This window comes from Oryctolagus cuniculus, chromosome 1, assembly GCF_051225735.1.
Source record: "Oryctolagus cuniculus isolate XC-2025 breed Fujian yellow rabbit chromosome 1, ASM5122573v1, whole genome shotgun sequence".
NCBI classification, from domain to species: Eukaryota; Metazoa; Chordata; class Mammalia; order Lagomorpha; family Leporidae; genus Oryctolagus; species Oryctolagus cuniculus.
The window spans coordinates 16,164,536-16,236,624 of record NC_142867.1 but is presented as its reverse complement, the minus strand read 5'-3'; the positions used below and the strand labels follow the sequence as shown (position 1 = coordinate 16,236,624).

General features: G+C 38.6%; 6 protein-coding genes across 6 annotated transcripts in view; all 6 read left to right on the top strand.

The window, feature by feature from the left end:
* LOC100340465 (olfactory receptor 5J3-like) overlaps positions 1 to 118 on the top strand; it is a 939-nt gene extending 821 nt beyond the window's left edge. Inside the window, exon 1 of the mRNA XM_002709125.4 lies at positions 1 to 118. This exon is cut by the window's left edge and continues 821 nt beyond it. Within this exon, the coding sequence (XP_002709171.3) occupies positions 1 to 118 (118 nt within the window).
* A 9,425-nt stretch (positions 119 to 9,543) lies between these two features.
* Positions 9,544 to 10,497, top strand: LOC100340983 (olfactory receptor 8I2-like). Its single transcript, XM_002709127.3, has one exon. It carries the CDS (start codon positions 9,559 to 9,561, stop codon positions 10,495 to 10,497), a length of 939 nt encoding a protein of 312 aa, XP_002709173.3. The 5' UTR covers positions 9,544 to 9,558.
* A 7,623-nt stretch (positions 10,498 to 18,120) lies between these two features.
* LOC100340726 (olfactory receptor 8H1-like) lies at positions 18,121 to 19,068 on the top strand. Its single transcript, XM_002709126.3, has one exon. The coding sequence runs from the start codon at positions 18,121 to 18,123 to the stop codon at positions 19,066 to 19,068; it is 948 nt and encodes a 315-aa protein (XP_002709172.3).
* Positions 19,069 to 36,869: 17,801 nt separating this feature from the next.
* On the top strand, positions 36,870 to 37,814 carry LOC100345141 (olfactory receptor 5J3-like). The gene has a single exon (XM_002708924.4). It carries the CDS (start codon positions 36,870 to 36,872, stop codon positions 37,812 to 37,814), a length of 945 nt encoding a protein of 314 aa, XP_002708970.4.
* Positions 37,811 to 52,217, top strand: LOC100345397 (olfactory receptor 8I2). The gene is made up of 3 exons (XM_008272986.4): positions 37,811 to 37,993; positions 50,416 to 51,364; positions 52,198 to 52,217. Exons 1-3 carry the CDS (start codon positions 37,811 to 37,813, stop codon positions 52,215 to 52,217), a joined length of 1,152 nt encoding a protein of 383 aa, XP_008271208.4.
* A 14,613-nt stretch (positions 52,218 to 66,830) lies between these two features.
* LOC100341240 (olfactory receptor 8H1-like) lies at positions 66,831 to 67,778 on the top strand. Its single transcript, XM_002709128.3, has one exon. It carries the CDS (start codon positions 66,831 to 66,833, stop codon positions 67,776 to 67,778), a length of 948 nt encoding a protein of 315 aa, XP_002709174.1.
* Positions 67,779 to 72,089: the final 4,311 nt, after the last annotated feature.

Sequence of the window (72,089 nt, the reverse complement as noted above, 5' to 3'; positions counted from 1 at the left end):
GTCTGTGTTTTACACCCTGGTGATTCCTATGTTAAACCCATTGATTTACAGCCTAAGAAACAAGGAAGTGAAGGAGGCTGTGAAAAGAACCGTAGAAATGAGACCTTTTTCTTGCTGATTTCACACCATGTATGTCCAAAAAAGGGATCCACAACAGTGCTTCCTGTAATAATGTCTATAAATATCTAATACAGTTTTAACCCCATAGATGCCTTAGTCTTTATTTAATTTGACTCTTCTTATGTTTCACTGCCGGAGAAAGAGACCTGGAAGAATAACACGCCATAGGACACATGGCTGACACATGGTCCAGATCTGGGGTAGTTACCTCTGGACAACTGATTGTGTTTTGATCCATTATATATGGGTAGAGATGACTACATATAAACACAAAATTCATAAGTAATAAAATATTAAGTTTCTCTTAGCTTAGTCTTTGTATTTATTAGAAATAAGGAAAAACCCTTTCAAGACAAAAATGTATTTGTACTTGTATTACTCAGAAAATAGATAAACACATGTTCAGGCATTAGCATGGATTATTTACAGCTTGGTCTTCTCTAAAACAAATGTGCACACTTAAAGTGCCCAGGATGTTTAGCCTAGAGGTTGTGAATCTCATGTCCCACCCGAGGGCCTAAGTGTCGTTACTGGTCTTGTCTTCCTGCCAGTGTACACCCTAAGAGGCCAAGCTGATGGCTCAGGTACTTAGGTTCCTGCCACCCATGTAGGAATCTTGGATTGTGTCTGGGCCCCCAGCTTTGGCCCAGGCCCAGCCTTAGCCCTCTCAGGCGTTTGGGGAATGAACCAGTGGATGAGAACTCTGTCTTTTGATCTCTCTCTTTCTTTTTCTCTCTCTTCTAGATTGCTTGGCCACTCCCAGTGATTTGTCTAAATCATTCCCCCTGTCTGGCTGTCAGTTTCCATTACTGCCTATAAAATCAAACAGGACAATTGCCATAGTTTTATTATCACATGGTATGGAAGCATTACTAACACCCAGAGAAAGCCTATTCTGAAGAGTCTTCCTTTACATTTAGAAAAAATGAATAAGATCTAAGGTCTGTAGGAAGTCATTGATAATCAGAGTTATTGCCCCCTTTCCTGTAAGGATCCACTGGCGTTTTTGGTAGACATCCAAAGAGGTGTTCTAGGAAAGGAGAAACCAGGAGGAGAATGTTTTCCATTCAACTCGCATTACACATATGTGCACATCACCATAAAATCGTCCCCACAAACATTGATTATTCCATAGTGATCTCTTCTGCAATTGTAGTGAACCACCCTATCTGGTGCAGGAAAAAAGTATTATAGAGAATATTTTTGCTTAAAATAAAATAATATGAGATTTTTGGAGTTCATTTTAAATATTGAAATAAGCCAAGACAATCACATCAAGTAGCACAATGTGACACATGATGACTCCATGTTTGTTAATTCATATTTGCTCATGACAGGCTAATTAACCTTTTACATTTTCTTCTCAGTGATTGCCATGGTCACATAAATGAATATCAACATCAGTTAATATCATACCCATAGCTGTATAAATGATATTGAAATTATTATTATATAGGACATTGTTGAAAGAAATTGATATGAAAGTCTAACTGTGAGAATGAAATAATACAAACGACAAGAACATATGAGGGCGCATCAAAAATTGTATGCAAAATGTAATTAAATGTTTATTTTTATAAAAATATATTTGGAATTCACACAATGTTTTCATAATATGCATTTCCATGAAATATTAAAATGTTATTTATTACTTATTTGAGAAACAGAAAAAGAAAGAAAACATGAACTTTTTTGAATGTTTCTCTCAAAACACTTGTATAATCCTCTTGATTTTTCAATCATTCAACACATTATTTGAAACTGAGTCCCTGAAAGTCATATACTTGTGGCATCTGTGTGTGTGAAATATTCATAAAAGTGTGATCATATGAAAGTTTTACCTTTTAGAATGAAATAAAAAAAACCCAAAATGATACTAAGTGAACTTGATTTCTATAGGCTGTCACACTTTTTTAATAGCATTCAGTGCATTTTATCCTAGAGTATGCAAAGCAGAGGATCTTGTAATTGTAAGATAATTAAAACTCATAAAAATAAAATGAACTATTTATATTTGCAAATACTATTAAAATAAGCTCCCTATCAAAGGTGGGACTGGGCTACCAAGATACAGATAAAACATTTCCCTGAATGTGGGAGGAGAAGATAATTTATAGGGCAAAAAAAGATTCTTTTTATCTTGCACTGACCTTCAACTCATCCTTACAATTACTATACTACACTATTTTTAATTATTTTTTTTTTAATTTTTTGACAGGCAGAGTGGACAGTGAGAGAGAGAGACAGAGAGAAAGGTCTTCCTTTTGCCGTTGGTTCACCCTCCAATGGCCGCCACGGCCGGTGCACTGCAGCCTGCGCACCGCACTGATCTGATGGCAGGAGCCAGGTACTTCTCCTGGTCTCCCATGGGGTGCAGGGCCCAAGTACTTGGGCCATCCTCCACTGCACTCCCTGGCCACGGCAGAGAGCTGGCCTGGAAGAGGGGCAACTGGGACAGAATCTGGCGCCCTGACCAGGACTAGAACCTGGTGTGCCAGCGCTGCAAGGCGGATGATTAGCCTAGTGAGCCGCGGCGCCGGCCTATACTGCACTATTTTAAAAAACTAAGTGTTTCAATGGGGAAAATAATTTTTTTTTTCTCCTAGGATTCCGATGAACACTGGAGACCGTGGCAGATTTTTATAATGTAGATTGGGAAGTGAGTAAGCTATTACTACTTTTTGTTATGTGTTTATATATTTATAATTTATAGATAAATATATAATATAGTTTCATTCTGAAGGTAGATGAAACTGAGTTAGGTATATTCCAAATTTTTTAAACAATAGATTATTTTGGTCAGTAGGAAATACATGATATTATCAGTGAAACAGCTGTTGCTTCTTCAATGAAACACAGAATATCTATCCTCTACTACTTTCCCAGGTGCATTGTGGGGAACTGAATTGGAAGAAGGGCAGCTGGGTCTTGAACTGGCACTCAACTATGGGATGCTGGCATTGCAGCAGTGCCTGAATTTGCTGTGCTACATTGCCTTACCCCATAAAATGCTAACTGTTCAAAATCAATACAAATACTCATAAACCAGGACTCAGCAGATATTTATGGTACATGATTTTCCTCTGGGCACACAGGAAACTCTATCAAATATGTGCTAGTTTTTCATTCTGTGTGAGTAGTATTGGAATTTGCAATTTGGATAGTACCCTAATTCATTTGGGAAATGAGTTAGAAATATGTAATTGTTGTCTGGACTAATCATGGCTATATTCATTTCCTGGCCACTTTTTGATTTACGTTCCTCTTGTTCTATAAGCATGTAGTGATTTCATCAATTCTAGCTACAACAGCAATGTTGGGCATGCTTATTGAAATGTGACCTGGGCACCAATGTCAATAACCAGAATCAAGAGACATGTAAATTCTTATAATCAACCCACCATATTCTAATTTCATGTGGAAAATATTCAAAAGTATTATGACTAAATTAAATAATTAAACTTTTTTTTCCCCATTTAAGTGAAATGAATCTCCTTCCCAAGAACATGGCTAAGTTTCAGATAATGTGTTATGAAATGTGAGAATTCTTATATTCTCATTCTCTTTTTTTAGACTTCTTATAAACTCAGTTTTTGCTAGATTTTAAAATTTCCTACTGATTTAAAAATTTCCTAATATACAAAGTTGGATAATTTCTTTAGCTATTGTAGGTGGGGATGGGTGTGGGTGCAGTAGGAAGAGATGAATTCCTTCATATGGATTCTTAAAACCTGGAGAAAAATGCAGGGCTTGGAGTGGGGAACAATAGGCTGTGAGTCTGAGTTAGGATTCAGAGACAAGGGATAAATTCTGACTTTATCTTTTGGGTAATGAGTGAGAATCACTGAGGCTTAGGAAACAAATGTGTTTCAAGCTAGAGTTTGGAGAGAGGGTACCAATCCTGGTTACCACTTAGGTTGGTGACTAGGCCTGTGAAGGATAAAGAAGCAGAATTGGGGAATAAAATTTCTTCCTATTAAATCTCCTCTGAGGTTTTATCTACACAAGAAGGACCTGACTCAGGGAGCCCGAAAGAGACTTGAGAAAGAAGGTAGGGGATACCAGAGACGTGCTGAGACGTGTGTGCACAAGTCTTGAGGGGAGCTGCATTTAAGCGGAGTCTAGATTGAAAAGCTACCTGTTGAAAAATAGGATAATTAAACTTTAACCTAGAACTAACAAACAAAATATCCCTACACAAGTTAGGGTTACGTGAGGACTTAATGGGAGACTAGATTGAAAAACTGACTGACCGCAAAAGGGATAATTAAACTTTAACTCAGAGCTAATGAACAAAATATGTAGGAAACACCTGCTGATGGAACCAAGAATTTAAGTTTGTAGGAACTGAGGAGACCTGGTGAGGTACGGGAAGCATTTAGAAAGGGAGAGAGACAGTGATCTTGTCAGGGTCTGGGGTACAGGCAAAACTCTTTGAGGCATGGAGCCCAGAGCCCATGGCTTCACTTCAAGCCTCTCCCAGTGCCTTAGGCCTTCATGTTGCTTATGTTAACCCATCAATACAAGTGATGTTTATTATTCTGTTCACATAGAAAGGCATTACAAACTAAATTCAGAACAACAGCTTTGCTAAATGACAAATTTGAAATATGTAGTGAACAATGCTTTTGAGTTTGTGAAGATGATGATATATTTAACAAATAAAATAATTGTGAATTCATAGCTGTAAATCACCAAGTTCAAGTCTGCAGATCTGTTTCTTTTATGTCATGTAACTTAAAATCTTTTAATAAGTTTTTGATTTTATAAGGTGAACAAATTTCATTTATACAGATTTAGGAGCAGAGTGATACTTCCCACCCTCATTACTCCTTCCTTTCTAATTTTCATAATTTTTGTAATTGCATACTTTCAGTTCATTTTATACTCATAAATTGACCTTCTACTAAGTAAAGAATTCAACCTATATTAAAAGGAAATTAAACCATGGTTCCTCAACAGTAGAGACAGGGCCATAAAAAATAAGCAATTCTCTAAATGCCAATTTTGCTCATATACATTACATTTTTTTTTAATTCTACTAGTTACCACAGAGTAGGAAAACATATATTTGTCTTATGGAGACTGGTTTATTTCACTAAGCATAATGGTTTCTATTTGCATTCACTTTGTTGCAAAATACAAAATTTCATTCTTTTTTATAGTTGAGTAGTACTCCATAGTGTATATAAACCACATTCTTACAAATTACTTTCCAAAACAGGTGTATAGAAATAGCTTTGTCAGTGCAAATATTATATTAATTTTGTTATGTGTTTTTGCTATTAAGTCTATTATATTCTAATATACTGGAATAATAAACATACAGAACAATAAGAATGAGGGAATGAGTCAAAATCAAAAATGTGAAAATTAATGAAGACAGAATCTGTGATCATGCTCCTCTTTCTAGAAATTATTAATTGATTTCATGAGAGCCCACTTGAGGAACTAGGGTTTCTATTTTGATTTAATTAATCAACTGATTTGAAAATATGGGAATTGGGCCAAAATAATGAGAAATATCATATGAACTCACTTATAAAATATGAAATCATAGCACATGGCTTTTGCTGTTTAGAAACATAATCAAAATGGCTGAAAATACAGTTGTTTTCAAATATTTCTGACTTAACTTGTAAATTGTTAGGGTGAATATTCCGAACAATTTTAAATTATAAATGAGAAACAAAAACTAACTTCTCAGATCTACAAGATTTTATGTCCTAATGATAGTTTTTCTAATAGTCACCAAGCATTGGTCAATAATATTTTTGTGAAGTTTGCTTCAACTGTTTCTGAAATTTGAGATAAAAATGTTATTGACAAGATATTTTATTCTTTCTGGGAATCAAATTAGTTAGATCTAGCTTTTATAATACGTAAGTGTCTGTGATTTCTTATTTGTTATAGATCTACATCCAATCAGAAGATATGTGTTTGTTTTTCTTTCAAACCAAAGTCTGTTAGTAATGGAATGCTGAAAATATATGAATGTGTGTGTGTGTTTGAGAATGTTCATATCATAAGGTTAAGATTTGTGATTACATACACATATATATTTACACACACACATATACACTAATGAATGTTCCATGTTCAACATGCTCCAACTTAAGTTATTTTTTAGGTGTAAACGACAAAAATAAAAAAAAAATCACAGAAAAATATTGAATTGAAAACAACTTAGAATGCTGTATTAATGAAGGGATCATATTTTTGTAGAGTTCAATACAGTGCAAAATTTTAAACACATGCAATTGACAGTCAACCAAATATGGTTTAACAATGTAATGACTACTCAAAGGTACATGCAAACACATTTTGACTCAATGTGCTAATCTAATGAGATGTCACAGGAGACAAAGACTGCTCAAAAGATTCAAGTCAGATGGCCAATGATTAGTGATGCCTTTTTGTGATTGAGGATTTTAATATCAGATAGAAAATTTTATAGTACTTTCTGCATGTTATTCCAACAACAAAGCAATCTGTTGGTGGCTAACAATGGACTATTGATAAGTGGGAATCTCTACGTAGGTGAATCCCAGGAAGATGTTTCAAACAACTAAATAGATTTTTAAAATAATTATAATGCAAATTCAGCCATGCAGTTTGACTTTTGCTTCAAAGGTTTTGTTCTTTTTTTAGAAGGCTTTTTTATCTCAATCAATAATTTAGTGAATACAACATTGGGCAGTTAAAAAAAAAAAAAAAAAAAAAAAAAAAAAACTCTAGGCCGGCGCCGCGGCTCACTAGGCTAATCCTCCGCCTAGCTGCGCCGGCACACCGGGTTCTAGTCCCGGTCGGGGCATCGGATTCTGTCCCGGTTGCCCCTCTTCCAGGCCAGCTCTCTGCTGTGGCCAGGGAGTGCAGTGGAGGATGGCCCAGGTGCTTGGGCCCTGCACCCCATGGGAGACCAGGAAAAAGCATTTGGCTCCTGGCTCCTGCCACCGGATCAGCGCGGTGCACCGGCCACAGCGCGCCGGCCGCGGCGGCCATTGGAGGGTGAACCAACGGCAAAGGAAGACCTTTCTCTCTGTCTCTCTCTCTCACTGTCCACTCTGCCTGTTCAAAAATAAAAAAAATAAAAAAAAAAAAAACTCACAGGGAGCTGGCCTGTAGTGTTGGCATTCAGTCCCAGCTGCTCTATTTCTGACCCAGATCTCTGCTATGGCCTGGGAAAGCAGCAGAAGATGGCCCAAGTCTTTAGGCCCCTGCAATCATGTGAGAGACCTGGAAAAAGCTCCTGGCTCCTGGCTTTGGAGTGGTGCAGCTCCAGCCTTGTGGCCATTTGGGGAGTGAACCAGTGGGTAGAAGACCTCTCTGGCTCTGCCTCTGGCTCTGTAACTCTGCCTTTCAAATAAATAAGTAAATCTTTTGCAAAAGACCACAGAATTCTTGTTTTAAATATGATGCATAACTTGTTAACATAATTTCACACATAGTAACAGCATGAAAACAGTGAGTAGGAAAGCTCACATCTCCTTCCTGGGTGATCAATCTGAAAGTACCAGGTGGAGGTTATCTGAGATTGTCTAGATCATGTGTTTCACTTTGTCATGATGTTGTGATATTTTAGAAAAAGTTTCATGGACAAGTCTACCGGTAACATACAAATGTTTCAAAAACTATTTCAGTTGAATTTCCAACACATCTGGGGCCATCACAATAGTGAGGAGTATGCATTTCTGTTTACTTCCCTTTGGAGATGTATCCCAGGCAAACTGGGAATGGACCATGGGGTACAATTAAAATACAACTCTCAAGAGATCAAAGATGCTAATTGACCAATTCCTATATGAGGTGAGTTTAAAGGTTTGAGGATAGGATGCTTGCATAAGTGGACTGTTTAAGACACTGGATTTCAGAAGGAAACGCTTTTTCATTGGACTTCCTAAGAGATACACTAATAGTATAGACTTTTACTTCTCAATAAGGCATAAAATAAAAATTATCTTTGCATTTTTTATCCTTATTGGTATCCTGTGAATAGAAAATAATGCAAACAACACCCAGAGCTACCAAAACCAGTAAAATTTTCTTATTAACTTCATACTACTTATAAGGCTACATTCTATAGCAAATAAAGCTCTAAGCTAAATAGCAAATACAATAGAAGCAGCAGCAGCAATAAAAATAAAAGACCCAAGCCATTATTTTGACATTTCATGGGATTCACAATTACAGATCAGACAAAAATAATAAACTTAATAATCAGTTGGTTATAATAAAAGCTATTAGATTATAGCAGAAAAGCAAGGGAGATTAATTTGCAGGACTGAATCCAAGGTAAGTCTAACTCAGAAACCTCTTCTTTCCTCACTCTTGTGTGTGTTTGTGCTTTTCACATTGAATAACTGTTCCTATTAATATCTTTCATCTTCCGTTAGGCCTTGAGAGAAGTATCTTTAGTGATATGCAAGGCTATGTTTTCAATGAACATATGCTTATTAAATAAATAATTAGCAACACCTGTGAGCATGTATCAAATTCAATTAATAAGTATTGTTGATAGAACATGATATTCCTTTCAGTTACTCTGTTAGATGTTTGAAAACCAGTTTCACTTTTCTTTATTTTTGTCAATTGGATTAGGAAAAGAATCCTCTCATGTCAGTGAGATCATCTTAGAATTTCATTCCTGTTTTAAATGTTTACCATACTCTTTTTGTCATTGACTTAACAAATTAGCTCAGTAATGAACTGTTGATCACCTGATGTCCTACGTGCTTTTCGTTGGAAACAGTCACATAAGATTGGAAAGAATTGAAGTGCAATATAGATTAAGTTCCTCAAGTGGTCCTAGGTCAGTGGTTGACAACAGGGTATGTGCCAGAAGAAAAAGTTGTATGAAATTTTAGCATTGATATGTAATAGAAGCAAGGTGCTTCAGATTTCATTTTTCCTTTCTTGTCATCAAAATCTAGCAAAGCTATATTGAGTCTAAGGAAATATTAGTTGTGTTCATCTACATTTTATTAAGAACCTCAAATAGCACTGGAAACTAGCTGTGAAATGTTAAGAAAATTAGACTGTTACATAAAGGTATCACTAGATTTCATTTCTCCAGATGATGTAACTCATTCTGTTATATAAATTACTAGTTGGATAATTTTGGGTCCCATAATAGACTGAGATAGAGGACTAAAAATCTCAGGAGGTCTCTGTAAATCATTGCAAAAGAATATTTTTAGAGTGCTACTAATTCTATACAGTTATTAGCTTGGAAACTTGGGAATTTTTATTAGTGTTTGTCAGTTTTATACAAAGATAGTATACATTTGCAGCTAACTTGAAGTTGTTATAGATTTACTTTCCATTTGTCATTGTCTAATTATTAGAATCTAAGTTGATTGGTTATTTGATCGTTGAACTTGAATCTTTCTCTGACTTTTGCCATTGTTTATTTAGCAGGAAATTCAAAATTTGCAGTTGATGTATCTGACTGGGAAAAATCTCACTGAGTTGAGTGTCTTCATCCTCTCTGGATTTGCTGATCACCCTGAATTACAAGTCAGTCTTTTCCTGACATTTCTCTTCATCTATCTGTTCACTATATTGGGGAACCTGGGACTAATTCTGTTAATCAGAGCTGACTCTCAGCTTCACACTCCTATGTACTTTTTCCTTAGCAATTTAGCATTCATTGACATATGTTATTCCTCCACTGTAACACCCGAGGCACTAGTCAATCTCCAATCCAACCAAAAAACCATCTCCTTTGTAGGCTGCTTTGTTCAAATGTACTTCTTTGTCGGTCTGGTGTGCTGTGAATGTTTTCTTCTGGGATCAATGGCCTATGATCGCTATGTAGCAATCTGCAATCCCTTATTATACTCTGTAGTTATGTCCCCCAAACTGTGCAACTGGCTGGGCGTCCTGCCCTATGTGGTAGGTTTCACGATTTCGCTGGTGTCCGTCTGTGTGATCAGCCGTTTGGCATTCTGTGACTCCAGCATCAATCATTTTTTGTGTGACACTGCAGCTCTTTTGGCCCTGTCCTGTGTAGAGGAATTCGACACAGAAATGGTGATCTTTTTTTTAGCTGGCTTCACTCTTCTTAGTTCTCTCTTGATCATCACAATTACATACATCGCCATCATCATAGCCATCCTGAAGATCCAGTCTGCGGCAGGCAGACAGAAAGCCTTCTCCACCTGTGCCTCCCACCTCATGGGTGTCACTATCTTTTATGGGTCCCTGATCTTCACACATCTGCAGCCTGATAACACATCTTCCTTGAATCAGGCTCAGGTGGCAACAGTATTCTATACCATTGTCATTCCAATGCTAAATCCACTGATCTATAGTCTGAGGAACAAAGATGTGAAAAATGCTCTTTTGAGAGTCTTAAAAAGAAAATGTTTTCCATGACAAATCAAGGCAGGTTATAATTAAATAGAAACATATGGGGATTGAGCGTTCCAACAAATAGAAAAATTAATAGTAAATTTCAAAAACATGAAAGTCAATGAATGTGCACTAAGAGCCTTGAAATTATTATATTATTTCACTGCACTAGGAGTTTTCTTAGCATATAAACTATTCTTTCTTAGATATGTGCAAGAAGGAAAGTGGCATTGAACATCCATTGTGACCACGCCATAGCACTGAACCATGTTTCAAGATTGTTGAATTTACACTTAGCATGGTTTGGCATTCTGTTTTCTTAGCTGTTGGCAAATCGAGAATAGAAAATTAGAATGATGAGAAGTCATAACCTAAAGTTTTACTAACATCTAGAAATGGCAATGAATTAACCGAGAGCAAAGAAAAGAGCACAAAATAAACAAAAAATTATCAAACATTAGCTACAAATGAGAATAATAAAAGACTGAAGTCATTTCAACAGACACTAATGGGGACAACGGACATCACGTAGCATATGCAGAGATCTCTTAGTAACGGAGAGTCTCTTTGTTTTAACGCTTAATTTTTTATCATTAATATTTCAGACATATTGGTTGCAGAATATCCTAGAATTGTGTTGGTTGCAATTACCATTTTTCTACTACACAATGTTGCAAAAGCAATGTACAATCAGAAATTGTCATTGAAATTTTGAATTTTGATCTTTTCCTATGCTATGATATGTAGTATATGTGTATCTATATTTATTTGTGTATATGGATACATGGATCACTAATGGTGGTATTATACCTGGAAGAACATGAAGATACATATTTATGTGTGTGTGTGTGTGTCCATGTATTCTCACATCTCTAAGATACACAAAGTTACTTTTAGGCTTATATTGTTATAGAGAGAAACTGTGTGTATGTGTGTGAGAACTTTTGCCTTCAAAAAGACTTTAACATAAACTTGGTTTAATGAACACACAGGGATTGTTACAAATTGACTATTGGAAAAGATGCATTGTGTCATACTGCCCTTAGTGTCTGTGAATTATCGAATTGGCGTATCATGTTTAAAATATGTTTTGAAAGAAACTAAAGGTTAATTTGGGAATGGCATTTGACACAAAAGTTAAGACACTGCTTGGGATATCCTCAGTCCATATGAGAGTGCCTAGTTTCTAGTTCTTGCTCTGCTTAGGTCTAGTTCCCTGCTAATGTGCACCCTGGGAGGCAGCAGGCGCAGGTGAAGTATTTGGGTCTCCACCACACACAGGGCAGACTTGGATGGAGTTCCAGGCTCCTGGTATTGGCTCAGGTCAGCCCTAACTGTTGTGGCCTTCGTAGGAATGAGCTAGTGGTTGAAAGGTCTCTCAGGCTCTGTTCCCTTTCCTTCAAATAAACTAAAGGTAAAGAAATAAACAGATTTTAAAAGCCATCTTCTAAAAAGGTTTTTTTTTTATTGAAAACATCTATAATAATATTTCTTTCAAATAAGACTATAATCACTGAGAGGAGTTGGTTTATTATCGTTTGTTCTTGTAACATCTAACAAATGCATCAGTGTGAAATGCTAACTAAATATATTTAGTAAGTTCAAGAACTTCATATTGTTCACATTTGTATAGATTATGGCGATTGGATAGTCATGTATTTATTGACTTTCAAAGTAATTGTCTATTTATCAATTAAATGTGTTATAGTAATTAACATATATTCCAAAATACGTAAAATCAATGTGAAACAATTATTAAGAGTTAGGATCAGCCAGGAAAGCGTACTTTACTCCTGGGTTATTCAATTTTAGTTAAAGAATGAGTTATTAATGAAAAAGGGATGCCTCATAAAAGATGCAGGGAAATTTTTGAAAGAAAATTCCATTTACCAAAGTCTTTCAAAGTATTTTAGGAAATTTTACCACACAGAAAATGAAGGCAATAAAAGTATTTGGCAGATTCATGTATATTGATTATGGTATCTTTGCTTTAAGCATTATTTCTCCAAAGAATTTTTCTGAATGAAACCTCTCATAGAGAGAATTCATCTTCTATCTTGGACTGTGTGAAGGGATCTGTGTATATTCACATATGTGTATATTTGTTTACTTTCTTCTCTGATCATGTAACCAGGTTCTGACTCCTACAAACTTAATTTTACAGTGTAACTTCTTAGATTTGAAACTAAGGAAATGATAATTTACTAATTAATTTATGAAATATACCACTATATTGCACAGAGTATTATGGTCTACCTCATCACTCCTTTTTAGTAACCCCACGTGAGGTTTTAGATTGTTCTATTAATAACAGTATTAATTGAGATTAATTACTGTGAGGATTTTTGTCATAACCATTGAGAAGTATGAAACTATTTTTATTTCTTCCTCTTTCACTAAAATTACTTTGATTCATGCATTCTTAATATAATGTTCATTTTTTATGAATGTGTGTAACATCAAAGCTTTCACACCTTATTATATTTATCTTCATGCTAATTCTGTGTATTTTCATTTCCAATTGTACTGAGTATTTAGTTTAGTAATAATTGTTTACATAGCATTAATTAATGTAATTGTTTTTATATTACCCATTCTGACTTGTTAGTCTTTCAATAGTGGCAAAATAAACATTTGTTCTCATTCATTGAAAGAAATTATAACACAATTTATTTGCTCCAAATTATACCTAAGTGTCCATAGATATGCTGTTTCTCACACATTCCTCATATTGGCCCCTGTTATGACTCCCATCATTCTCTGCTAGTATCTTTCTGCATCATCTGCAAAATCCTGTAATTTTTCAGAGTGAGCTTCCCTGTTTCTTCAGTCATTTTCTCTGTCTCCCTTTAACAGCACTCTTGGTCTCTCCCAGTCCAGTAGCTTAATCCCTAGACCTGGGGACTATGTCTCCTGCAGCAACATCCTACACAAGATTTTCCGGAAATCTTATTTTTTCCTTTCTGATGAGGAAAAAACACTCAGTTTAAAGAAGGTTGGAGGCATCCAGTTTCAAAATACTCAGTTTATGTTAAGAATGTTAAATGTTGGCCGGCGCCGCTGCTCAATAGTCTAATCCTCTGTGCCAGCATACCAGGTTCTAGTCCCAGTCAGAGCACCGGATTCTGTCCCGGTTGCCCCTCTTCCAGGCCAGCTCTCTGCTGTGGCCCGGGAGTGTAGTGGAGGATGGCCCAAGTACTTGGGCCCTGCACCGTCATGGGAGACCAGGAGAAGCACCTGGCTCCTGGCTTTCGATCAGCGTGGTAAGCCAGCCACAGCGGCCATTGGGGGGTGAACCAACGGAAAAAGGAAGACCTTGCTCTCTGTCTCTTTCTCTCACTGTCCACTCTGCCTGTCAAAAAAAAAAAAAAAAAAAAAAAAAGCTATAGGGGCCCAAGCACTTGGGCCATCTTGCATTTCTTTCCTAGCCATAGCAAGGAGCTGGGTCAAAGAAGAGCAGCCTGGACTAGAACTGGCGTCCATACAGGATGCTGGTGTAGCAGTCATAGGATTGACCTGAGAGCCCCACAGCACTGGTACCCTAAGAACATTTTAAAAAATCATGGCTGGCCCTGTGGCTCACTTGGCTAATCCTCCGCATGCAGCGCTGGCACCCCAGGTTCTAGTCCCGCTTGGGGTGCCAGATTCTGTCTCAGTTGCTCCTCTTCCAGTCCAGCTCTCTGCTGTGGCCCGGGAAACCAGTGGAGGATGGCCCAAGTGCTTGGGCCCTGCACCCGCATGGGAGACCAGGAGGAAGCACCTGGCTCCTGGCAACTATTTGGGGCGTGAACCAACGGAAAAAGGAAGACCTTTCTCTCTGTTTCTCTCTCTCACTTTCTAACTCTGCCTGTCAAAACAAAATCACTTTTCATAATGTTCATTATTTAAAAAAATATTTCAAGAATGCCTAAAGAAACAAATTAGTCAATGAAACTAAAACAAATTTAATTGCATTTAATTTTGATATCATCCTGGTTCCCTTGTCTATAAAGGTTAAGGACCTTTTCAAAAATTCCATGAAGGAATGAAAATATTCTGAAATAGTATGAATGAGAATGCCAATAAAATTTCTTAGAATATGCATATTATGTAAAATTTCATAAGTTATAACATTTTTGTATGGAAAAATTATCTTAATACAATTTCTCTATGAGCTTTTCGAACTGACATCAATGATACAATTTATGCAATTTTTACTAAAATAAAGTGATAAGATACATCATGATAAAGGAGCGAGTTTTGTAGATCATTGATATTGAATTTCACTCCAAGAATTTCAGTTTCTCTACTTCCTTTCTGTAAGTGTGACCTGATCACTAAGGACTTCCTGAAACATTCTTTTTAAAATGAGAAGGCTCCTGGGCCAGCACAGTGGCGCACTAAGTTAATCCTTCGCCTGCTGCGCCAGCATCCAATAATGGTACCAGGTTCTAATCCCAGCTGCTGCTCTACCAGTCCAGCTCTCTGCTGTGGCCTGGGAAGGCAGTGGAAGATGGCCAAAGTGCTTGGCCCCCTGCACCCGCATGGGAGACCAGGAAGAAGACCTGGCTCCTGGTTTCGGATTGGCACAGCTCTGGCCTTGGCAGCCATTTGGGGCGTGAACCAACAGAAGGAAGACCTTTCTCTCTGTCTCTATAACTCACTATCTGTAACTCTGTCAAATAAATAAATACATAAATAAAAATCTTTTTAAAAATCTTAAAAAAATGAGAAAGCTCCCAAATTCCCATGTCTGCCTTCTCTCTTTTCATTTTTTTTTCTCACAGTGCTTATCATCATCAATACAGATTCTTCATAATTCTTTGTGCCATTTCGTATACACATGGTCCCTTCTTCACTGCTCCTACTGATGGTTCCTCTCTGGAGCTTGTCTCCCTCTGTCCTTTCTTGACAAACCCTTCTTCTGCCCTTCCAGTCTTGGCTACATCATGAAATTTTCAATGATGTCTACCTTGACCACACTATTTTGATGACAAAATGTTTACTACTCTCATGACAGATTTTATCTTATGCTCTCATTTTTCTTGTTTAAAATGGAAAACTGCATTAAGTTGTAATGCATGCTGCACAAATAGTACATGCCAAACAAATGTTACATTGCCAAACCCAAATGGAGAGTCTACACTATGTCAGTGTCTCAACATGTCTATTTATCAGCTGGTGAACACCTAGCTCACTTAAATAGGAGACGCTACCTCATATGTAATTCCTAAAATTGTGAGATTTATAAAAGGTTAATATAGCATATATTATGGTATGTTATGAAATTTTATACATTGGGGGCCACCAATATGGCACAGCAGGTGAAGCGGCTGGCATGCTCCACTTCTGATCCAGCTGTTAATGTGCCTGGGAGAGCAGCAGAAGACAGCCAAAGTGCTTGGGGCCCTGCATCTGCATGTGAGACCCAGATGAAGCTGCTGGCTCCTGGCTTCAACCTGACACAGCTCTGGCTGCTGCAGGCATTCAGGAAGTGCAACAACTGGTGGAAGAGTCTCTCTCTCCCCCTCTCTGCCATTGCGCCCTTGCTCCTGCTCTCACTCTCTCTGTCTGTCTCTCCCTTTCTTTCTGCAAATCTACCTTTCAAATAAATAAATCTTTAAAACCATTTAGAAATAAAGTGAAGATGACCACTGAATGTACACTATAATGATAGCTTTGAAAATCTTATTACACCTACAAGTAATTATTATGTGCACAAAATGACATAATTGGGAGAAATTATAATTGTGTTCATAACATATTAGCAGCAATTTAGAATTTCATTCTTAGTCTTTATATTTTGCTGTATTCTCATTTTTTCTGTGTGAACCTGTGTGATTTCTATGATACAATGAAACTTTTAACTGTAAAAATGTTTAATCACTAAGCAATGTTATTCTGTTCTTGATGCTGTCAGTCATAGAATAGAGATTTCTTTGTAAATAACGCCTCTCATCCCAGTTGAAAATAGACAGATTTGATCATTACACGTGTGGGCATGTACAACACATCACGTTGTATCTCCATAAGTAGGTATAACTCTTAGGTGTCAATTATAAATGAATAAATAAAAACTGCATTTGAAATCATCACAGAAGATGAAGTAATTTGTTGTTCTTCACATGGGGACTTCTAAATGTTCAACACCTAACTCGGCTTCATTTCATCCTTGAACTTTTGCCACTGGGAACACACCAAGCAATCTTCTCTAGAAATTGGTCTCTGAGGATGACCAAGTGTTGCAACATCATCAACCTCCTGCATAAGGAGGCTCCAGATAGGATCCAGATGAGAGGCAAGCCAGCGGATGCTCTGTTTATAGCCACAGGATCTGCTTGGTATTTTTCTGTCTTTGGGACAGAACTTCCTGTTAAATTGTCAGTTTGACCAGGAGTCACACAAACTTTCTAGGTTGCAAATTTGACTTCAGAATTAACAAAACAAATGAACAAAAGTGTAAAATTTACTCTTCTCAAAGAAAACATCACATAGCAGAAATGTTCTGTTATGCAAATGGTGTTTGTATTTTATTTGTAGGAAATATTGATGCTGAAAAATTTTTATAAGATGATATTGGAAGAATTTCCATTTTCACTAGCTTTGGCTCACAGTAAGTATTATTCACAAAATGGCCATGCTTTCATTCAGATGAAATAAAATGAGGTCTTGAAGAGAATATCTCATTTAGTCATTCTTTAAGGATTGTCAGGATTTATAGCAGGAAACACAAAGACTTGGTTGAATTAATGTCTGCATGTAATGTTAATATTTGAAAATAAAATTTTTGGAGGATTTTTTAATGAGTTATGTGAGAAAAACATCATGTATTCTAGAAATGAATACTTAGAAATGATTTATAGGGCTGGCGTCATGGTTCAATAGGCTAATCCTCCACCTGCAGCGCCGGCACCGGGGGTTCTAGTCCCGGTCAGGGTGCCGGATTCTGTCCCGGTTGCTCCTCTTCCAGTCCAGCTCTCTGCTGTGCCATTGGAAGGCAGTGGAGGATGGCCCAAGTGCTTGAGCCCTGCACCCGCATGGGAGACTAGGAGAAGCACCTGGCTCCTGCCTTCGGATCAGCGCGGTATGGCAGCTGCAGCTGCCACTGAGGGGTGAACCAACAGAAAAGGGAGATCTTTCTCTCTGTCTCTCTCTCTCATTGTGCACTCTGCCTGTCAAAAAAAAAAAAAAAAAAAAAAGAAAGAAAGAAAAAGAAAAAGAAATGGTTTATAACTTTAATGCATCAAAGTCCTCTAATTGTGAAATTTATTTTTAATAAGTATAAATGTTTTCACAAAGAAGAACATGATAAATGGTGCATCAAATGTTTTCTAGTAGTGCTTATTATATATTCAGTATTTTTATCAGATTTATAAAATTAGTTATTAACAGAAATTGAATATGAGTAACAGGTTTTGGGAATCTACCAATCATGGTATAATTGCAGAGTGGACAATTAATATCAATTATTTTAAATAAGTTATTTATGTTCAATGCAGCTATCCTCATAAAAATGCAGATTTACAATATAAACCATACCCTCAATTTTAGGAAAACAAAGCTAATTATGCAAAATAGATTACTTCTTTCACATAAGACCTTTTCTTGTTCAAATCATTTCTTCTTTAGATTTTTGAATTTCTTAACATCTTAGAGCAGTTGGACACAATGAGTAGAAGGAACAACACAAATGTGCCTGACTTCATCCTTATGGGACTGACAGATGCTGAAGAGATCCAGCTGCTCCTCTTTGCGCTGTTTCTGCTGATTTACCTGGTTACTGTGCTGGGGAATGTGGGGATGATATTGATAATCCGCCTGGATCTCCAGCTCCACACGCCCATGTATTTTTTCCTCACTCACCTGTCATTTCTTGACCTCACTTACTCAACTGTCATCACACCTAAAACCTTAGAGAATTTACTGACTTCCAACACATATATTTCATTCATGGACTGCTTTACCCAATTATACTTTTTTGTCTTCTTGGCTGCTGCTGAGTGTTTTCTTCTGTCCTCGATGGCCTATGATCGCTATGTAGCTATCTGCAATCCGTTACAGTACCCACTTATTATGTCCACAAGACTCTGCTGTGCCCTTGTCACTGGGTCTTATATGATTGGCTTCATGGTTTCCTCTATCAATGTGCTTTGCATGAGCAGGCTGCACTATTGTGACTCCAATGTAATCCACCACTTTTTCTGCGATACACTCCCAATCCTAGCCCTGTCCTGCACTGACACATTTGACACTGAAATCATGATATTCATTGTTGCTGGCTCTACCTTAATGGTGTCCCTTATTACAATAGCTGTGTCCTATGTTTCCATTCTCTCCACCATCCTGAAAATAAATTCCACTTCAGGGAAGCAAAAAGCCTTCTCTACTTGTGCCTCCCATCTCCTGGGAGTCACCATATTTTATGGCACCATGATTTTCACTTACTTAAAACCAAGTAAGTCCTACTCCTTGGGAAAGGATCAAGTGGCTTCTGTTTTTTACACTATTGTGATCCCCATGCTCAATCCACTCATTTATAGTCTCAGGAACAAAGAAGTGAAAAATGCTTTATTTAGAATCATGAAGAAGGGAGACACCTCCAGGCAATTAAAATAGAGGTATTGCTAATCATTGAAACTCATGCATGCTTTCTTTCTTTCCAGGTGCATAGTTTTTTGGTCTTGCTCTGATAACTGTCAAACATTTTAATTTTTAATTCTGTGGAATGGTCCTTTAGTTGACCATTCATGATCTTGGACATTTCTAGTAGTAAATTTATAGAATTCCTTATTATATCTGGAAATTAGGAGATGTACTGTTAATTGTGTTCACCGGATTGGTCACTTTCTGTTGTGATGTTTTGAATTTCTGATTCAATTTGGGTATTTATTCTTTGTCAGATAGACAGCTTACAAATATTTTGTTCCTGCTCTGTATAATATCTCTTCACTCTGTTTATTGTTTCATTTCAAAAAGTGTAGAAGCTTCTGAATTAGCTATGATCCCATTTGTCTGGTTTTGGTTCTATTTTTTTTTTCAAGGTTTGTTTATTTTACTTGAAGTTCAGAGTTACACAGAGAGAGGAGAGGGGGAGAGAGAGAGAGAGAGAGAGAGGTCTTCCCTCCGATGGTTCACTCCCTAGTTGGACTCAACAGCCGGAGCTGTGCCGATCCGAGCCAGGATCCAGGACTTCTTCCATGTCTCTCAAGCGGGTGCAGGGACCCAAGGACTTGGGCCATCTTCTATCCTTTCCCAGGCCACAGCTGAGAGCTGGATTGGAAGAGGAGCAGCCAGGACTAGAAGCTGCACCCATATGGGATGGCGGACCTTCAAGTCAGGGTGTTAACCCACTGCGCCACAGCGCAGGCCCCTGGTTTTTTTTTGTTGTTTTTTTTTTTTTTTTTTTTTTTTTTTTTTTTTTTTTTGCATGTGTTTTGGGATCTTGTTCAAGAGGTCACCACCAACAAATTTGATATTAAAAAACTAATTCAAATTTATTAAGGCTATACATGAAAAATCAATATCATATTGAATGGGAAAATCTGAATGCATTTCCCTCCGATCTGGAACAAGGTAAGAATGTTCACTTTCACCACTCTTGTTCAATATTATATTGAAAGTGTTACCTTGGGGCCGGCACTGTAGCGCAGTGGGTTAACGCCCTGGCCTGAAGCACTGGCATCCCATATGGGTGCTGGTTCTAGTCTGGCTGCTCCACTTCAAATCCAGCTCTCTGCTATGGCCTGGAAAGCAGTAGAAGATGGCACAAGTCCTTAGGCACCTGCACCTGAGTGGGAGACCCAGAAGAAACTCCCGGCTCCTGGCTTCGGATGGGTACATCTCCGGCCGTTGAGTCCAACTGGGGAGTGAACCATCGGATGGAAGACCTCTCTTTCTCTACTTCTCCTCTCTCTGTATAACTCTCTTTCAAATAAATAAATAAACCTTTTAAAAAAAGAAGGTATTACCAAAAGCATTAGGGAAGAGAAGGAGTAAAGGATGTCAAAATTGAAAGAGAAGAAGTAAAATATCCATGTTTGCAGATGAGATGATGTTGTACATGGAAATCCTAAGCACTCCACCAAAACGCTGTTAGATCTGATAAATCAATTCAGTACAGCTGCATTTTTCAGAATGAATACAGTATTTAAAGTACACTAATGATGAACTTTCTAAAAGAAACCATAAAAAAATCCCACTTAATTTAGCCACAAAAATCAAATATTTAGAAATAAATTCAGCAAAATAAGTGAACAACCTCTGCAGTGAAAAATAAAATATTAATAAAGGAACTAAAAAGGAAACACAACAAATGGAAAGATATTCTTGCTCAGGAACTGAAAGAATTTAAATAATTAAAATTTTATACAACCTAATGCAGTCAACGGATTCAACTCAATACCATTGGCATTCTTTAGAGAAAAAAAAAATACAATCCTAAAATTCATATGGAATCACAAAGGAACCAGAATAGCCACAGAGATACAGAGCAAAAGAAATAAAGCTGTAGGCATCCCAATATCTGACTTCAAAGCATACTACAAAGGAATCGTGATTAAGACAGCATGGTGCTGTCATAAAACTGACACTCAGTACAATGGAATTGGACAGAGAGCACAGAAATTAATCCAAATACATACAGCAACTGATTTTTCACATAGGGGCCAAGACCATGCACCGGATAAAGGATAATATCTTTAATAAATGGTGCTGGCAAAACCGGATATATACATGTAATAGAATGGAATTTTATCCTGTCTCTCACCAAATACAAAAATCAACTCAGGATGGATCACAGATGTCAATTTCTGACCTGAGATTGTGAAGTTGCTGGAAGAAAATATAGAATAGAAACTTCAACACATTTCTGTAGGTGATGACATTATAGATTTATAATAGTCTTTAAAATTAGATTCTTAAATGAATTGTTTGGCATATGTTTCCTAATTTTTTAATAAGCAAGAGTAGTAAAGCAAATGTTTGAGGGAAGGATAAAGCAGGGAGGGAAATATGGTTATCTTCTTAGAATTGCACCTATGAAATACAAGAAATCCTGTTCTCGTGATATTAATAAAATTTTAAAGTTAAAAGAAGACAGTGAATCCAGATTTTATGACATCCACGTCCATAAACATTCATGAGGAAGAATGTTTTTTAGATTTCTCCCCTATGTATTCAGGAATTGAAATTTTATTTTGCTAGTCATTTAAAGGTAATTATAGAGGATATTGTTTCATTTCCCAATATTTGGACTTCTGTTTAAATTTTTGGAACAGTTACTAGATGGACTGTCTTCATTTGAGAAATATGATTACATACTTTTTAAAAGTTTATGTTGACCATCGCCGCTGCTCACTTGGCTAATCTTCCCCCTACAGCACCGGCACCCCGGATTCTAGTCCCAGCTGGGGTGCCGGATTCTGTCCCGGTTGCTCCTCTTCCAGTCCAGCTCTCTGCTGTGGCCTGAGAAGGCAGTAGAAGATGGCCCAAGTGCTTGGGCCCTGCACCTGCATGGGAGACCAGGAGTAAACACCTGCCTCCTGGCTTCAGATCAGTACAGGGCGCTGGCCTCAGCGTGCATGCAGTAGCGGCCATTTAGAGGGGTGAACCAAGGGAAAAGGAAGGTCTTTCTCTCTGTCTCGCTCTCTTTCACTGTCTAACTCTGCCTGTCCAAAAAAAAGAGAAGAAAAAAAGTTTATGCTAACTTTTCTTTGTAAAATTATACTTGACTCCTTCTCCTAGATGATTCTGATTAGATTAAATTAAATGCAACCTCTATTATGAGTTAGTTCAATTTTCACTAATTTGTTCAAATAGTTTTCCTCTTATTTTAGAATTTTAGCTTATATAGAATAAAATATAAATATTTATGATTTATTTTCACTTTGCATATTGTCTCAAATCAATAATTGTATTGAAACTTACGTGTTTGTGTTTGTAACTAGAAATAAGTAATAAATATTTGCTGTTTAATAAGATATTATTTTGGCTCATCGCTCCTCTTTTAAATCCATTATATCATTTCATAAGTTTATAGACTTTTCAATTTTCTAGACATTTTGATAAACTACTGTTTACCTTGCTTTTGGTTATGTCTATTTCTGTGATTTTGAAAATGTATCTTAGGCCAGTACTGTGGCATATGTTAAGCCTCCTCCTTTTTTTTTTTTTTTAAGGGAAAGGGTTTATTGGGGAACACCCTACAGACTGGAGTGAAGGGGCAGAGAAGGAAAAGAGAAGGAGACAGTGAGAGAGAGACAGAGAGGAGGGAGAAGAGAGATGAAAGGAGGAGAGGAGCCAAGAGAGGCCAAGAGCAAGCCTCCTCCTATTGCCCTGGCATCCCATATGGGCACTAGTTCATGTCCGGCTGCTCCTCTTCCAAACAAGTTCTTTCCTTATGGCCTGGCAAATCAGTGGAAGATGGGCCAAGTGTTTGCACCTGCAGGGGATACCCAGAAGAAGCTCCTGGCTCCTGGCTTCAGATCAGTTCAGCTCTGCTTGCTGCGATCAACTTGGTAGTGAACCAGCACATGGAAGTCCTTTAGCTCCATCTTTCTCTGTCTATTACTCCACCTCTCACATAAATAAATACAACCTTTAAAAAAAAGAAAATGTATCATCATTTTGTGTTGGAAAAGTTGGTGAACAGAATCTATAATTTGTACACAATACTTGCATTGAGAAACTCTTAAGTCCTAAAGAAATTAAGACTACACTAAACTTTTTATGATATAGAATAAAAAACATCCAAGAATTTTATTAGATAGATAAAATAATATATAGACAACATAATGTATTTTGATTACTTTTATTTCCTATCTGATTATCCTACTAAACTTAAAATAATGCTTATCATAATTTACATAATATGTTGTATGAATTAATGTTATGAGTCATGGTACCACAACAAAATGCTATGTAAGGCAAACACAACATAAGACTACAATACATCATGCAAAATATGAAGAGTTGTACAGGCCAGCCATACCAGTCGAACGGAACCTAAGGGAGGGGGAGGGACTGAAAAGAGGGACAAGAGATCGCAGAGAATGGAGCCAAGACAACAAGGCTGATCAAGGCTCATTTATTCCAGTGTCTCGGTGGTATTTATACATAACCAACACAAAGAAGCACAAAGTAGCACAAAAGATAACAACATACGTAAGCAACTTATCGGGGCCTCTGATGGAACAGATAATTTTAACAGAGCGTTCTTGATTATCACCCTCCTTCAGGATGGGAGTATGTGACTTTCTTATCCCAAGAACTCCACAAGCCAAGACTGGCCTTGATTTGTCCAAAGACTGCCTACAAAGAGTGATTTTTACTTCCAAATTATTTGACTGCATATTTGTAGTGGAATGAGAAGGCCATGTCAAGATGGCCGCTGGCAAGTGAACGTCAATTACTCAGGAATGGCTTTGAAACCCACCTGGCAAAGGAGCCTACCTGGCAACAGGCTGTGATTGATGGCTTCGGATACTGCCTGGCAACAGGTTGGACAAAGATTTTCCATAGTATTAACTAGAACAAAAAAATAGTATTGAGTAGAACAAAAAAAAGTACTAAAAGTGGTAAAGTATTAAGTTGTTCATCAACAGTCAGGGCAAGGGCTGATCAAGTCACTGTTTCTCATAGTGTCCATTTCACTTCAACAGGTTTCCTTTTTGGTGCTCAGTTAGTTGTCACCGATCAGGGAGAACATAGGATATTTGTCCCTTTGGGACTGGTCTATTTCACTCAGCATGATGTGTTCCAGATTCCTCAATTTTGTTGTAAATTACTGGATTTCATTGTTTTTTACTCCTGTATAGTATTCTATGGGGGTACATGTCCCATAATTTCTTTATCCAGTCTACTGTTGATGGGCATTTGGGTTGGTTCCAGGTCTTAGCTATTGTGAATTGAACTGCAATAAACATTAAGGTACAGATGGCTTTTTTTGTTTTCCAATTTCATTTCCTTTGGGTAAATTCCAAGGAGTGGGATGACTGGGTTGTATGGTAGGGTTATATTCAAGTTTCTGAGAAATCTCCAGACTGACTTCCATAGTGGCTTAACCAGTTTGCATTCCCACCAACAGTGGGTTAGTGTCCCTTTTTCCCCACATCCTTGCCAGCATCTGTTGTTGGTAGATTTCTGAATGTGAGCCATTCTAACCGGGGTGAGGTGAAACCTCATTGCATTTCCCTGATTGCTAGTTATCCTGAACATTTTTCATGTGTCTGTTGGCCCTTTGGATTTCCTCTTTTGAAAAATGTCTATTGAGGTCCTTGGCCCCTCTCTTAAGTGGGTTATTTCTTTTGTTGGAGTTTCTTTTTGTTGGAGTTCCTTGATCTCTTTTTAGATTCTGGTTATTAATCCTTTATTGGTAGCATAGTTTGCAAATATTTTTTCCCATTCTGTCAGTTGCCTCTTCATTTTCAAAGAATCCAAAAAAGAGCTGGTGTAGCCATCTTAATATCAGACAAACTAGATGTTAACACAAAAACTGTTAAAAGAGACAAAGAGAGGCACTATATAAGGATTAAGAGATCAATTCAACAGGAAGATATAACTATTACAAACAGATATGCATCTAATTACAGGGCACTGGTCTACTTAAACGATATGTTAATGAACTTAAAGGGAGACTTAGACTCCAATACTGTAGTATTGGGGGACTTCAATACTCCACTTTCTGCAATGGACAGATATACCAGACAAAAATCAACAAGGAAAGAGCGTATTTGATTTACACTATAGATCAAATGGATCTAACAGTTATCTATAGAACTTTCCATCCCACAGTTGCAGAATACACATTCTTCTCAGCAATGCATGGAATTTTCTCTAGGATTGACCACATACTAGGCCATAAAGCAAGTCTCAGCAAATTCAAAAGAATTGAAATCATACCATGCATCTTCTAAGGCCACAAAGGAATAAAGCTGGAAATTAGCAACGCAGGAATCCCTAGAGCATATGCAAACATATGGAGACTAAACAACTTGCTCCTGAAAGAATAATGAGTCAAAGAAGAAATCCAAAGAGAAATCAAAAACTGTCTAGAAACAATTGAAGATAACAACACAATATTAAAACTTATGGGATACAGCAATAGCAGTGTTAACATTAAAGTTTATAGCAAAAGGTGCCTACATTAAGAAATTGAGAAGGCACCAAATAAATTATCTATCAATGCATCTCAAGGATCTAGAAAAAACTACAGCAAACCAAACTCAAAACTAGTGAGAAAAAAATTAAAATTAGAGAAGAAATAAACAGGATTGAATCCAAAAAAATTACAAAAGATCAGCAAAACAAAGAGCTGTTTTTTGAAAAAAATAAAGAAAATTGACACACCATTGGCCAAACTAACCAAAAAGAGGAGAGATGACTCAAATCAATAAAAACAGAGATGAAAAAGGGAATATAACAATGGTCACTGTCGCTCCCCCTTTTCATGGAGGAACGACACTGAACCCTGCCTAGGCTTCATATCCGAGTCACGGCACCATTATGTCGCTCCCCCTCTTCGTGGAGGAACGACACAGGACCCTGCGTTGTTCTTCTGTCTGCTCAGCCCTCCCCGGGTTTGCTGCTGGTTCTTCCCAGGTTGGCTACTGTCCCTTCCACCTCCGTGGAAGGGCAGTTCCCCCTGGCCACATTCCCCACTTCCGCAGGGGAGCGGCACTCCGCCGGCCGGCTCTCTCGGGGGCTGCACAGGTGTTCCCCTTAGATGTTCCCCTTAGATGTTCCTGGTGCATGCCGTCTCTCTCCTCCTTTATAGTCCTCCTCTGCCAATCCCAACTCGGCTGCCCACACGCCAAGTACGCTGCTCTCCTCCAATCAGGAGCAGGTCCTGCTGTTTATTGGTTGAACTGGAGGCAGCTGTGTAGAAGCTGTTTTCTTCTCTCCCAGCACCATATTGTGGGAGAGCAGATGCATAGAATAAGTCTTAATTCCAGTAACTTAGTCCAGTCCGGATTGCTCCCCACAGATCCCCCTTTCTTTTTATTTTTTGGCGTTGATACGCGCCTGTCTTCGGTGTCCCGCGGCACACACTCTGCTCTACTTGCTAGAGTTGCCACAGGTTCTTACAAGTCCTATCAATCAGGCAAACCGAATCCGGGTCCTCTCTTCGCCATGTTGTGAGGAGGTTTTTAGGCGCTGATGCATGCCTGTCTTCGGTGACCTGCAGCTCATACTCTGGTCGAGCTGCCTGTTGGTGCTTACCGCCCTAATCAGGCAGACCGAATCCAAGCTTTCTCATTGCCATATTGTGGGGAGGCCTATTGGTGTTGATTCGTGCCTATCTTCGGTGACCTGCGGCGCATAAGCTGCTAGCCGCCCGCAGGTGCTCATCGCCTCACTAATCAGGCAGACTGAATCCAAGCCTTCTTATTGCAGTATTGTGGGGAGGCCTTACTGATGTTAATTCATGCCTGTCTTCGGTGACCTGAGGCGCATAAGCTGCTAGCCGCCCGCAGGTGCTCACCGCCTCCCTAATCAGGCAGACCGAATCCAAGCTTTCTCATTGCCATGTTGTGGGGAGGCCTTTCTATTTCTCTATTTCTCTATCTCCGGGCATTCCTATTTCTCCCATTCTACTTCTATCTTCCAGCATTCCTATTTCTCTCATTTTACTTCTAAACTTCTGTTTCTCTTATCCCTGCGGCTTTCCGGCGCCCGCCCCGAGGCTGCTTCTCGGCGGCTTTCTGGCTCTGAGCTGCTTCAGCCCGCGCCTCTCTCATCTGCGCGGCTTCGCACTAGCCCAGCGTTCCCTATCTACTTGAGCCCCGCACACTCTGTCTGCGCGCAGCAGCCTCCACGAGTCACACAGCCCCAGCTCACGTCTCCGCTACTAGCATTCAATCTAAGTTCCCCGGGCTAACCTGGCGAATTCAACTTTTCGCCCCTTATTCCCAGGCTAACTTGAGAATCCCAAAGTGGCTTTCGTCTCCGCCTCGGCCTGCCCCCCGCGGCTTCAATTTCCCTAACATTTTTCTCTACCCGGTATGTTTCCCCAAGCTTTCCTCCAACAATACTCCTCCCTCATTTCTCCTGGCCTCTCCCCACAGTCCGCATCCGAGTCTGTTTGTTCTAGCTTTCACTTTCGCTTTCGACCTTAGAGATTTCTCCCAGCTTCCCCCCGTAGTCCGTATCCGAGTCTATGCCTAGGCTTTCAATAGCTTCTTCCGGCACCTTTTTCGTCCGGCTTTTCCCTAGGCTGTTTGCTAGTCTCTCTCTCCGGTAATTTCCCACTTCTTCCCGGTTTCTTCCCTCCTAAGTTTTCTATCCGTCCTAAGTTTCATATCCGTCCTAGGTTTCCTATCCGAGTCACGGCACCATTATGTCGCTCCCCCTTTTCATGGAGGAACGACGCTGAACCCTGCCTAGGCTTCATATCTGAGTCACGGCACCATTATGTCGCTCCCCCTCTTCGTGGAGGAACGACACAGGACCCTGCGTTGTTCTTCTGTCTGCTCGGCCCTCCCCGGGTTTGCTGCTGGTTCTTCCCGGGTTGGCTACTGTCCCTTCCACCTCCGTGGAAGGGCAGTTCCCCCTGGCCACATTCCCCACTTCCGCAGAGGAGCGGCACTCCACCGGCCGGCTCTCTCGGGGGCTGCACAGGTGTTCCCCTTAGATGTTCCCCTTAGATGTTCCTGGTGCATGCCGTCTCTCTCCTCCTTTATAGTCCTCCTCTGCCAATCCCAACTCGGCTGCCCACACGCCAAGTACACTGCTCTCCTCCAATCAGGAGCAGGTCCTGCTGTTTATTGGTTGAACTGGAGGCAGCTGTGTAGAAGCTGTTTTCTTCTCTCCCAGCGCCATATTGTGGGAGAGCAGATGCATAGAATAAGTCTTAATTCCAGTAACTTAGTCCAGTTCGGATTGCTCCCCACAGTCACCACAGAAATAAAAAGATTCATCAGAAAGTACTACAAAAGTTGTATGCCAACAAACAGGGAAATCTAAATGAAATGGATAGATTCCTGGACACATACAACCTACCTAAATTGAACCAGGAAGAACTAGAAAGCCTAAACAGATCCATAGCTGAGTCAGTACATGGAATCAACCTAAATGCCCATCAACAGAAGACTGCAAAAAGAAATTATGGGATATGTACTCTATAGAATACTATACAGCAGTAAAAAAAAAAAGATGAAATCAGGTAATTTGCGACAAAATGGAGGAATCTGGAACACATCATGCTGAGTGAAATAGGCCAGTACCAAAGGGACAAATATCATATGTTCTCCCTGATCGGTGACAACTAACCGAGCACCTAAAAGGAAGTGAAACTGACACTATGAGAAACAATGACTTGAATCAGCCCTTGTCCTGATGTAGAGGAACAACTTACTATTTTATTCTTTTTAGTATTTTCTTGTTCTACTTAATACCAACATTGGTTGAACTCTTTAATTAACACACAATTATTCTTAGGTGTTTGAATTTAACTGAGAAGTGATCCCTGTTAAAAATGAGTGGAATAAGAGAGGGAGGAGATGGACAGTTTGGCACACATTCACTCGGACTTGCCACTAATGGTAGAACTAGAAACATGCCATGGGATTCCAAATCCATTGAGTCGGCATGTACCAATGCCAAATTCTAGTTAAAGTGTCAGTTTAAGTTCATAATTGATCACAAAGATATGATTGTCAAAAGCATCACACTAACAAGACCAGTGTCTGCTAATACTAACGGATAGAATTAAAAAAAGACAGTGATCCAACATGGGATGTGGGATACCCAGTAGACCCTTAGAATGACAAATGCCCTAAACAGCACTCTGGCCTCAGAATCAGCCCTTAAGTCATTCAGATCTGGCTAAAAAGCCCATGAGAGTTTCTCAGGAATAGAAAGCCAAGACACTGTGACAAAAAATGACCTAAATGAAATATCTCTGTTAGTGAGATTCCAGTGGAAAGAATAGGCCATCAAAGAAGGAGATACCTTTCTCTGAAGGGAGGAGAGAACTTCCACTTTGGTTATGGCTTTGTCCAAATAAAGTTGGAGTTTATGAGCTCAAGAGGCTTCCATAGCCTTGGCAACTGATGACAAGAGCTTCGAGTGATTACTGACGTCATCTTTACTTAGTATATACAACTTAGTAAAAACTAACTTTATCTTATGTATACAAATATAATTAAATATGAATTTTACTGTAGAATGAGAGGGGAGAGGGAGTAGAAGATGGGATGGTTTGTGATTGGGAGGGTTGTTATTGGGGGAAAACTGCTATAAATCAAAAGTTGTTCTTTTGAAATTTATATTTAATAAATAAAAGTTTTCAAAAATGTGGATTTTAATGTGTGATGGAAATCCATCCTTGTTCAAATATTTAGATTTCATACTGAAAATTTTAAACCTAATACACATCACTGTCATTCTATCAGCATATTACTGATTTTAAATACAGATGTATTTGTTATGTACTTGAACACATTCCCTGTTACCATCCTGGTCCAAGGAACTATCAATTCAGTTTTAGAATTACTGCTAAGGACTCCTATATTGTACCTAACTTTTCTTCATAACCCTTCAGGTTAATCTTAAGGTAGGAACCAGAGTTACATTGTTAAACAGGAGATTGGGTTGTAGCACTTTTCTTCACTAACAATACAAGAGCTGCTATTCATCTAAGAGTAAAATTTGTATGACTGCTCACAGATCAAAAATGATGCTATCCTCATTCCTTACATCTATGAACTTATTAATATATATTATTATTATTATATCTGTCACACTCTGTTTGTACTATAAGACATCAACTAACCCCTAATGCTTCCTTATCAACTTTAGCCATGATCTTGCCTGAAATTTTCCATTTTCTCATATTCCTGAAACTACCATCCTGCAGGTACCTGAATAGTTATTTTCTTAATAATGACCATCCCTCACCAACCTGATATGAAATTTCACCTGTCCACAATGTTTTCCGTGCTTTGTTTTTTTCCTATCAGCTAAATCAATCAGCTGTTCCCATTTCACGTTGCGCGTATGTTGATCAGGCTGTTATTTCTTGTCTGTATCTCCCCATGATCATGCAGTCTCAATGACTGCAGGATTTTTCCCAGCACCTAGGACAATGTCTCAATAAATAGATTGAAAGTTTAACTTTACAGAGTATAAAATTTGACCATAAAGATATTGAATAATTTGTTCACAACCACTCCACTTATGAAAGAACAAGGTGCCAGAGAAGGCAGGCTCCAGAGCCCTTTCGTCACCACTCTTTGATGTCACATGGTTTTCTACAGGAGGATACTACTAGCATCTTGGAAAAAATGTATTGGGTTATATGTATTAATTGAAAATGGATAAATAAAATATTTTAAAACCATAAAGATATCACACAAAAAGATCAAGTCTTCATTTGCTCTTCATTCAGTGGCTTCCAAAGGAACGACAAAGCATCTGCTCAGAATCTAACATGGCTTCATTTAATCCTTGCCATTTTGTCCTTGGAAATGTGCCAAGCTATCTTCCTTGGAAATTTGTCTCTAAGGATGAGCAAGTGTTGCATGATCATGAATCCCCAGTACAGGAGGTCCCTGAATTACTAAAGGGAGAGTCAAGGCTTTCAATGTGCTGTTTATATACAGAGTAGCTCCCTGGCTATTTTTTCTTGAGACATAAGTTGCTGCTAAATTTTCCAACTTAACACAACTCATAAAAATTCTGGATTTATTTGTTTTACCTCAGAATAAAATAGCATGAATTCATGAAAATATAAAAATTACCTGTCTCAATGAAAGAACTATCATATGGCATGGATTTTCAAGTCCTTACCTGCTTTTCATATTTAATCTGTATTAAACATTTGATGTTGACAAATTTATAGGTGGAGAAGATTAGAACTATTTTACCCACTGGGGCCCACAGTAAGTATTATGAATAAATTAGTGAGCTGTGATTCACCTTAAATAAATGGAGGACTTAGCCAAAAAATATATGTACCATTTAGTTCTTTAATAAGTAATTTCAGGATTTTGACCGAAAAATATAGAGCTGATGGAATCACAGTGTAGAAGCAATTTTCACATATTAAAATGTAATCCATGGAAAATATCTGATTTTGAAAGGCATATTAGGAAAATGTCCTCGAGAATTCAATACTTATATGTAGTCCAAAAACTTATTTAATCTCACCAAACTCCCTTACTTTTTAAAAGTATTTTAATAGGTATAAATATTAATTGAAGCAAAAGTGTTTCAATTGATGCACCTAAATTGTTTTATGTTGTTTAGTATATATGCAAATTTCTATCACATTTGTTGAAATTAGATGTGTGACTATATAATATTAATAGGATCTCTGGAAACAATTTTGGTGGAATTGCAGGTCAACAGTTGGAAAGATGTAGCACTAAATAGACTGTTATACTTTCTGTGCTCCAGTTCCCATATAAACATTACATAATGATAATATAAGAACTACTACATTAACATATTTTTGGGTAAAGTAATTGTGATAATAATAGGTATAATTTCAAATAGTAAAACCAGTTCATTTGAATTATGTAAGATTTGCCATTCATTTTATAATATCTAGACAACAATTTATACCTCTATCTATATAGAACTGGTCAGAACCTCAGACCCTGTTGGCCTCACACTAAAAAGCCCTTCATGCTGCCCAGTTCCAAAGTAACCACCTATGGCAGGTGCCATGGCTCACTTGGTTAATCATCCGCCTGTGGCGCTGGCATCCCATATGGGCGCTGGGTTCAAGTCCTGGTTGCTCCTATTCCACCCTCTCTGCTGTGGCCCAGGAAGGCAGTGGAGGATGGCCCAAGTGCTTGGGCCCCTGTACCCTCATGGGAGACCAGAAGGAAGCACCTGGCTCCTGGCTGAGGACCAGCGTAGTTCCGGCCGTAGCCGCCATTTGGGAGATGAACCAATGGAGGGAAGACCTTTCTCTCTGTCTCTCTCTCTGTCTACTCTATCTGTCAAATAAATTAAAAAAAAAAAAAAAGTAACCACCGCCATCAGGGGACAGCCTAGAGTCAGTAACATTGCACACAGAGGTGGAAATTTGCCTTTAGAGATCTTCCTATTCTATACCGAACCACCTGTTCGGGCCAGCCTCCTCCCAAGCCAGCTAGGTAATGAGAGTCAACAGGGCATCTCCTCTAAGGAGGTTCACACTTCCCTGATGATGTCTCTTCCTGTGCCCCATGTGAAGAGACAGGTCTGGACCTCACATATACCTGCCCAGGCCTTAATGCCCACCTGATTATTATCCAGCCCCTCCTGTCAGTTTCTGTTTGCCTCTCAATGGAACAATTTCCCTCCCGGTTTGGATGGCACCTTAGATCTCTAATAAGGACTCTGTCCTTAGTTTGGACCTTGTGTATCTAATCTTGTTAGATTCAGTTCTTAAAGATTTAAAACAAAAATTCTAGATGGCCTTGCACATGAAAACTGGAACGGAGACAGTTTCTGTGAGCTGACACGGCAGCCCCCTCAAGAGACCACCTTCTGCTGGAGCCCTGTCTTGACCACAGGTCCCTACCTCACCCCTACCCAGCTTCATACCGCATCCTAACCCCTTACAGTTCCTGGGAGTCCAGAAGCAGAGGGAGGAAAGGTGGGAGACCAGGTTAGAAGCAGGCCATTCTAACTCCATCTCACAGCTCCCTGCCAGCAGGTGCACACTAAACACATCAGGAGTGTTCTTTCTCTGTGACAACCAGGCATGTACCTGTCTTCCTACTGACTGACAGGTACTTGCACCCTTGCTCTCCTGTTTCCTCCTCTGTCCTCATCTGGGCCATCTTGTCTGCCACAGGCAATGTCTCTAACTTTCCCTTTCATCTTCATAATCATAATACCAATATTTCTACCATTTATAATTAATTTATTCCAAAGGTTCTGGCAGGAACAAATGACTACTACATTTCAAGCCATCATGCGAGCAGTATAAGACTGCTTGGAGCTGGCACAGTAGCATAGGGGGTAAAGCCTCTGCCTGCAGTGCAGGTATCCCATATTGGCGCCAGTTCAAGTCCTGGCTGCTCCATTTCCAACCCAGCTCTCTGCTATGGCCAGGAAAATCAGTAGAAGATGGCTCAAGTCCTTGGGCCCCTGCACCCACATAGGAGACCCAGAGGAAGCTCCTGGCTCCTGGCTTTGGATTGGCACAGCTCCAGGCATTGTGGCCAGTTGGAGAGTGAATCAGCAGATGGAGGACTTCTCCCTCTCTCTCTATCTCTCTGCCTCTCCTTTCTCTGTGTAACTCTGACTTTCAAATTAATAAATAAATCTCAAAAAAAAAGCCTGCTTGCTCTCAATCTCTCCTTTTCAGAATACAGATACCTCACCTATATCAATGCCCTTTATCAGCAGGAAGTGGCCAGAAAGAAACCAGCACTCCATCTCCTTATCTATAAGCAGAGTCAGGATTGAGGGAACAAGGGCATAAACCTCAGCCATTTCCAGTTCTTGTTACCCCTGCCTTCTTTCAAGAGACCAATTCAGTCTCACACCCTATTGTTCCCCATCCCACCTCCTGCATTCTTCCCCAGTCTTGTAAACTGGTGGGCTAAACTTGAAGAACCTGTATGGGAAGCTCATCTTTCCCTACCGCACCCACCTCCCTGCTCCTAGCCCACCTAAGATATAAAATGGCTCAGCTACTGGGGTCTGGGCCCTCTGCTTATGTTTAGTCTGTATGTACACTGGCTGTTGGTCAACCTCTGAGAGTTTACACTCTCTGATTAGATTCGGTCTGGCTGTGTGTGAGTTCTTATTCTGTCTCCTCTCTATCTGCACTTTTTCCCTTACATTCGGTGCCCCATGTGAGGAGAAACCAGTCTGCATGCCTTTTCCATACACGTATTTGGCATACTATTTAACATGTCTGTTTAGACACTCATGTGCCATAACGGAGTACCTGGATTAGAGTCCCTGATCCATTTCTGATTCCAAAGTGAGGCTAATGCAGACCCATGCATAAGATAGAAACACCAGTGGAGTTAATTTTTAACAGGTATTTTTTTTTTTTCCTTTTAGGCCCTCATGTAGGTGAAACAAGAGCATCTGCGACAATTTCTTTCCAAAACTCAGAATTTGTCAAATAACAGAAATGCTATACTTGCAAAAGACAGCTGGGGCTTCAACTGCCTCAGGTCTCTCTTTGCTGTTCTAATGAAACCTAGGGGATTCCATCTCCAAAGGCCCTAAAGCCAAATATAAACCCAATAATCAGGAAATTAATGCAGAAGACTGAAGGCTTCCTCTCATCACCCGGTAGGTGGCATGTGTACGTCTCCTAAGAAAGGACTTATAAGTGCCTGGATTCAAACAGACAACCTCTCAGTACTCTATGTGAATACAGTGAGGAGAAAAATCATCTGCTTCAGATCCATTCTAATTATTGACATAACTCAGAAAGAATTAGCGCATGGGCAGAGTCTCTGGTTTTCCTGAAATAATCTGTAGAGTTGTTCTCTTTAAGCTTCATATCTTTGATTTAGATAATTTCAAGAGAAAATGTATTTTAAAAATTCTTTTGGAATCTAAAATTAATTATTATAAACTACTGAATTCTGTTAAGTCTGAGGAAAAAGCAATTTCATTGGTCCTGTAGCAGACAGAAATTTTACACTCAAATGTTAAGTTATTATAACTAATCTTACAGCTACAGAGAAACACCACTTGAATGATTTTCCAGATTAAAATTATTCTTTATTAAATAAAAAATGAAGGATAAAATATGAAACAAGGAACAATCTTGAGTCCATGTGACAAATTTGGTTTGTTTCATAAAAATTTAATCAAGACAAAGTTACTAAACAATATGAAAAGACCAAAAGAAAAATAAAATCTTAACTCAGTTAGTTCAAAAAGCAAAGAATGAGAAGTATGCGAAAAAACTACCTACTCAGACTCTCTTTATTCCTTTGTCTTTGAATACGTAACAAATATTAAGAGTCCTATGATATGCCAGACCATGTTCACCTATTTTCTTGCTTATTCTCACAACCACCTCTTGTAAAAGGTTAATAGGTAAAACTAATACTTTATTATGAATTCACTTCTTATTCTGATAAAAAAAATCACTAGTCATTCTTTCTAAACATAGAACATAGTCTAAGCCATTGCATAGCATTCTTTACAGTATTGGAATTCTATTAAGCATCTGACTTCACATCATACCAGCAGTGAGGGATAGCCCAGCTCAAGTCTCTACCACTCTTTATTCAGATTATTGATTGTGAAATACCATATTCATAAATGTTCATGGAAGCATATTTAGTTGTGAGATAAATGTGAAAAATTTTTGTATTTCCTTTTTTGTAAGTCCTCAAATAGTAGCAAATTATGTACACTTGAAAGATTTAAATTAAGTGAATTTACCAATAAATTTATTTTTTCAAATATTTCCAAAATATATTAGATTTTACCTCTACTTCCATGTTTTTGAGCTTATATGACAAAGTTGAAAATAAAAAGATAATGGAATGATTTAATGTTTCTGGATAAAAACCCAGATAAACATGCAACGGATGTACAGGAAGCATACTCATTGTCCCTCGTATTGGATTTGAGACTTTGACTGCAGTGGTTAAAACATACTGAAGTTTTCCTTATTCAATCATAATGAGAAAATTCAACATTACGAAAACAACTGATGCAAAAGAATCCAAAACCTTCAATAAGGAATATAGCAAATCTGAGGATGACGTGACAAATACCATTTGGATTTGAAAAGAACTTCCTATAATAAGCAAGTTTTATAAAATAATGTATGCGATAGAAAATGTTTGACTTGCTTTCATTTCATATCCCAGACACCCCTGATTCTCATTTTTTACATAACCTATGTTTTATTAGGTGACATCATAAAATACTCAAAATGATTACACATAGATATGACCATATAGCATAAACACACACACCTTTATTTATTTTATAGTTTAACGTATGCATCATATGTATTAATTATCTAAATATCAGAGAATAATTTTGCTCAATGTCTCAAAAATTACCTTTTAAATATTGAGAACTTTTTTTTTGACTTTGTTCTTTGCTAAAGGATGTTCTTTCTCAAAAGATGAGATCCTTACTTAATCTTTGGTATCTGGATGTACTTTTGTCACCGACTAACTTTCTGAATTCTCTGTGTTTTGAACAAACATTGCTATTATAACTCTGCGAGAGGATTCTAATTCCTCCCCTAGTTCTTTTGTACTAATTTCAATTAATATCACAGGATGAGAGACCCAGCTGAATTTGTATATTGGGTGAACTTTTCATGTTTGCACGATTTGCGTTTACCATACACTCTTGTCTCTGATCACTAAAATCACACAATTTTCTAAGGATGCTAAATATGTAAATCATAAATTTAAAACTGTACTCTGTATTAATTTTCATCTTGTTCTTTGCAGATTCCTCAAAAGAGAGCCACATAAATGGCTCATAGAAATGACAGTATGGTAACCGAATTCATTCTCCTTGGGCTGACTGATAACCCTGAGCTTAATATGGTACTTTTTGTGCTTTTTCTTCTAATCTATCTCCTTACTGTGGTGGGCAATGTTTGGGTTATCTCAATAATCCTAGCTAGTGCCCAGCTCCATTTGCCCCAGTACTTTTTCCTTAGCCACTTGGCTTTCTTGGATTTCTGCTATTCATCAGTCTTTATTCCTAAAATGTTGATGAGTGACATCACAGGAAGGAATGTCATCTCCTACCATGGTTGCCTCCTTCAGTATTCCTTTGTCAGCATGTTCCTGACCACTGAGTGCTTTCTTCTGTCTGCCATGGCATATGATCGGTACCTTGCCATCTGTCATCCGCTTCTCTACAAAGGCCTCATGACCCCCAAGATCAGCATTTGCTTGGTGACTGCCTCCTACCTGCTAGGCTGTGCCAATTCAGTCACCCACCTAAGCAGCTTGCTCTGCCTGTCTTTCTGTGGGCCCAACATCATTAACCATTATTTTTGTGATATTCCATTGCTCTTTCAACTCTCCTGTTCTGACACCCAACACAGTCAGCTTCTATTTATCGTCCTCTCTGGAGCAACATCAGTGTCTACCTTCTTGATAGTGATTAGTTCATACTTGGGAATCCTTCTCGCTGTCCTGAAGATGCATTCTGCTAGAGGCAGGTATAAAGCCTTATCCACATGTGCCTCCCACCTCACAGTAGTGACCCTCTTCTATGGAACAGTGATATTCACTTATCTGGGAACCAGCTCTAGCTACCCACAGGATACAGCCAAAATCCTCTCCATGTTTTATACCCTTTTGCTGCCAATACTGAATCTTCTGATATACAGCATGAGAAACAGAGAAGCCAAAGAAGCTATGATAAGAATTATTAAGAGAAAAATACTTGCTCAAGGAACATGAATTTTCAACTAGGAACTTTTAAAGGATATTTGATGTTGCTGCAACCAGGTACATTGTTGAACACAACGTGCTCCTATGGGAGAGTGGTGGGGACAGGTATTTTAAGAGCAGCTTACATGCAAGAATGTATTCATCACTGGCTTTTAGAGACTCACATGTGTGCGTACAGGTGCATGCATGTATGTACAGAAACATTTGCTCATGTTTACACAGAGAAAACTTTTAGGTCTGGCTGGGAGGAGCCTGAGAACTACAAAAGAATGATTAACAGGACAAAAGACTTCAGTTTATTCCTGTGGACAAGAACACACAGAAGACATGGCTAGCTGAACATTTAGATATAGAGGTTTATCTATCCACATTGAAACAGGAAAGGGAGTTGGAGAAAAGGCTTTTATAGGAAGAACAAATGAGTTTATAAAGGAAAGGGGGACTTCTAATCCTGTTTTTTGTTTGTTTGTTTTTTGGTTTTTGGTTTTTTTTTTGTAAGGTGTTAGTGATCTCTTTGTTCCTCCTGATAGGAAACATTCTCAAGTGGGGAATGACAGCAGTTTAATTCTCAGGAGTTTTTTTTAGTCATATAAAGGAAAACCTGCTAGAGCATCTTTCTGCCTCTGTTGAATCTCAAAAATCTTCAATCAAACAAAATTTTTATTCCATTTGCTATGAATTTGATCCCTTCAGGTCACAAATTACAATTTTGCCAAATCAAATTTCCCATGTCATAATTTGACATAATTTTCTGTGAGTTAATAATAAAAATGCAATCTTTTGCTTTGAACTAGCAAGTATACAATGAAACAAAGCCACAACACTCGCAATAAACACCTTTAGAGGAGAATTGGTTACAGAGTGAACTTAATGTTCTTTTCCTTAAAGCTCTTCAAGAATGAACCACTTTATAGAGGAGGAGACTAAGTATCAGTAGAGACAAAGGCAGATATTCTGGTGCAGCAACTGAACCTTTGCTTAGAACAACTGCATCTCATACTGCAGTGCCTTGATCCATTTCTGGCCACTCTAGGTTTTGATCCAGCATCTTGTAAGACCATCTGAGAGGAAGCTGATCAGAATTCAAATACTTGGGTTTCTGTCACCCATGCAGGAGACCATAATGGTATTCCTGGCTCAGTTGAATTTTAAATGTTCAGCTGGTTAGCCTGGCCCAGTCCCACCCACTGCAGGCACTTGGGGGAGTGAACCATCACTCTCTCTCTCTCTTTCTCCTCTCTCTCTCTCAATCTCTCTCTCTCTGTCTCTTCCTCAGCTCTCTCTCTCTTTCCCACTGCCTCTCTCTATGTCTCTCTCTCTCTCTCTCTCCACCAAATGAATAAAGAGCACTTTTTTTTTAACTTTTATTTAATGCATATAATTTTCCAAAGTACGACTTATGGATTACAATGGCTTCCCCCCCATACCGTCCCTCCCACCCACAACCCTCCCCTTTCCCACTCCCTCTCCCCTTCCATTCACATCAAGATTCATTTTCGATTATCTTAATATACAGAAGATCAGCTTAGTATACATTAAGTATGGATTTCAACAGTTTGCTCCCACACAGAAACATAAAGTGAAAAATAATAGATGATTTTTTTAAATGATGATGAAATCAGAGCAGACCTATTGTCATGTTTAATCCCAGTGAGAGTCAAGTTGGGAATTGATAATTTTTTTTTTTTTTTTTTACAGAGGATCAGTTTAGTATGCATCAAGTAAGGATTTCAACAGTTTGCACCCCCATAGAAACACAAAGTGAAATATATTGTTTGAGTACTCGTTATAGCATTAAATCTCGATGTACAGCACATTAAGGATAGAGATCCTACATGAGGAGTAAGTGCACAGTGACTCCTGTTGTTGACTTTACCAATTGACACTCCTGTCTATGGCATCAGTAATCTCCCTATGCTCTAGTCATGAGTTTCCAAGGCTATGGAAGCCCTCTGAGTTCTCCGATTCTTATCTTGTTTAGACAAGGTCATAGTCAAAGTGGAGGTTCTCTCCTCCCTTCAGAGAAAGGTACCTCCTTCTTTGATGACCTGTTCTTTCCACTGGGATCTCACTCGCAGAGATCTTTTGCCAGAGTGTCTTGGCTTTCCATGCCTGAAATACTCTCATGAGCTCTTCAGCCAGCTCTGAATGCCTTTAGGGCTGATTCTGAGGCCAGAGTGCTATTTAGGACATCTGCCATTCTATGAGTCTGCTGAGTATCTCACTTCCCATGTTGGATCACTCTCCCCTTTATTTACTCCATCAGTTAGCGTTAGCAGGTACTAGACTTGTCTAAGTGCTCCCTTTGACTCCCAGTCCCTTCACCATGACCAACTGTGAACTGAAATTGATCACCTGGAACAGTGAGATGGCATTGGTACATGCCACCTCGATGGGATTGAATTGGAATCCCCTGGTATGCTTCCAACTCCACCACTTGGGGCAAGTCAGCCTGAGCATGTCCTAAATTATACATCTCTTCCCTCTCCCATTCCCACCACCATGTTCAACAGGGATCACATTTCAGTTAATTTTCAACACTTAAGAATAACTGTGCATCAATTACAGATCTAAACCAGTCATATTAAGTAGAACAGATAAAAAAACTACTAAGAGGGATAATGTATTAAGTTGTTCATTAACAGTCAGGGCTATGCTGATCAAGCCACCATTTCCCATAGTGTCCACCTCACTCCAACAGGTTTCCCTCTTGGTGTTCAGTCAGTCGTCACCGATCAGGGAGAACATATGGTATTTGTCCCTTTGGGACTGGCTTATTTCACTCAGCATGATGTGTTCCAGATTCCTCCATTTTGTTGCAAATGACTGGATTTCGTTGTTTCTTACTGCGGTATAGTATTCTAAAGAGTACATATCCCATAATTTCTTTATCCAGTCTATCGTTGATGGGCATTTAGGTTGGTTCCAGGTCTTAGCTATTGTGAATTGAGCTGCAATAAACATTAGGGTGCAGACCTCTTTTTTATTTGCCAATTTAAATTCCTTTGGGTAAATTCCAAGGAGTGGGATGGCTGGGTCGAACGGTAGGGTTATATTCAGGTTTCTGAGGAATCTCCAGACTGACTTCCATAGTGGCTTGACCAGTTTGCATTCCCACCAACAGTGGGTTAGTGTCCCTTTTTCCCCACATCCTCGCCAGCATCTGTTGTTGGTAGATTTCTGCATGTGAGCCATTCTAACCGGGGTGAGGTGAAACCTCATTGTGGTTTTGATTTGCATTTCCCTGATTGCTAATGACCTTGAACATTTTTTCATGTGCCTGTTGGCCATTTGGATTTCCTCTTTTGAAAAATGTCTATTGAGGTCCTTGGCCCATCTCTTAAGTGGGTTGTTGGTTTTGTTTTTGTGGAGTTTCTTGATCTCTTTGTAGATTCTGGTTATTAACCCTTTATCTGTTGCATAGTTTGCAAATATTTTTTCCCATTCTGTCGGTTGTCTTTTCACTCTCCTGACTGTTTCTTTTGCAGTACAGAAACTTCTCAATTTGATGCAATCCCAATAGTAAATTTTGGCTTTGACTGCCTGTGCCTCCCGGGTCTTTCCCAGAAATTCTTTGCCTGTGCCAATATCTTGAAGGGTTTCTCCAATGTTCTCTAGTAACTTGATGGTGTCAGGTCGTAGATTTAGGTCTTTAATCCATGTTGAGTGGATTTTTGTGTAAGGTGTAAGGTAGGGGTCTTGCTTCATGATTCTGCACGTGGAAATCCAATTTTCCCAGCACCATTTATTGAATAGACTGTCCTTGCTCCAGGAATTAGTTTTAGATCCTTGATCGAATATAAGTTGGCTGTAGATGTTTGGGTTGATTTCTGGTGTTTCAATTCTGTTCCATTGGTCTATCCATCTGTTTCTGTACCAGTACCATGCTGTTTTGATTACAACTGCCCTGTAGTATGTCCTGAAATCTGGTATTGTGATGCCTCCGGCTTTGTTTTTGTTGTACAAGATTGCTTTAGCTATTCGAGGTCTCTTGTGCCTCCATATAAATTTCAGCACCATTTTTTCCAGATCTGAGAAGAAGGTCTTTGGTATCTTGATTGGTATTGCATTGAATCTGTAAATTGCTTTTGGGAGAATGGACATTTTGATGATATTGATTCTTCCAATCCATGAGCATGGAAGATTTTTCCATTTCTTGGTATCCTCTTCTATTTCTTTCTTTAAGGTTTTGTAATTTTCATCGTAGAGATCTTTAACGTCTTTGGTTAAGTTTATTCCAAGGTATTTGATTGTTTTTGTAGCTATTGTGAATGGGACTGATCTTAGAAGTTCTTCCTCAGCCATGGCATTGTCTGTGTATACAAAGGCTGTTGATTTTTGTGCATTGATTTTATACCCTGCTACTTTGCCAAACTCTTCTATGAGTTCCAATAGTCTCTTAGTAGAGTTCTTTGGGTCCCCTAAATAAAGAATCATGTCATCTGCAAAGAGGGATAGTTTGAGTTCTTCCTTCCCAATTTGTATCCCTTTAATTTCTTTTTCTTGCCTAATAGCTCTGGCTAGAACCTCCAGAACTATATTGAATAGCAGTGGTGAGAGTGGGCATCCCTGTCTGGTTCCAGATCTCAGTGGAAATGCTTCCAACTTTTCCCCATTCAATAGGATGTTGGCTGTGGGTTTTTCATAGATTGCTTTGATTGTATTGAGGAATGTTCCTTCCAAACCCAGTTTGCTTAGAGTTTTCATCATGAACGGGTGTTGTATTTTATCAAATGCTTTCTCGGCATCTATTGAGATAATCATATGGTTTTTCTTCTGCAGTCTGTTAATGTGGTGTATCACATTGATTGTCTTGCGCACATTAAACCATCCCTGCATACCAGGGATAAATCCCACTTGGTCTGGGTGGATGATCTTTCTGATGTGTTGTTGCATTCTATTGGCCAGAATTTTATTGAGGATTTTTGCATCTATGTTCATCAGGGATATTGGTCTGTAATTCTCTTTCAGTGCTGCATCTTTCTCTGGCTTAGGAATTAAGGTGATGCTGGCTTCATAGAAAGAATTTGGGAGGACTCCCTGTTCTTCGATTGTTCAGAAGATCAACAAGGTCAGAAGATCAACAAGGATACAGTAGATTTAAATGACACTATAGCCCAAATGGATCTAACAGATATATACAGAACTTTCAATCCTACAGCTAAAGATTTTACATTCTTCTCAGCAGTACATGGAAGCTTCTCTAGGATTGACCACATACTAGGCCATAAAGCAAGCCTCAGCAAATTCAAAAGAATTAGAATCATACCATGCAGCTTCTCAGACCATAAAGCAATGAGGTTGGAAATTAGCAACACAGGAATCCCTAGAGCATACGCAAACACATGGAGATTGAACAACATGCTCCTGAATGAACAATGGGTCATAGAAGAAATCAAAAGAGAAATCAAAAACTTTCTGGAAGTAAATGAGGATAACAGCACAACATACCAAAACTTATGGGACACAGCAAAAGCAGTGTTAAGAGGAAAGTTTATATCAATAGGTGCCTACATCAAGAAATTGGAAAGACACCAAATAGATGAGCTTTCAATTCACCTCAAGGATCTAGAAAACCTACAGCAAATCAGACCCAAATCTAGTAGGAGAAGAGAAATAATTAAAATCAGAGAAGAAATCAACAGGATTGAATCAAGAAAAACATTACAAAAAATCAGCCAAACGAAGAGCTGGTTTTTTGAAAAAATAAACAAAATTGACACCCCATTGGCCCAACTAACTAAAAAAAGAAGAGAAAAGACCCAAATCAATAAAATCAGAGATGAAAAAGGAAATGTAACAACAGACACCACAGAAATAAAAAGAATCATCAGAAATTACTACAAGGACTTGTATGCCAGCAAACAGGGAAACCTATCAGAAATGGATAATTCCTGGACACATGCAACCTGCCTAAATTGAACCAGGAAGACATCGAAAACCTAAACAGACCCATAACTGAGACAGAAATTGAAACAGTAATAAAGGCCCTCCCAACAAAGAAAAGCCCAGGACCAGATGGATTCACTGCTGAATTCTACCAGACGTTTAAAGAAGAACTAACTCCAATTCTTCTCAAACTATTCAGAATAAAGAGCACTTTTTAAAACAGACATGAGACAATGCTAACATTTAAGAGCTCAATTCATATATACTTTTACTCATATGCTTGTACATTGTCATCCTTGTCATTTCACATCAACAAGTAGAATTTTCTGTATGTATATGTATTTCATCATTGCCTAGAATAGGGAACATTTACATATTTAATTAAAAAATAATTCCTCAGCCAACTTCACTTCTGCCAGTTGACAGAAATACCAAAATAGCAGTGGAAAGACATTCCTTCCCATTAGAGTATATGGGAATTCCTTAAAAAGTCACCTTTCAGTAAACTTTCATAAAATAGTAAAGGAGTTCGAAAATGTAAAACCACTATTTTTTAGAAAAATGTTCTTAAGCCTTCCTATTGCTTATGTTCACCCATCGATACAAGTGGTGTTTATTATTCTGTTCACATAGAAGAGCATTACAAACTCAATTCAGAACAACTGCTATCCCAGATGAGAATACAGAGCTTTGCTACATGACAAATTTGCAATATGTAGTGAACAATGCTGGTCCCTCCCTCAGCCTCATTAGTGCGTCAGACAACCTCTTCCATGCAGTGGAAACCAGCAGCTCTGAATGTAATCACCATGACAGCCATCTGTGTCCCTGAATGACCTTTAACGCATTGCAAAGCCATTAGACTAAGATTATCAGAATAGAGACATCTATCATCTACTGCATGAACATGATGCTATGACACTTTGGAGATGTCCAAAAATGGGCAAAGAAATGGGTGGTACACAAACCTCACCTCAAACGCTTCCTTCTTTGCATATTCAATTAAACTGCAACCCAGACACCACCCACAGTGCCTCCAGTTCATATAAAGGGATGTATCCACAACGTATGGACCAAACCTCTCCCTATGCTCCATCCTGAGTGTGCTTTCACTTTGCATGTAAACAGATCTTGCTGCTCTGCTGGCCTTGTCATCGTCATACCATTTTCTAGCATTGGAAATGAGAACTTGGAGCTAATCACCTCAGGATATGACCAAAAACTTTCTAATTTTTATCTCCTCATCACACACTAAAATTTTAATATTCATTGAGCTTACCAAATTATCCATCTACTAATATTAGATACTTCGGAGATTTACCTTTGACAAAGTAACTCACAGCAAATTCACAAAGTTTGTATATCAGAGTCCTCCTACGCATGGTTTCACTTACTTCCCATTGTTAGAATCCCCAAAGTTGAACGATATCATTCACATATCTTGTATCATAGTATATTATTCTATTTTATTATATGTATTAATGTCTTATACTGTATACAATTTATCAGTTAAACTCTCATATGCATAGGGGAAAATATTGTATACATAGTGTTCAGTAGTGTCTGATTTTAGGCATCCACTAGGGGTCTTGGAATGATTCTGCTGTGAATAAAGAGGTTACTGTGTATAAAATGTCTCCATTTCTAAATTGATGACTTCTCTTTTTTTTTCAAAGATTCCAAATAATAAAATTCTTTGGGAAACTATATAAACATATTTATTTTTTATTTGTTTTCATTTATTCCTTCTTGGTTGCTCATCTTTTCTCTTTGGAGATTGGTTTATTTTATGTCATTTTAATAAATTTTTAATTTTTAAAAATATTTATGTATTTATTTGCAAGTCAGAATTACACAGAGAGAGGTGAGGCAGAGAGAGAGAGAGAGAGAGAGAAAGACAGAGAGAGAGCGAGAGGTCTTTCATCCAATGATTCACTCCCCAATTGGCCGCAACGGCCAGAGATGCTTGGGCCATGCACCTACATGGGAAACCAGGCACTTGGGCCATCTTCCACTTCTTTCCCAGGCCAAAGCAGAGAGCTGAATCAGGAGAGGAGCAGCTGGGACTAGAACCGGCGCCAGTATGTGATGCCGGCACCTCAGGCCAGGATGTTAACCCACTGTGCCACAGTGCCGGCCCCTAAATTTTTAATTTTATAAGGTGAACAAATTTCATTTATATAGATTTAGGAGCACAGCAATGCTTCCCATACCACCCTTATACCCATTCTCTCACCCTCCCTCCTCCTTCCTTTCTTATTTTCATAATTTTTGTAATAACGTACTTTCAGTTTATACACATAAAATGACCTACTAAGTAAAGAATTCAACCTATATTAAAAGGAAATAAAACCACAGTTCCTCAATAGTAGAGACAATAAGCAAATCTCAAAATGCCAATTTTGCTCATATACATTATATTTTTTTTTATTTTACTAGTTACCACAGAGCAGGGAAACATATATTTGTCTTCTTGGGACTGGTTTATTTCACTATGCATAATGGTTTCTATTTGCATTCACTTTGTTGCAAAATACAAATTTCATTCTTTTTTATGATTGAGTAGTATTCCATTATGTATATAAACCACATTCTAACAAATTTCTTTCCTAAACAGGTGTATAGAAATAGCTTCATCAGTGCAAATATAATATTAATTTTGTTATTTGTTTTCTATTAAGTCTTTTATATTCTAATATACTGGAATAACGAACATACAGAACAATAAGAATGAGGGAATGAGTCAAAATCAAAAAATGTGAAAATTAATGAAGACAGAATCTGTGATCATGCTCCTCTTTCTAGAAATTATTAATTGATTTCATGAGAGCCCACATGAGGAACTAGGGTTTCTATTTTGATTTAATTAATCAACAGATTTGAAAATATGGGAATTGGGCCAAAATAATGAGAAATATCATATGAACTCACTTATAAAATATCAATTCATAGCACATGGCTTTTGCTGTTCAGAAACATAATCAAAATGGCTGAAAATACAGTTGTTTTCAAATATTTCTGACTTAACTTGTAAATTGTTAGGGTGAATATTCCCAACAGTTTTAAATTATAAATGGGCAACAAAAACTAACTTCTCAGATCTACAAGATTTTATGTCCTAATGATAGTTTTTCTAATAGTCACCAAGCATTGGTCAATAATATTTTTGTGAAGTTTGCTTCAACTGTTTCTGAAATTTGAGATAAACTTGTTATTGACAAGAAATTTTATGTTTTCTGGGAATCAAATTAGTTAGATCTAGCTTTTATAATACGTAAGTGTCTGTGATTTCTTGTTTTTTATAGATCTACATCCAATCAGAAGATATGTGTTTGTTTTTCTTTCAAACCAAAGTCTGTTAGTAGTGGAATGCTGAAAATATATGAATGTGTGTGTGTGTTTGAGAATGTTCATATCATAAGATTAAGATTTGTAATTACATACACATATATATTTACACACACACACACATATACACTAATGAATGTTCCATGTTCAACATGCTCCAACTTAAGTTATATTTTAGGTGTAAACGACAAAAATAAGTAAAACATATCTCACAGAAAAATACTGAATTGAAAACAACTTAGAATGCTGTATTAATGAAGGGATCATATTTTTGTAGGGTTCAATACAGTGCAAAATTTTAAACAAATGCAATTGACAGTCAACCAAATATGGTTTAACAATGTAATAACTACTCAAAGGTACATGCAAACACATTTTGACTCAATGTGCTAATCTAATGAAATGTCACAGGAGACAAAGACTGCTCAAGAGATTCAAGTCAGATGGCCAATGATTAGTGATGCCCTTTTTTGATTGAGGATTTTAATATGAGATAGAAAATTTTATAGTACTTTCTGCATGTTATTCCAACAACCAGGTAATCTGTTGGTGGCTAACAAAGGATTGTTGTTAAGTGAGAATCTTTACAGAAGTGAAACCCAGGAAGATGTTTCAAACAACTAAATAGATTTTTAAAATAATTATAATGCAAATTCAGCCATGCACTTTGACTTTTGGTTCAAAGGTTTTGTTCTTTTTTTAGAAGGCTTTTTTTATCTCAATCAATAATTTGGTGAATACAACATTGGGCACAGTCAATTAAAAAAAAAAAACTCACAGGGAGCTGGCCTGTAGTGTTGGCATTCAGTCCCAGCTGCTCTATTTCTGACCCAGATCTCTGCTATGGCCTGGGAAAGCAGTAGAAGATGGCCCAAGTCCTTAGGCCCCTGCATCCATGTGGGAGACCTGGAAGAAGCTCCTGGCTCCTGGCTTTGGAGTGGCTTTTTGGAGCTCCAGCCATTGTGGCAATATGGGGAGTGAACCAGTGGTTGGAAGACCTATCTCTCTCTCTGGTTCTGTAACTCTGCCTTTCAAATAAGTAAATCTTTTTCAAAAGACCACAGAATTCTTGTTTTAAATATGATGCATAACTTGTTAACATAATTTCACACATAGTAACAGCATGAAAACAGTGAGTAGGAAAGCTCACATCTCCTTGCTGGGTGATCAATCTGAAAGTACCAGGTGGAGGTTATCTGAGATTGTCTAGATCATGTGTTTCACTTTGTCATGATGTTGTGATATTTTAGAAAAAGTTTCATGGACAAGTCTACTGGTAACATACAAATGTTTCAAAAACTATTTCAGTTGAATTTCCAACACATCTGGGGCCATTACAATAGTGAGGAGTATGCATTTCTGTTTACTTCCCTTTGGAGATGTATCCTAGGCAAACTGGGAATGGACCATGGGGTACAATTAAAATACAACTCTCAAGAGATCAGAGATGCTAATCGACCAATTCCTATATGAGGTGAGTTTAAAGGTTTGAGGATAGGATGCTTGCATAAGTGGACTGTTTAAGACACTGGATTTCAGAAGGAAACGCTTTTTCATTGGACTTCCTAAGAGATACACTAATAGTATAGACTTTTGCTTCTCAATAAGGCATAAAATAAAAATTATCTTTGCATTTTTTATGCTTATTGGTATCCTGTAAACAGAAAATAATGCAAACAACACCCAGGGCTATCATCAAAACCAGCAAAAATTTTTTTATTAACTTCATACTATTTATAAGGCTACATTATATAGCAAATAAAGCTCTAAGCTAAATAGCAAATACAATAGAAGCAGCAGCAGCAATAAAAATAAAAGACCCAAGCCATTATTTTGACAATTCATGGGATTCAGAATCTCAGATCAGGCAAAAATAATAAGCTTAATAATCAGTTGGTTATAATAAAAGCTATTAGATTATAGCAGAAAAGCAAGGGGGATTATTTTGCAGGACTGAATCCCAGGTAAGTCTCACTCAGAAACATCTTCTTTCATCACTCTTGTGTGTGTCTGTGCTTCTCTCATGAATAACTGTTCCTATTAATATCTTACATCTTCCATTAGGCCTTGAGAGAGGTATCTTTAGTGACATGCAAGGCCATATGTTTAAAATGAACACATGCTTATTAAAAAATAGGAACACTTGTGAGCATGTATCAAATTCAGTTAGTAAATATTGTTGAGAGAACATGATATTCCTTTCAGTTACTGTGTTAGATGTCTGAAAACCAGTTTCACTTTTTTTTTGTCAATTGGATTAGGAAAAGAATCCTCTCATGTCAGTGAGATCATCTTAGATATTCATTCTTGTTTTTAATGTTTAGGTACTCTTTTTGTCATCGATTTAAAAAATTAGCTCAGTAATGAACTGTTGATCACCTGATGTCCTATGTGCTTTTCGTTGGAAACACTCACATAAGATTGGAAAGAATTGAAGTGCAATATAGATTAAGTTCCTCAAGTGTTCCTAGGTCAGTGGTTGAAAGAAAGGGTATGTGCCAGGAGAAAAATTGTATGAAATTTTAGCATTGATATGTAATATAAGCAGGGTACTTCAGATTTCATTGGACTTCCTAAGAGATACACTAATAGTATAGACTTTTGCTTCTCAATAAGGCATAAAATAAAAATTATCTTTGCATTTTTTATGCTTATTGGTATCCTGTAAACAGAAAATAATGCAAACAACACCCAGGGCTATCATCAAAACCAGCAAAAATTTTTTTATTAACTTCATACTATTTATAAGGCTACATTATATAGCAAATAAAGCTCTAAGCTAAATAGCAAATACAATAGAAGCAGCAGCAGCAATAAAAATAAAAGACCCAAGCCATTATTTTGACAATTCATGGGATTCAGAATCTCAGATCAGGCAAAAATATAGCAAAGCTATATTGAGTCTAAGGAAATATTAGTTGTGTTCATCTACATTTTATTAAGAACCTCAAATAGCACTGGAAACTAGCTGTGAAATGTTAGGAAATTAGACTGTCACATAAAGGTATCACTAGATTTCATTTCTCCGGATGATGTAACTCATTCTGTTATATAAATTACTAGTTGGATAATTTTGGGTCCCATAATAGACTGAGATAGAGGACTAAAAATCTCAGGAGGTCTCTGTAAATCATTGCAAAAGAATATTTTTAGAGTGCTACTAATTCTATACAGTTATTAGCTTGGAAACTTGGGAATTTTTATTAGTGTTTGTCAGTTTTATACAAAGATAGTATACATTTGCAGCTAACTTGAAGTTGTTATAGATTTACTTTCCATTTGTCATTATCTAATTATTAGAATCTAAGTTGATTGGTTATTTGCTAGTTGAACTTGCATCTTTCTCTGACTTTTGGCATTGTTTATTCAGCAGGAAACTGAACGTTTGCAGTTGATGTATCTGACTGGGAAAAATCTCACTGAGTTGACTGTCTTCATCCTCTCTGGATTTGCTGATCACCCTGAATTACACGTCAGTCTTTTCCTGACATTTCTCTTCATCTATCTGTTCACTATATTGGGGAACCTGGGACTAATTCTGTTAATCAGAGCTGACTCCCAGCTTCACACTCCTATGTACTTTTTCCTTAGCAATTTAGCATTCATTGACATATGTTATTCCTCCACTGTAACACCCGAGGCACTAGTCAATCTCCAATCCAACCAAAAAACCATCTCCTTTGTAGGCTGCTTTGTTCAAATGTACTTCTTTGTCGGTCTGGTGTGCTGTGAATGTTTTCTTCTGGGATCAATGGCCTATGATCGCTATGTAGCAATCTGCAATCCCTTATTATACTCTGTAGTTATGTCCCCCAAACTGTGCAGCTGGCTGGGGGTCCTGCCCTATGTGGTAGGTTTCACGAATTCACTAGTGTCCGTCTGTGTGATAAGCAGTTTGGCATTCTGTGACTCCAGTATCAATCATTTTTTCTGTGATACTACAGCTCTTCTGGCCCTGTCCTGTGTGGATGCATTCGACACAGAAATGGTGATCTTTGTTTTAGCTGGGTTCACTCTTCTTAGTTCTCTCTTGATCATCACAATTACATACATCGCCATCATCATAGCCATCCTGAAGATCCAGTCTGCGGCAGGCAGGCAGAAAGCCTTCTCCACCTGTGCCTCCCACCTCATGGGTGTCACTATCTTTTATGGGTCCCTGATCTTCACATATCTGCAGCCTGATAACACATCTTCCTTGACTCAGGCACAAGTGGCATCAGTATTTTATACCATTGTCATTCCAATGCTAAATCCACTGATCTATAGTCTGAGGAACAAAGATGTGAAAAATGCTCTTTTGAGAATCTTAAAAAGAAAATGTTTTCCATGACAAATCAAGGCAGGTTATAATTAAACAGAAACATAGATGACTCTGAGGATTGAGCCTTCCAACAATTAGAAAAATTAATAGTAAACTTCAAAGACATGACAGTCAATGAATGAGAACTAAGAGCCTTGAAATTATTTTTTTATTACACTGCACTAGGAGTTCTTCTCAGCACATAAACTGTTCTTTCTTAGACATGTGCAAGAAGGAAAGTGGCATTGAACATCCCTTGTGACTATGCCATAGCACTGAACCATGTTTCAAGATTGTTGAATTTACACTTAGCATGGTTTGGCATTCTGTTTTCTCAGCTATTGGAGAATCGAAATAGAAAATTAGAATAGTTAGAAATCAGAACCTAAAGCTTTACAAACATCCAGAAATGACAATGAATTAACCAAGAGCAAAGAAAAGAGCACAAAATAAACAGAAAATTATCAAACATTAGCTACAAGTGAGAATAATAAAAGACTGAAGTTATTTTCATGCAAACACTAATGGGGACAAGGGACATCACATAGCATATGCAGAGATCTGCTGGTAATGGAGAGTACTTTGTCATAACACTTAATTTTTTATCATTAATATTTCAAACATATTGATTGCAGAATATCCTAGCATTGTGATGTTTGCAATTACCATTTTTCTACTACACAATGTTGCAAAAGCAATGTACGTTCAGAAATTGTCATTCAAATTTTGAATTTGATCTTTTTCTATTCTATGATACGTGGTATGATATCATCTTCCATTCAGCAATGTGATCACAAAGTAAACAACCAATATGCTACACAGTACTGTATTGCATATGTTTTCAAAATTCAGGCATTCAGCAAGTCAAGTGACTCATTGACAATTTATTATAAAATAGTCTTTTTGCTAGATGATTTTTCACAGCTGTAGGCTATTGTAAGTGTTCTGAGCATGATGAGGTAGACTAAGCTAAGCTATGATGTTAGGCAGATTAGATGTATGAAATGAACTTTTAAATCAGAAATATTTTCAAATTTTTGAGAAGTTTATTTGGACAGAACCCCATTGTTAGTCTGTGAGCATCTGTACACAAAAACAGTGAGCAGCTCATTAAGCTAGGTAGGCAGCCTATCCCCACAACGGAGTTTAAATTCTGAATGACTATAGTGTATCTCTTAGTTCAAAGAATTGATAAATTTTTAGATATGATGTGTGCATGTATATGTGTATCTATATTTATTTGTGTATATGGATACATGGATCACTAATGGTGGTATTATACCTGGAAGAACATGAAGATACATATTTATGTGTGTGTGTGTGTCCATGTATTCTCACATCTCTAAGATACACAAAGTTACTTTTAGGCTTATATTGTTATAGAAAGAAACTGTGTGTATGTGTGTGAGAATTTTTGCCTGCAAAAAGATTTTAACACAAACTTGGTTTAATGAACACTCAGGGATTGTTACAAATTGACTATTGGAAAAGATGCATCGTGTCATACTGCCCTTAGTGTCTGTGAATTTTCCAATTGGCGTATCAATTTTAAAATATGTTTTGAAAGAATCTAAAGGTTAATTTGGGAATGGCATTTGACACAAAAGTTAAGACACTGCTTGGGATATCCTCAGTCCATATGAGAGTGCCTAGTTTCTAGTCCCTGCTCTGCTTTGGTCCAGTTCCCTGCTAATGTGCACCCTGGGAGGCAGCAGGTGCAGGTGAAGTATTTGGGTCTCCACCACACACAGGGCAGACTTGGATGGAGTTCCAGGCTCCTGGTATTGACTCAGGTCAGCCCTAACTGTTGTGGCCTTCATAGGAATGAGCTAGTGGTAGAAAGGTCTCTCAGGATCTATTCCCTTTCCTTCAAATAAACTAAAGGTAAAGAAATAAACAGATTCTGGCTGGCGCCTTGGCTCACTTAGTTAATTATCTGCCTGTAGCGCCGGCATCCCATATGGGTGCCGGGTTCTAGTCCCGATTGTGCCTCTTCCAGTCCAGCTCTCTGCTGTGGCCTGGGAGGGCAGTGGAGGATGGCCCAGGTGCTTGGGTCACTGCACCCTCATGGGAGACCAGGAAGAGGCATCTGGCTCCTGGCTTCGGATTGGCATATCACTGGCCATAGTGGCTATTTGGAGGGTGAACCGACAGAAGGAACATCTTTCTGTCTCCTTCTCTCTGTCTGTAACTCTGCTTGTCAAATAAATAAATAAAAAAAAAAGAAATAAACAGATTTTATTTATTTACCTTTTTTGACAGCCAGAGTGGACAGTGAGAGAGAGAGACAGACAGAAAGGTCTTCCTTCTCTTGGTTCACCCCCCAACTGCCGCTGCTCACCGCGCTGATCCGAAGCCAGGAGCCAGGTGTCTCTCCTGGTCTCCCATGTGGGTGCAGGGCCCAAGGACTTGGGCCAATCTCCACTGCATTCCCGGGCCACAGCAGAGAGCTGGACTGGAAGAGGAGCAACCGGAACAGAATCCAGCGCCCCTGCAGGGACTAGAACCCAGTGTACCTGCACTGCAGGTGGAGGATTAGCCTATTAATCCACGGTGCCGACTGAAATAAACAGATTTTAAAGGCAATCTCCTAAAAAGGATTTATTGAAAAAGTCTATAATAATATTTCTTTAAAATAAGACTCTAACCTCTGTGAGAGGAATTAATTTATTATTGTTTGTTCTTGTAACATCTAAAAATGTATCAATATGAAATACTAACTAAATATATTTAGTAAGTTCAAGAACTTCGTATTGCTCACATTTGTATAGATTATGGTGATTGGGCAGTCATGTACATATTGTCTTTCAAAATAATTTGCTATTTATCAATTAAATGTGTTATAATAATTAAAATATATTCCAAAATATTTGTCATCAATGTGAAACAATGATTAAGAGTCAAGATCAGCCAGGAAAGAGTACTTTACTCCTGGGTTAATCAATTTTGTTTAAAGAGTGAGTTATTATGAAAAAGGGATGTCTCATAAAAGATTCAGGGAAATTTTTGATAGAAAATTCCATTTACCAAAGTCTTTCAAAGTATTTTGGGAAATTTCACCACACAGACAATTAAGTCAATAAAAGTATTTAGCAGATTCATATATATTGATTATGGTATCTTTGATTCAAGCATTATTTCTCCAATGAATTTTTCTGAATGGATAGTTAATGAAAATAAGTATACACTGAATTATTTTAAATAGTGTTAGCTGGCTCTTAGTTTTATCTCATCTATTACAAAGACACCTCTCATAGAGAGAACTCATCTTCTATCTTGGAATGTGTGAAAGGATCTGTGTATATGCACATATGTGTATATTTGTTTATTTTCTTCTCTGATCATGTAACCAAGCTCTCACTCCTAGAAACAATTTTACAATATAACTTCTTAGATTTGAAACTAAGGAAATGATAATTTACTAATTAACTTATGAAATATACCACTATATTATACAGAGTATTATGGTCTCCCTCATCACTCACTTCTTCTTATTAAGCCCATGGGAGGTTTTAGATTGTTGTTTTGATGACAGTGTTAGTTGAAATTAATTACTGTGAGGATTTTTGTCATAACCATTGAGAAGTATGAAGCTAATTAATTTTCATTTCTTCCTTTTTTACTAAAAATTACTTTCATCCATGCATTCTTCATATAATCTTAACTTTTTATGAATGTGTATAACATCAAAGCCATCACACCTTATTATATTTATCTTCATGATAATTCTGTGTATTTTCATTTCCAATTGTACTGAGTATTTAGTTTAGTAATAATAGTTTACATAGCATTAATTAAATTAATTGTTTTTATATTGTTAATTCTGACTTGTTAGTCTTTCAATAGAGGTAAAATAAACATTTGTTCTCATTCATTGTAAGAAATTATAACACAATTTATTTGCTCCAAATTATACCTAAGTGTCCATAGATATGCTGTTTCTCACACATTCCTCATATTGACCCCTGTTATGCCTCCCATCATTCTCTGCTAGTATCTTTCTGCATAATCTGTAAAATCCTGTAATATTTCAGAGTGAGCTTCCCTGTTTCTTCAGTCATTTTCTCTGTCTCCCTTTAACAGCACTCTTGGTCTCTCCCAATCCAGTAGCTTACTCTCTAGACCTGGGGACTATGTCTCCTGCAGTAACATCAAACATAAGATTTTCCAGATATCTAATATTTTCCTCTATGATGAGGAAAAAACAGTTTAAATAAGCTAAGAGGCATCCATTTCAAAATTCTCTGTTTATGTTAAGAATGTTAAATGTTTGTGTTCAATTTGTTATATGAGATGCAACAATTACATCTGCAATAATAATCATATATTTTCAATTTGTATTCAATTTCACCACATTTATTTTTTTAAATTTTTATTTATTAAATATAATTTTCCAAAGTACAGTTTATGGATTACAATGGCTTTCCACCCCATAACTTTCCTCCCACCTGCACCCCTCCCAATTCACACTCCCTCTCCCATTCCATTCACATCAAGATTAATTTTCAATTATCTTTATATACAGAAGATCAATTTAACATATTAAGTAAAGATTTCATCAGTTTGCACCCACACAGGACATAAAGTATAAAATACTTTTTGAGTACTAGTTATAGTATGACTTCACATTGGGCAACACAATAAGGACAGACTTCCCACATAAGGAGTAAGTACACAGTGACTCCTGTTGTTGACTTAACAATTTGACACTCTTGTTTATGGCGTCAGTAATCTCCCTAGGCTCTAGTCATGAGTTTCCAAGGCTATGGAAGCCTCTTGAGTTCGCTCACTTCGATGTTAGACAAGGTCATAGTCAAAGTGGAAGTTCTCCCCTCCCTTCAGAGAAAGATACCTCCTCCTTTGATGGCCCTTTCTTTCGACTGGGATCTCACTCACAGAGATCTTTCACTTAGGTCTTCTTTTTTTATTTTTTTAAAATTTTTGCAGAGTGTCTTGGCTTTCCATGCCTAAAATACTCTCATGGGCTCTTCAGCCATATCCGAATGCCTTTAGGGCTGATTCTGAGGCCAGAGTGCCATTTAGGACATCTGCCATTCTATGAATCTGCTGTGTATCCCACTTCCCATGTTGGATTGTTCTCTCCCTTTTTTGTTCTATCAGTTAGTATTAGCAGACGCTAGTCTTGTTTGTGTGATCCCTTTGACTCTTAGACCTATCAGCGTGATCAATTGTGAACTGAAATTGATCACTTGGACTAGTGAGATGGCACTGGCACATGCAATCTTGATGGGATTGTATTGGAATCCCCTGGCACATTTCTAACTCCACCATTTGGGTCAAGTCCAATTGAGCATGTCCCAAATTGTACATCTCCTCTCTCTCTTATTCCCACTCTTAATTTTAACAGGGATCACTTTTTAGTTAAATTTTAACACCTAAGAATAAATGAGTGCTAATTACAGAGTTCAACCAATAGTATTAACTAGAACAAAAAAAATCACATTTAGAATATACTTTAATTCAGAACTTTTTTAAAAAAGATTTTATTTATTTATTTATTTATTTGAGAGGTGGAGTTACAGACAATGAGAGGGAGGGGCAGAAATGCTTTCCATCGGCTGGTTTACTCCCTAAATGGCTGCAATGACTAGAGCTGGGCGGATCCGAAGGCAGGAGCCAGAAGCTGTGTGTCTCCCACACAGCTATACGGCCCAAGCACTTGGAGCATCTACCATTTATTTCCTAGGCCATGACAGAGAGCTGGATCAAAGAGGAGCAGCATGGACTAGAACTGGCGCCCATACAGGATGCTGGCGTAGCAGTCAGAGGATCGACCTAAGCGCCCCACAGCACCAGCACACTAAGAACATTTTTAAAAATCATTTTTTGTAATGTGCTTTATTTCAAAAAATATTTCAAGAATGCCTGAAGAAACAAATTAGTCAATGAAACTAAAAATTTAAATTGCATTGAGTTTTGATATCTTCTTGTTTCCCCTTGTTTATAAAGATTAACTGTGGGGAGCCATTGCACGGCGCCCTAAAGATGGTGCCGGCTCTTTCCCCTGGAAGGACTGGCGAGAAACAAACATCTCCTAATAAGGAGATGGCTGAGCTCCCTTCCGGCTTCCGCATTGCTGTACCAATCAATGCTTGCCACTTGGCTGCTTTTGATTGGTGCGCTGATGGCTATAAGAGGGAGGGGAGAGGAAAAGAGGCGGTAGTAGAAGTTTGAAAGAGGTTCCTGAATAAACTGCTGGAAGAAGAGTTCGGGTCGTGTCTTCCTTGCTGGTCGAGGGACGCGACAACTGGTGGCCCGTACGGGGAACATCTCGAACGCGAACTCAGAACTTCCTGCAGTCAGGGCAGCGCTGGTAAGTCCCCCAGGAAAATAAGGTGGGGATCCGCGATAAGAGCGGGCAGTCCTGCGATAATAGCGGGAGGGTAATTCTGCGATTAAAGCAGAGGAAGTTCTGCGACAAAAGCAGAAGGAGCTCTGACCCGTGGCCAGGGAAAGAGCGCAATTTTTGACGATGGGTAATTCACAGTCCCATCAAATTTTTCTGGCGCTGAATGCGCTGCTTCAGGAAAACGGTTTGAAACTTAAGCCTAGTACGTTGCATAGGTTTTTACGTAACTGCGATACCATTGCACCCTGGTATGGGGTTTCGGGAAGCCTTACTATCCCTTCATGGGACAAACTAGGCAGGGATTTGGATTTTGCATTCGAACAGGGTAATCTTGAAGGGGGAGTGAGACCAATATGGAAGTTAGTGCGAGCATGCCTCGAGGATGAGCAGTGTAGTGAAGCTATTCTGAGCGGTCAAGCTGCCTTGGAGGAACTTCAGGAAGAGCGCTCCGAGAGAGCTGCCAGTGAAAAAGGGAAAACTTTGAAGGAGAGTCGGAAAAGAACTAGGAAAAAACTGTACCCCGATCTTTCCAAGTTGCGCAGCCCCTCCTTAGTAAGTAGTTCTAGTGCAGAAAGTAGCTCAGAAAGCAGCAGTGAGTCTGAAGAGTGTGGCAATAACAAAGAGTCTGATATAAAGCAAGTACGGGAATTAAATCGGCAAATGAGGAAGTTGCAATTAAAAGGAAAAAAGGAACTTAAGCATGGTACTTTCCAGGGGAACTTAGGGGAGGAGCCTGAAGCCTCTCCTCCTCAGTATGAGCCTGTATCCGCGCAAGAAAGAGGGCGGACTTTCTGTCCGGGAGTCTGGAAACAGGTTGGTGCGGAGTTGTTAAGTGCCTATCCTGTCTTCCAAGATCCGCAAGGGCAGAGGTACGAGGAACCCCTCAACATAAAGATAATCAAATCACTAGCAGAGTCAGTAAGAGCCTATGGCATCAGCGGTTCTTTCACGCTGGCTCAAGTAGAAAATCTTCAAAGATACTGCATGACTCCAAATGACTGGAGCGGGTTGGCTCGTGCCGCATTGTCACCAGGACAATACTTAGACTTCAGAGCTTTCCTGATTGACTTTGCCAATGAACAAGCGGCAGAAAATGCAGCGGCAGGGAATCCGCATTGGGACAGAGATATGCTGCTATGCATAGGGAGATTCGCTAACCAGCAGACAGGTTACCCACATGCAGTGTATGAACAAGTTAACAAGATAGCCATCAAGGCTTGGAAGTCTATACCCAACAGAGGAGAGGTAAGTGGGAATTTGACAAAGATTACACAGGGACCCACCGAGCCATTTTCAGACTTTGCAGCACGCATGGTGGAAGCTGTGGGTAGGATTTTTGGAGATCCAGATCGCGCCATGCCACTGATAGAACAGTTGGTTTTTGAGCAGTGCACTAAGGAATGCAGAGCTGCTATAACACCATGGAAGAGCAAAGGGCTTCATGTATGGATAAAACAATGCAGGGAAATAGGAGGGCCGCTATCCAACACTGGCCTCGCTGCAGCAGTCCTTCAAATCACGAAGGGCAATAGGGGATCAGGGAACGCTGGAGCATGTTTCAGCTGTGGAAAAATGGGACATATGAAGCGGCGATGTCCGCAAAGGGGAAGAGGCAAAGAACAAAGACAGGAAGGACCAGGAATTTGTCCAAAATGCAGGAAGGGAAAGCACTGGGCCAACGAATGCCGCTCGGTAAAGGACATTGACGGCAACGTCCTTGCTTCTGGCAATGGTGGGGCACGTCCAAAAAACGGGCAGCGGGGCCCTCGTCCCCAGGGCCCGCAAATATATGGGGCATTCGAGAGTCAGCATCAGGGCCCCCATCAGGACCAGCAGCAGGGGAGGCAAAGTCAGTGGCCCAGCTTCAGACATCCCAGAGACCACGGAGAGCCACTGCAGGCTCCGCAGGCCTGGACCTCTGTGCCACCACCAGACTCATACTGACACCAAAAATGGGAGTGCAAGCCATTGAGTCAGACTTTCAGGGACCCCTAGAGGAAGGCACAGTGGGATTGTTGTTGGGACGTCCATCCTCTACCTTGAAAGGTCTCATAATTCATCCAGGAGTCATAGATTCGGATTATACTGGCATGGTGAAAATCATGGTTGAGTCCCCTAGAGGTATAACAGCTATTAATCCAGGAGATAGGATTGCACAACTTGTAATCCTTCCTAGCAAGCATTTGCAGTTCAGTGCATCAAAGAAACAACGAGGAAGTGAAGGCTTTGGATCCACAGGCATAGATTGTACCTTGTTGTCTTTAGAACTAGACCAGAGACCAACCTTAAAGATAAAAATAAATGGAAAGGACATTCTTGGCCTACTAGACACAGGTGCAGACCGTAGTATCATCGCCTCCAAGGATTGGCCTCCAAAGTGGCCTAAGCAGGCATCCTCACAATCCCTTCGGGGACTGGGATATTCAGAAACTCCTGAGATGAGCGCAGTAATGCTGCGCTGGGAGGATGCAGAGGGACATTCAGGCATGGTGCAACCTTATGTTTTGGATTTACCTATCTCTTTATGGGGCCGAGACCTTTTGAAAGACATGAACTATAAATTAAGTAATGAACACTCCCGTGTTTCTCAAAAATAGATGAAGGATATGGGACACCATCCGAATTATGGAATAGGAAAATTCTTACAAGGAAGAAATGAGCCCACTGAAGTAGTGCAGAGGCCTCCTCGCCAAGGGCTGGGTTTTTCATAGGGGCCACTGAGGAAGGTATTCCCATTACTTGGAAGCACGAGGACCCAGTGTGGGTTCCTCAGTGGCCTCTGTCCTCAGACAAATTGGTCACAGTGCAGCAATTGATTCAAGAACAATTGAATTTAGGACACATTAGACCCTCTGTATTGCCTTGGAATACTCCTATTTTTGTAATAAAAAAGAAATCAGGGAAGTGGCGGTTGCTACATGACTTGAGAGCTATTAATATGCAGATGCAGGTCATGGGGCCTGTGCAACGTGGGCTGCCTCTTCTATCTACACTTCCACAGGGATGGCCCATAATAATAATAGATATTAAAGACTGTTTCTTCTCCATACCCCTACATACAAAGGATTGTGAAAGGTTTGCCTTTACCTTGCCGGCGTGCAATCATGAGCAGCCTGACCAGAGGTATGAATGGGTTGTGCTTCCGCAGGGCATGGCTAACAGCCCCACAATGTGTCAGCTATTCGTGGGTCAAGCGATTGGGCCTTTACGTAAGAGATTTTCTTCCTTAAAATGCATCCAATACATGGATGACATCCTCTTAGCAGCAAAAGATGAATTCGTATTAGATGATGGCTTTGCATATTTGATTCAGTTACTAGAAAGTAAGAAGTTATTTATTGCCCCTGAAAAGGTTCAGAAAGGAAGCATTGCAACTTATCTGGGATCCCGCATAACTAGTACTCAAATTGTTCCTCAAAAGGTGGAATTGCACAAAGATAGTTTAAAGACTTTAAATGCTTTTCAGAGATTATTAGGAGATATAAATTGGGTTAGGGGTTATTTGAATCTTCCCAATTATGAACTTAAGCCACTTTATGTCATTTTGCGTGGTGATTCGGCGTTGGACTCACCTCGGTGCTTAACTCCGGAGGCCAGGGAGGCCCTAGAGAAGGTAGAAAAGAAATTACAGGAGGCATTCTTATGCAGAATGAATGAAAATCTGCCATTGTCATTATGCATTCTCCCAACGCTTAGCTTAGCCAACCTACAGGGCTAGTATGGCAGGAAGGTCCGCTTTTGTGGATACATCCAAGGAGCTCTCCAGCCAAGTCTATTGAGTATTATCCAGCAGCGGTGGCAAAGCTAGCACTGGAGGGTTTGCAACAATGTTTACAATATTTTGGAAAATTGCCGTGTGAAGTGATTGTTCCTTATGATGCCAAACAAGTCAACGTCCTATGTGCTCTTTTAGATGATTGGGCAGTGTTTCGCTGTGGGTTCCCAGGCTTTATAGACAATCATTTACCAAAAAATCCATTGTTACAATTCTTTAAAGAACATCCGGTAGTATTTCCAAAAATTACAGCCGCTGAGCCATTACTAGGTGCTCCAAATATATTTACGGATGGGTCAAAAACAGGCTGTGGGGTTTATATGGTAGAGGGTAATGACCCGGTATTTCATCAGTTTCAGCCAGGCTCACCTCAAGTTGTGGAGTTAAAAATAGTTATTGAGGTCCTTAAGCAGTGCTCTTTTGCCTTTAATTTGTTGTCAGATTCCTTATATGTGGTGAACGCATTAAAGATATTGGAAACCGCAGGGCCGATTAAACCTTCTAGCCCAATTGCATCCCTATTACATATAGTCCAGCAGTTGCTTTGGTCACGGAAAAATCCCTTTTTTGCTCAGCATATTAGAGCCCACACAGGCATGCCTGGTCCTTTATGTGAAGGCAATGCACGAGTAGACCTGTGTACTAGACAGGAATTCATCTTTTTTACTACTTCTGCAGAGGCTGCTAAAGCTTTCCATCAATCTTTTCATGTCAACGCGCGTGCTTTGCAGCAGAAATTTCATCTTTCCCGCGCAGATGCCAGACAGATTGTACTTGATTGCGCTGACTGTGCTGTTACTCGTGCGCAACCTAGTGTTGGCGTAAACCCTAGAGGGTTACTGCCTGGGAGAGTATGGCAGATGGATGTGACCCATGTATCGGAATTTGAAATTGAAATATGTTCATGTTTCAGTGGACACGTGCTCAGGCATTATGTATGCCTCTCCCCTCAGTGGTGAATCTACACATCAGGTGATTGCTCATTGTCTGGATGCATGGGCCGCCTGGGGAAACCCCAGGTGCTAAAAACTGATAATGGCCCGGCCTATACATCTCAAACCTTTACCACCTATTGCCAAAAAATGGAGGTTCAACTTGTCCATGGATTGCCATACAATCCTCAGGGCCAGGGCATAATTGAGCGAGCACACCGCACACTGAAAGAATATCTTTTAAAACAAAAAGGGGGAGTTGGCTATAGCCGCACCCCGAGAGAGAGAATTGCCTTAGTCTTATTTACAATTAATTTTTTAAATTTGGATGTGCATGGGCACTCAGCCGCGGACAGGCATCAGCAACAAGGAAACCCAAGTAGAGGGTTGGTAAAATGGAAAGATCTCTTGACGGGCCAGTGGCGTGGCCCTGATCCCGTGCTGGCATGGGCATGAGGTGCTGTTTGTGTTTTTCCACAGGATCAACATGACCCAGTGTGGGTTCCGGAGCGAGCGGTCAGGCGGGTCTGCCACGAGGAGAATCCTGCTGTTGCTTTTGATACTTCTGCCTCAAATGCAGCGGACAGAGATGGGGGATTCTATCAGTATTCCCAAAGCTGATGCCGAATTGGTCCGCGGAATTTGACTACACCTTGGAGCAACTGCGCCTTGCCGTGGTCACCATCAACTCCACGCGTGTGGATGTCTCCTTTGCATCTGGACTGTCATCCCAGATCCAGCTGTCTCCAGCCTGAAGGAGTGGGCGGGACTTGGAGCTTTGACGGGGTTGCTGTTACTTGTTGTGTTATTTTGCCTGTGGTGTTTGTGCAGGATGAGGACAGCTCATCGGCGGGAATTGGCCATGATAGCTCAAGCCTTTTATGCCCTTGAGGCTGGACAATCGCCGCAAGCATGGCTGGCCTTCCTTGAATGCTAGGCATGGGTGCAGGGTGCGAGGCAAAGCACTGCAGAGAGAACGAGCCATTACGTTCTCTGGAAGGCAAGTCTGTCTGCATGTGGGTTGGCATCCCAGATCCCACCCCCGCGAAAAGGATGCTGTTCCAGATGGATGCCTGGCAGTGGGGGACAGACCCCTACCTTCTCCTGTAATCCTTAGATGCCTGGTTCTAAAACAAAAAGGGGGAACTGTGGGGAGCCATTGCACGGCGCCCTAAAGATGGCGCCGGCTCCTTTCCCCCGGAAGGACTGGCAAGAAACAAACATCTCCTAATAAGGAGATGGCTGAGCTACCTTCCGGCTTCCGCATTGCTGTACCAATCAATGCTTGCCACTTGGCTGCTTTTGATTGGTGCACTGATGGCTATAAGAGGGAGGGGAGAGGAAAAGAGGCGGTAGTAGAAGTTTGAAAGAGGTTCCTGAATAAACTGCTGGAAGAAGAGTTCGGGTCGTGTCTTCCTTGCTGGTCGAGGGACGCGACAATTAACAGTCTTTTCAAAAATTCTGGGAAGGAATGAAAATATTTTGAAATTTTATGAATGAGAAGGCCATCCAAATTTCTTAGAATATGCCTATTATGAGAAATTTCATAAGTTATATAACATTTTTGTTTGGAAAAATTATCTTAATACAATTTTTCCAAGAGCTCTTTGAAGTGGCCTCACTGATACAATTTATACAATTTTTACTAACAGTGATAAGATGCATCATGATAAAGGAGCTAGATTTGTAGATCATTGATATTGGTTTTCAGGATCCTCACTTCAAGAATTTCAAAGTTTCTCTACTTCCTTTCTAAAGGTGTGACCTGATCACTAAAGACTTCTGAAACATTCTTTTTAAAATGAGAAAGCTCCAAAATTCCCAAGTCTTCCTTCTCTTTCTTTTTTTTCGCATAGAGCTTATCATCATCAATAAAGATTCTTCATAATTCTTAGTGCCATCAGCCACCTCCAGCAACATCAAAATATGGCATCCTTTTGTATACACATGGTCCCTTCTTCACTGCTCCTACTGATGGTTCCTCTCTGGAGCTTGTCTCCCTCTGTCCTTTCTTGACAAACCCTTCTTCTGTCCTTCCAGTCCTGGCTACATCATGGAATTTTCAATGATGTCTACCTTGACCACACTATTTTGATCACAAAATGTTTACTACTCTCATGACAGATTTTATCTTATGCTCTCATTTTTCTTGTTTAAAATGGAAAACTGCATTAAGTTGTAATGCATGCTGCACAAATAGTACATGCCAAACAAATGTTACATTGCCAAACCCAAATGGAGAGTCTACACTATGTCAGTGTCTCAACATCTCTATTCATCAGCTGGTGAACACCCAGCTCACTTAAATAGGAGACGCTACCTCATATGTAATTCCTAAAATTGTGAGATTTATAAAAGGTTAATATAGCATATATTATGGAATGTTATGAAATTTTATACATTGGGGCCACCAATATGGCACAGCAGGTGAAGCGGCTGGCATGCTCCACTTCTGATCCAGCTGTTAATGTGCCTGGGAGAGCAGCAGAAGACAGCCAAAGTGCTTGGACCCCTGCATCTGCATGTGAGACCCAGATGAAGCTGCTGGCTCCTGGCTTCAACCTGACACAGCTCTGGCTGCTGCAGGCACTCAGGAAGTGCAACAACTGGTGGAAGAGTCTCTCTCCCCTCTCTGCCATTGCGCCCTTGCTCCTGCTCTCACTCTCTCTGTCTGTCTCTCCAGTTATCTCTGCAAATCTACCTTTGAAATAAATAAATCTTTAAAACCATTTAGAAATAAAGTGAAGATGACCACTGAATGTACACTATAATGATAGCTATGAAAATCTTATTACACCTACAAGTAATCATTATGTGCACAAAATGAAATAATTGGGAGAAATTATAATTTTGTTCATAACACATTAGCAGCAATTTAGAATTTCATTCTTAGTCTTTATATTTTACTGTTTTCTCATTTTTTCTGTGTGAACCTGTGTGATTTCTATGATACAATGAAACTTTTATCTGTAAAAATATTTAATCACTAAGCAATGTTATTCTGTTCTTGATGTTGTCAGTCATAGAATAGAGATTTCTTTGTAAATAACGCCTCTCATCCTAGTTGAAAATAGACAGATTTGATCATTACACGTGTGGGCATGTACAACACATCACGTTGTACCTCCATAAGTAGGTATAACTCTTAGGTGTCAATTATAAATGAATAAATAAAAACTGCATTTGAAATCATCACAGAAGATGAAGCAATTTGTTGTTCTTCACATGGGGACTTCTAAATGTTCAACATCTAACTCGGCTTCATTTCATCCTTGAACTTTTGCCATTGGGAACACACCAAGCAATCTTCTCTAGAAATTGGTCTCTGAGGATGACCAAGTGTTGCAACATCATCAACCTCCTGCATAAGGAGGCTCCAGATAGGATCCAGATGAGAGGCAAGCCATCGGATGCTCTGTTTATAGCCACAGGATCTGCTTGGTATTTTTCTGTCTTTGGGACAGAGCTTCCTGTTAAATTGTCAGTTTGACCAGGAGTCACACAAACTTTCTAGGTTGCAAATTTGACTTCAGAATTAACAAAATGAATGAACAAAAGTGTAAAATTTACTCTTCTCAAAAAAATCATCATCACATAGCAGAAATGTTCTGTTATGTAAATGGTGTTTGTATTTTATTTGTAGGAAATATTGATGCTGAAAAATTTTTATAAGATAATATTGGAAGAATTTCCATTTTCACTAGCTGTGGTTCACAGTAAGTATTATTTACAAAATGGCCATGCTTTGATTCAGATGAAATAAAATGAGGTCTTAAGAGAATATGTCATTTAGTCCTTCTTTAAGGAATGTCAGGATTTATAGAAGCAAACACAAAAAAGAGTTGATTGAATTAATGTCTGCATGTAATGTTCGTATTTGAAAATAAAATTTTGGGAGAATATTTGCTTTTGAATAAGTTATTTGAGAAAAACATCATGTATTCTAGAAATTAGTACTTAGAAATGGTTTATAACTTTAATGAATCAAAGCCCTCTAATTGTAAAATTCATTTTTATTAAGTATAAATGTATTCAGAAAGAAGAATATGATAAATCGTGCATTAAAAACTTTCTTCAACTGCTTATTATATATTCAGTATTTTTATCAGATTTATAAAATTAGTTATTAACAGAAATGAATATTAGTAACAGGCTTTGGGAATCTACCAATCATGGTATAATTGCAGAGTGCACAATTAATATCCATTATTTTAAATAAGTTATTTATGTTCAATGCAGCTATCCTCATAAAAATACAGATTTACAATATAAACCATACCCTCAATTTTAGGAAAACAAAGCTAATTATGCAAAATAGATTACTTCTTTCACATAAGACCTTTTCTTGTTCAAATCATTTCTTCTTTAGATTTTTGAATTTCTTAACAGCTTAGAGCAGTTGGACACAATGAGTAGAAGGAACAACACGAATGTGCCTGACTTCATCCTAATGGGACTGACAGATGCTGAAGAGATCCAGCTGCTCCTCTTTGTGCTGTTTCTGCTGATTTACCTGGTTACTGTGCTGGGGAATGTGGGGATGATATTGATAATCCGCCTAGATCTCCAGCTCCACACCCCCATGTATTTTTTCCTCACTCACCTGTCATTTCTGGACCTCAGTTACTCAACTGTCATCACACCTAAAACCTTAGAGAACTTACTGACTTCCACCAAGTATATTTCATTCATGGGCTGCTTCACCCAGATGTACTTTTTTGTCATCCTGGCTGCTACTGAGTGTTTTCTTCTGTCCTCGATGGCCTATGATCGCTATGTAGCTATCTGCAATCCGTTACAGTACCCACTTATTATGTCCACAAGACTCTGCTGTGCCCTTGTCACTGGGTCCTATATGATTGGCTTCATGGATTCCTCTATCAATGTGCTTTGCATGAGCAGGCTGCACTATTGTGACTCCAATGTAATCCACCACTTTTTCTGTGATACATCACCAATCCTAGCCCTGTCCTGCACTGACACATATGACACTGAAATCATGATATTCGTTTTTGCTGGTTTTACTTTAATGGTATCCTTTATCACAGTAGCTGTGTCCTATGTGTCCATTCTCTCTTCTATCCTGAAAATAAATTCCACTTCAGGAAAGCAAAAAGCCTTCTCTACTTGTGCCTCCCATCTCCTGGGAGTAACCATATTTTACGGCACCATGATTTTCACTTATTTAAAACCAAGTAAGTCCTACTCCTTGGGAAAGGATCAAGTGGCTTCTGTTTTTTACACTATTGTGATCCCCATGCTCAATCCACTCATTTACAGTCTCAGGAACAAAGAAGTGAAGAATGCTCTTCTTAGGATCATGCATAGGAGAGATAGCTCCAGGAAAATAAAGTAACCAATATGCTAAGCACACAAAGTCATCTTTCTTTTTTTTTTTTTTTTTTTTCCTGTTGTGTGTTTTTTTGGTGTCTATCTGAAAACAGTCAAACCCTGTAATTTCTATTTCTTTTGATATTGCCTTTAATAAGCAATCATTATCTTGGATATTTCCAGGGAGCAGCTTTTAGAAATCCATAATATAACTGGAAAGTTAGAAAGTTATTAAATCTGTGGTCCTAATTTTACATATATTTAAGAGTAATTGATGTACAAAATATACAGCATCCAGTTGCTACATTTGAAACTACACCACAGAATCCAATTTTAGGTTATTTCTTTACAAAGTAGAACTACATTGATAACAGTTTCAGAAATCATCTATGTAATATATAGAATAAATTAATTAGAGACATTAGAAACATGTGATTGGTAACCAGTCATTCCAGGTTTTAGATTTTAACGCTTCTACATCGATAGTTGTCTTACACTTAAGTCCCTGAAACTTTAAGCCTCAACTTCCTAAATTGCATAAAATAAAATTAATTCCAGGTCCATTTTTTTAGAAGTTGGATGTAAAGTATTTAAGAAAATAATAATGAGTGTTTTCAATTGTCCTAAAAGTCTTATATTCTTGCAATATTTTAATGCAAAATCGCTGTTTACAAATAATATGTTTTCCAAATTAATTTAATTGACAATAGCTAAAATGAAAAAAATAAAGTTAACAAATTTGTATCCTCATCAAAATAAAATAGTGCAATATAATTCAGTTACAGAAAAATGTTGGAAGATTTGGATATGATAAATATTAAATAAAATAGAAAATTATGTTACTGTCTGCTTTTGGGCAAGTTCCTCTAGTTCTATCATTTTGGAATTGTATAATGGTATATTTTTATAAAAAAATTTGTGATTCTTAGCCGGCGCCACGGCTCACTAGGCTAATCCTCCGCCTAGCGGCGCCAGCACACCGGGTTCTAGTCCCGGTCGGGGCGCCGGATTCTGTCCCGGTTGCCCCTCTTCCAGGCCAGCTCTCTGCTGTGGCCAGGGAGTGCAGTGGAGGATGGCCCAAGTCCTTGGGCCCTGCACCCCATGGGAGACCAGGAAAAGCACCTGGCTCCTGGCTCCTGCCATCGGATCAGCGTGGTGCGCCGGCTGCAGCGCGCCGGCCACGGCGGCCATTGGAAGGTGAACCAACGGCAAAAGGAAGACCTTTCTCTCTGTCTCTCTCTCACTGTCCACTCTGCCTGTCAAAAAAAAAAAAAAAAATTTTGTGATTCTTTATGTACTGTTTCTCATCTTTCTGTCTCTGGTTACAAGCTTAAAACTATCCAATGTCTTTCTCACTGAAAGCTCTGAGATGAATGTGCCCTTGATGTGTTTGCACCATCAAAGCTTTCTCTTTTACAATGCTTTCATACTAAAAATACATTTATCATGTTAAATATCTGTATGCAGTGATCTCTTTGTGTGCACCATGTAAACACTTAAAATGCTATTTTTGTTTGATGTGCTCTTACATAAACTTCTATAAATGACATCTTTGTTGAAATTTTTGTGATTTTTAAAAATCATTGCCTTTCTCTTTATTTCTATAGATTTGTAATGTTCTTTAAAAATAAATTCCTAAATGAAACACTTGACATATTTTTATAGTTTTAATTATAAGAAATTTTATTGAGCATACAATTTAAAGTCATATTTTGTGGCATTTCATAAAGTTTAGTCACAAAGAGTACTAAAATTTCCTTAACTTAAAAAAAATCATTTTTCATGTATTTAGACTTTCAGTTCATTTGTTTAAAGTTTTAATAAGAGTTACTGGATATTTTGTTTTCATTCAAACAAATTGATTTTAAGTTTTTGCTTTGTGAAATTTAAGTTAAGATTTCATTGTAAAATTATATTTGATTATTTCTCCTAAATGACTTTTGTGTGTGTAAATTGTGGTGCTGCTCTCTTATAGGAAGCAATAATTCAACAATTTACACTAATTTAAAATTTTTCAACTCATTCAATTTCAAAATTTATCTTTTTAAATATTTTAAATATGTTGTTTGCCTCTGCTTTCTTATTTTAAAGCTAGTATGATTTATTTTTATTTGACATATGTTATAGATTCTGTATTTGTAAAGATTATTTGTTTGCATTTGTTATTAGAAATATTTTAAATAAAAATTTGATGTTTAATATTGCACTATTTGGGCACATTTCTCATCTTGTAAATGCATTAAGTCATATCATAAGTTTATGGACTCATCAATTTCTGATCATTTTTGTAAGCTATGTTTTTCTTGCATTTTTATGTTTATATACATGATTAGAAAATATGCCTTATCAGTCTGTTTTGGCAAATATAGCCAGTGGAAAGTTACAGCTTTTTAGACAACACGTGCATTGAGGCAGTGTTCGAATTTTAATTAAGAATCCTCTTTCAGGGGCCGGCATTGTGACATAGTAGGTATAGCTACTTCCTACAATACCAGCGTCCCATATGGGGGCCAGTTTGAGGGTTCGAGTCTCAGCTACTTTACTTCTGATCCAGCTCCCTGCTAATGGCCTGGGAAAAGCAGCAGAAAATGGCCCAGATGTTTTAAGGGAGTGAACCAGCAGATGTAAGGCCATTTAAGGAATGAACCATTGGACGTAAGATACCTCTCTCTCTCTCTCTCTCTCTCTCTCTTTCTTTCCCTCATTCTCTCTCTCTCTCTCTCTCTTTCTCTCTCTCTCTCTTTCATGTGTGTGGTCTAATAAGAAATAAGTTCACAGATGTAAGGCTGAGGACAACATCTCTTTAGAGCAGTAAACATCAATAATGATTTTTACTCTTATTGAGATGAAAATCTGGTGGGATTTTGAAGGAAAGTGGTATGATCCAACCTCCTGTTTAATGGTGTCACTCTGGCTCCTACACTGAGCTCAAACTCACATGGAAGGAGGATAACTTGGGTACACTCTAGGAGGCTGGAGCATGATTTAAAAAACTGAAGTATAGTTCCTTGGGAAGGATGGTAACAGGCATGTGATGAAATAGATTCCAAACATTTTTCTGTGTTCAGAACCATTTTAATATGCAGACAGAATGGGTACAAGGTGGATTAGATTTTAAAACCCCAGTGTAATTGTGAAAGATCTTCTTGGACAAATAAAAGATGAAATTTCATCACATGATATTAAACTTTAGTTATTGCTAGTACATACTAACAGTGTGTAATGACAAACTATTTCAATTATGATATGAAGCCCTTTTAAAATTGACGCATAGTGGTCGGCGCCACGGCTCACTAGGCTAATCCTCCACCTGCAGCGCCAGCACCCTGGGTTCTAGTCCCGGTTAGGGTGCCAGATTCTGTCCCGGTTGCTCCTATTCCAGTCCAGCTCTCTGCTGTGGCCCGGGAAGGCAGTGGAGGATGGCCCAAGTCCTTGGGCCCTGCGCCCACACCGGAGACCAGGAGGAAGCACCTGGCTCCTGGGTTCAGATCGGCACAGGGCGCCGGCTGTGGCGTCCATTTGGGGAGTGAACCAACGGAAGGAAGACCTTTCTCTCTGTCTCTCTCTCCCTCACACTAACTCTGCCTGTCCAAAAAAAAAAAAAAAAAAAAAAAAAAATTGACGCATAGTAAGTGCTCAGGAAGATATATTATTGCTATTTATATTAGGATATGAATTGTTTGGAAGGGAAAATAGCTGTTCATATTTTACCATGATGAATTAAATTCATATAAAATAGTCTTAATTGTACATATTGCCTATATATTTATTTAATAACATTTTATGAATGCTTTCCAAACTATAAATAAATGGAATTTTTTTCAGTGTTTATTTGTTTTTATTTGAAAGTTGGAGGTGCAGAAATAGAGGAAGAGACAGAGATAGACAGAGAGAGAGAGAGGGAGGGTAACTTTCAACACTGGTTCATTTCCCAAATGGCCACAATGGCCAGGGCTGGGCCAGGCCAAAGGCAGGAGTCAGGAACATCTTCCAAATCTCCCACGCAGGTGTAGGGCCCCAAGTACAAAGGTCATCTTCCACTGCTTTCCTAGGCATATCAGCAGGGAGCAGGATAAAGTGGAGCACCCAGGACATGAACTGGTGCCCATATGGGATGCTGGCATTGCAGGAGGTGACTTAACCTGCTACCCCACAAGTCTGGTCCTAAGTCACACTCATTTTGATTTGACTCTATGTATTTATTTTCTAAACTATTAAAATTAAAAATGCCAATATTAATTTTGTTTATCTTTATTCTTACACTTTTAGTGTTATTTTTTTCCTGGGCAGACTCAAGTTTCCCTTTGCCATCATATTCCCTCTGTTTGAAAAATAT

Coding starts and splice junctions, on each gene's coding strand:
- LOC100340726 (XM_002709126.3), top strand. CDS start 18,121: ATGAGTAGAAGGAACAACACAAATGTGCCTGACTTCATCCTTATGGGA.
- LOC100345397 (XM_008272986.4), top strand. CDS start 37,811: ATGAATTTTCAACTAGGAACTTTTAAAGGATATTTGATGTTGCTGCAA. Junction 37,994..50,415: donor GTGCGTACAGGTGCATGCAT/GTATGTACAGAA, acceptor TTTATTCAGCAG/GAAACTGAACGTTTGCAGTT. Junction 51,365..52,197: donor GAGAATCTTAAAAAGAAAAT/GTTTTCCATGAC, acceptor TTCAAAATTCAG/GCATTCAGCAAGTCAAGTGA.
- LOC100341240 (XM_002709128.3), top strand. CDS start 66,831: ATGAGTAGAAGGAACAACACGAATGTGCCTGACTTCATCCTAATGGGA.
- LOC100340983 (XM_002709127.3), top strand. CDS start 9,559: ATGTATCTGACTGGGAAAAATCTCACTGAGTTGAGTGTCTTCATCCTC.
- LOC100345141 (XM_002708924.4), top strand. CDS start 36,870: ATGGCTCATAGAAATGACAGTATGGTAACCGAATTCATTCTCCTTGGG.